This window comes from Aegilops tauschii, chromosome 4 (assembly GCF_002575655.3).
Source record: "Aegilops tauschii subsp. strangulata cultivar AL8/78 chromosome 4, Aet v6.0, whole genome shotgun sequence".
NCBI classification, from domain to species: Eukaryota; Viridiplantae; Streptophyta; class Magnoliopsida; order Poales; family Poaceae; genus Aegilops; species Aegilops tauschii.
This window is the reverse complement of record NC_053038.3, coordinates 475,375,858-475,447,455: the sequence shown is the minus strand read 5'-3', so window position 1 is coordinate 475,447,455 and position 71,598 is coordinate 475,375,858. Positions and strand designations below refer to the sequence as shown.

The 71,598-nt window shown below is 49.0% G+C and overlaps 4 protein-coding genes across 4 annotated transcripts; 1 reads left to right on the top strand and 3 right to left on the bottom strand.

Moving 5' to 3' along the window:
* Window positions 1–14,888: 14,888 nt before the first annotated feature.
* LOC109753464 (uncharacterized) lies at window positions 14,889–15,614 on the bottom strand. Its single transcript, XM_020312362.1, has one exon. It carries the CDS (start codon window positions 15,612–15,614, stop codon window positions 14,889–14,891), a length of 726 nt encoding a protein of 241 aa, XP_020167951.1.
* Window positions 15,615–22,013: 6,399 nt separating this feature from the next.
* Window positions 22,014–22,827, bottom strand: LOC109753471 (protein TIFY 11b). The gene has a single exon (XM_020312369.4). It carries the CDS (start codon window positions 22,677–22,679, stop codon window positions 22,146–22,148), a length of 534 nt encoding a protein of 177 aa, XP_020167958.4. The 5' UTR covers window positions 22,680–22,827; the 3' UTR covers window positions 22,014–22,145.
* Window positions 22,828–34,448: 11,621 nt separating this feature from the next.
* LOC109753463 (protein TIFY 11c) lies at window positions 34,449–35,909 on the bottom strand. The gene is made up of 3 exons (XM_020312361.4): window positions 35,290–35,909; window positions 34,970–35,163; window positions 34,449–34,880 (listed from the first exon to the last, which is right to left on the bottom strand). The coding sequence occupies exons 1-3, from the start codon at window positions 35,529–35,531 to the stop codon at window positions 34,684–34,686; spliced, it is 633 nt and encodes a 210-aa protein (XP_020167950.1). The 5' UTR covers window positions 35,532–35,909; the 3' UTR covers window positions 34,449–34,683.
* Window positions 35,910–39,313: 3,404 nt separating this feature from the next.
* Window positions 39,314–40,309, top strand: LOC109753466 (protein TIFY 11a). Its single transcript, XM_020312363.4, has one exon. It carries the CDS (start codon window positions 39,495–39,497, stop codon window positions 40,008–40,010), a length of 516 nt encoding a protein of 171 aa, XP_020167952.1. The 5' UTR covers window positions 39,314–39,494; the 3' UTR covers window positions 40,011–40,309.
* The last annotated feature ends 31,289 nt before the right edge of the window (window positions 40,310–71,598 follow it).

The window sequence follows — 71,598 nt, the reverse complement described above, 5'->3', positions numbered from 1 at the left end:
AAATATGCGATTGCTTTAGATTTAATTACCTTTTTTTCTTCAAACTTGATATCCAGAGGGAGAAGCTCTATTGCCCACTTAGCCACTCGACTGGTTGCATCTTGATTGTTCAAAAAATCTGACAATGGAGTGTCGCTGGCGACTGAAACCGAGTGGTGTGCGAAGTAATGTGCGACTTTCTTCGTGGTCAAATAAATTCCGTAGACAAGCTTCTGGTAATGTGGATACCTTTGCTTGGATGGAGTCAAGACTTCAGAAATGTAATACACTGGGCGTTGAACTTTATAGGTTGTGCCTTCCTCCTCTCGCTCGACTGTGAGCACTGTGCTGACAACCTGTCCAGTGGCTGCAATATATAACAATAGAGGCTCTTTGCTGACTGGGGCAGCAAGCACCGGGTGGGTGGAAAGTAGGGCTTTTAGCTCTATAAACGCTGCTTCAGCTTCTGGAGTCCACTCGAAAGAATCAGACTTCTTCATCAGTCGGTAAAGAGGTAAGGCCTTTTCACCGACACGAGAAATGAATCGACTTAATGCAGCCAAACAACCTGTGAGCTTCTGAACATCATGCACACGCACACGGCGTTTCATTCGGAGAATTGCCCCGATCTTTTCTGGGTTTGCATCAATCCCTCATTCGAAAACGAGAAAACCGAGTAACTTTCCCCCTGGGACTCCGAATGTGCACTTGGACGGATTAAGCTTGATGTCATACCTCCTTAATTTGGCAAAGGTTTCAGCGAGGTCAGTCAATAGGTCGGAACCTTTGCGTGACTTGACCACGATATCATCCATGTATGCCTCCACGTCCCGACTTGGATGATTTGTATTATGAGTTTTGTGTTTTGGTGACCGAAGTTTGTTTTGGACATGACGAGGAGTCTTGAAATATTCGAGAGGTAAAGATTGATATATTGGATGATGGTATTCGGATACTGGAATTGTTTCGGAGTAGTTCGGGTATTTTTCGGAGTACCGGGAGGTTACCGGAACTCCCCGGGGAAGTATTGGGCCTACCTGGGCCATAGGGGAGAGAGAGAGGAGCCCGCAAGGGGTGGCGCGCGCCCCCCTCCAAGGGAATCCAAATTGGACAAGGAGGAGGGGGCGCAGCCCCCTTTCCCTTTCCCTTTCCCTCTCCCTCTCCCTCTCCCTTCCCTCTTTCCCCTCCATGAGAAAGGAAAAAAAGGGGGGCCAAATCCTACTAGGAGTGGAGTCCTAGTAGGACTCCCCACCCTTGGCGCACCCTTTGATGGCCGGCCTACTCCTCCCCTCCTTTATATACGGGGGCAGGGGGCACCCCAAAACACAACAATTATTCTCTTAGCCGTGTGCGGTGCCCCCCCTCCACAGTTTACTCCTCCGGTCATAGCGTCATAGTGCTTAGGCGAAGCCCTGTGCGGATCACATCACCATCACCGTCACCACGCCATCGTGCTGATGATACTCTCCCTCGACCCTCAGCTGGATCAAGAGTTCGAGGGACGTCATCGAGCTGAACGTGTGCTGAACTCGGAGGTGTCGTACGTTTGGTACTTGATCGGTTGGATCGTGAAGACGTTCGACTACATCAACCGCGTTAACCTAACGCTTCTGCTTTCGGTCTACGAGGGTACGTGGACACACTCTCCCCCTCTCGTTGCTATGAATCTCCTAGATAGATCTTGCGTGATCGTAGGAAAAAATTTGAAATTGGATGCTACGTTCCCCAACAGTGGTATCAGAGCCAGGTCTATGCATAGATGATATGCACGAGTAGAACACAAAAAGTTGTGGGCGATGATAGTCACACTGCTTACCACCAACGTCTTATTTTGATTTGACGGTATTGTTGGATGATGCGGCCCGGACCAACCTTACATGACCGCGTTCATGAGACCGGTTCCATCGACAGAATGCAACTTGTTTTGCATAAAGGTGGGTGGCGGGTGTCTGTTTCTCCAACTTTAGTTGAATCAAATTTGACTACGGCCGGTCCTTGTTGAAGGTTAAAACAGCAAACTTGATGTAACATCGTTGTGGTTTTGATGCGTAGGTAAGAACGGTTCTTACTATAAGCCCGTAGCAGCCATGTAAAACTTGCAACAACAAAGTAGAGAACGTCTAACTTATTTTTGTAGGGCTTGTATTGATGTGATATGGTCAATACATACGTTGTTGTATGAGATGATCATGTTTTGTAAAAGTTATCGGCAACTGGCAGGAGCCTTATGGTTGTCACTTTATTGTATGAGATGCACACGCCATGTAATTTATTTACTTTATCACTATGAGTTAGCGATAGTTGTAGAAGCAATAGTTGGCGAGACGACCACGACGCTACGATGGAGATCAAGGTGTCAGGCCGGTGACGATGGAGATCATGACGGTGCTTTGGAGATGGAGATCAAAGGCACAAGATGATGATGGCCATATCATGTCACATATTTTGATTGCATGTGATGTTTATCTTTTATGCATCTTATTTTGCTTAGTACGGCGGTAGCATTATAAGATGATCCCTCACTACAATTTCAAGGTATAAGTGTTCTCCCTGAGTATGCACCGTTGCGACAGTTCATCGTGCCGAGACACCACGTGATGATCGGGTGGTGATAAGCTCTACGTTCACATACAACGGGTGCAAGACAGTTTTGCACGTGTAGAATACTTGGGTTAAACTTGACGAGCCTAGCATATGCAGATATGGCCTCGGAACACTGAGACCGAAAGGTCGAACGTGAATCATATAGTAGATATGATCAACATAGAGATGTTCACCATTGAAAACTACTTCATCCCATGTGATGATCGGACATGGTTTAGTTGATTTGGATCACGTGATCATTTAGATGACTCGAGGGATGTCTATCTAAGTGGGAGTTCTTAAGTAATATGATTAATTGAACTTTAATTTATCATGAACTTAGTCCTGATAGTTTTTGCATATCTATGTTGTAGATCAATGGCCCGTGCCGCCGTTCCCTTGAATTTTAATGCGTTCCTAGAGAAAGCTAAGTTGAAAGATGATCGCAGCATCTACACGGACTGGGTCCGTAACTTGAGTATTATCCTCATTGCTGCACTGAAGAATTATGTCCTTGATGCACCGCTAGGTGAAAGCCCTGCTGCAGGAGCAAATGCTGATGTTATGAACGTCTGGCAAGCTAGATCTGATGACTACTCGATAGTTCAGTGTGCCATGCTTTACGGCTTAGAATCGGGACTTCAAAGACGTTTTGAATGTCATGGATCATATGAGATGTTTCAGGAGTTGAAGTTAATATTTCAAGCAAATGCCCGAGTTGAGAGATATGAAGTCTCCAATAAGTTCTATAGCTGCAAGATGGAGGAGAACAGTTCTGTCAGTGAACACATACTCAGAATGTCTGGTTACCATAACCACTTGACTCAGCTGGGAGTTAATCTTCTGGATGATAGTGTTATTGACAGAGTTCTTCAATCACTGCCACCAAGCTATAAAGGCTTCATGATGAACTATAATATGCAAGGGATGGAGAAGACTATTCCTGAGCTCTTCGCAATGCTCAAAACTGCGGAGGTAGAAATCAAGAAGGAGCATCAAGTGTTGATGGTTAACAAGACCACTAGTTTCAAGAAAAATGGCAAAGGAAAGAAGGGGAACTTCAAGAAGAATGGCAAGCAAGTTGTCACTCCCGGGAAGAAGCCCAAGTCTGGACCTAAGCCTGAAACTGAGTGATTCTACTTATAAGGGATTGGTCACTGGAAGAGGAACTGCCCCAAGTATTTGGCGGATAAGAAGGATGACAAAGTGAACAAAGGTATATTTGATATACATGTTATTGATATGTACCTTACTAATGCTCGTAGTAGTGCCTGGGTATTTCATACCGGTACGGTTGCTCATATTATAACTCGAAACAGGGGCTACGGATTAAACGAAGATTGGCTAAGGACAAGGTGACGATGCGCGTCGGGAATGGTTCCAAGGTCGATGTGATCGCCGTCGGCACGCTACCTCTACATCTACCTTCGGGATTAGTTTTAGACCTGAATAATTGTTATTTGGTGCCAGCGTTGAGCATGAACATTATATCTGGATCTTGTTTGATGCGAGACGGTTATTCATTTAAATCAGAGAATACTGGTTGTTCTATTTATATGAGTAATATCTTTTATAGTCATGCAGCCTTGAAGAGTGGTCTATTTTTGTTGAATCTGGATCGTGGTGATGAACATATTCATAATATTGATGCCAAAAGATGCAAAGTTGATAATGATAGTGCAACATATTTGTGGCACTGCCGTTTAGGTCATATTGGTGTAAAGCGCATGAAGAAACTCCATGTAGATGGACTTTTGGAATCACTTGATTATGAATCATTTGATGCTTGCGAACCATGCCTCATTGGCAAGATGACTAAGACTCCGTTCTCCGGAACAATGGAGCGAGCTACTGACTTATTGGAAATAATACATATGGATGTATGCGGTCTGATGAGTGTTGAGGCTCACGGTGGGTATCGTTATTTTCTGACCTTCACAGATGATTTGAGCAGATATGGGTATATCTACTTAATGAAACACAAGTCTGAAACATTTGAAAAGTTCAAAGAATTTCAGAGTGAAGTGGAGAATCATCGTAACAAGAAAATAAAGTTTCTACGATCTGATCGCGAAGGCGAATATTTGAGTTACGAGTTTGGCCTTCATTTAAAACAATGTGCAATAGTTTCACAACTCACGCCACCTGGAACACCACAACGTAATGGTGTGTCTGAACGTCGTAACCATACTTCATTAGATATGGTGCGATCTATGATGTCTCTTACCGATTTACCACTATCATTTTGGGGTTATGCATTAGAGACAGCTGCATTCACTTTAAATAGGGCACCGTCTAAATCCATTGAGACGACACCGTATGAACTGTGGTTTGGCAAGAAACCTAAGCTATCATTTCTTAAAGTTTGGGGTTGCGATTCTTATGTGAAAAAGCTTCAGCCTGATAAGCTCGAACCCAAATCGGAGAAGTGCGTCTTCATAGGATACCCAAAATAGACTGTTGGGTACACCTTCTATCACAGATCCGATGGCAAGGTATTTGTTGCTAAAAATGGATCCTTTCTAGAGAAGGAGTTTCTCTCGAAAGAAGTGAGTGGGCGGAAAGTAGAACTTGATGAGGTAATTGTACATTCTCTTGAATTGGAAAGTAGTTCATCACAGAAATCAGTTCCAGTGATGCCTACACCAATTAGTGAGGAAGCTAATGATAATGATCATGAAACTTCAGATCAAGTTACTACCGAACCTCGTAGGTCAACCAGAGCATGTTCCGCACCAGAGTGGTATGGTAATCCTGTTCTGGAAGTCATGTTACTAGCCCATGACGAACCTACGAACTATGAGGAAGCGATGATGAGCCCAGATTCCTCAAAATGGCTTGAGGCCATGAAATCTGAGATGAAATCCATGTATGAGAACAAAGTGTGGACTTTGGTGGACTTGCCCGATGATCGGCAGGCCATAGAGAATAAATGGATCTTCAAGAAGAAGACTGACGCTGATGGTAATGTTACTGTCTACAAAGCTCGACTTGTCGCAAAAGGCTTTCAACAAGTTCAAGGAGTTGACTATGATGAGACCTTCTCACCCGTAGCGATGCTTAAGTCTGTCTGAATCATGTTAGCAATTGTCGCATTTTATGATTATGAAATCTGGCAAATGGATGTCAAAACTGCATTCCTTAATGGATATCTTAAAGAAGAGTTGTATATGATGCAACCAGAAGGTTTTGTCGATCCTAAATGTGCTAAGTGAGTGTGCAAGCTCCAGCAATCCATTTATGGACTGGTGCAAGCCGCTCGGAGTTGGAATATACGTTTTGATGAGGTGATCAAAGCATATGGTTTTATACAGACTTTTGGAGAAGCCTGTATTTACAAGAAAGTGAGTGGGAGCTCTGTAGCATTTCTAATATTATATGTGGATGACATATTGTTGATTGGAAATGATATAGAATTTCTCGATAGCATAAAAGGATACTTAAATAAGAGTTTTTCAATGAAAGACCTCGGTGAAGCTGCTTATATATTGGGCATCAAGATCTATAGAGATAGATCAAGATGCTTAATTGGACTTTCACAAAGCACATACCTTGATAAGATTTTTAAGAAGTTCAAAATGGATCAGTCAAAGAAAGGGTTCTTGCCTGCGTTACAAGGTGTGAAGTTGAGTCAGACTCAATGCCCGACCACTACAGAAGATAGAGAGAAAATGAAAGTCATTCCCTATGCTTCAGCCATAGGTTCTATCATGTATGATATGTTGTGTACCAGACCTGATGTGTGCCTTGCTATAAGTATAGCAGGGAGGTACCAAAGTAATCCAGGAGTGGATCACTAGATAGCTGTCAAGAACATCCTGAAGTACCTGAAAAGGACTAAGGATATGTTTCTCATTTATGGAGGTGACAAAGAGCTCGTTGTACATGGTTACATCGATGCTAGCTTTGACACTGATCCAGATGACTCTAAGTCACAAACCGGATACGTATTTATATTGAATGGTGGAGATGTGAGTTGGTGCAGTTCCAAGCAGAGCGTCGTGGCGGGATCTACGTCTGAAGCGGAGTACATAACTGCTTCGGAAGCAGCGAATGAAGGAGTCTGGATGAAGGAGTTCATATCCGATCTAGGTGTAATACCTAGTGCATCGGGTCCAATGAAAATCTTTTGTGATAATACTGGAGCAATAGCCTTGGCGAAGGACTCCAGATTTCGCAAAAGAACCAAACACATCAAGAGACGCTTCAACTCCATCCGTGATCAAGTCAAGGAGGGAGACATAGAGATTTGCAAAATACTTACGGATCTGAATGTTGCAGACCCGTTGACTAAGCCTCTTCCACGAGCAAAACATGATCAGCACCAAGACTCCATGGGTGTTAGAATCATTACATTGTAATCTAGATTATTGACTCTTGTGCAAGTGGGAGATTGCAGGGAATATGTCCTAGAGGCAATAATATAGTTGTTATTTATGTTTCCTTATGTCATGATAAATATCTATTATTCATGCTAGAATTGTATTAACCGAAAACTTGATACATGTATGAATACATAGACAAAACAAAGTGTCCCTAGTATGCCTCTAATAGACTAGCTCGTTAATCAAAAATGGTTAAGTTTCCTGACCATAGACATGTGTTGTCATTTGATGAACGGGATCACGTCATTAGGAGAATGATGTGATGGACAAGACCCATCCATTAGCTTATCATAATGATCGTTAAGTTTTATTGCTACTGCTTTCTTCATGACTTATACATATTCCTTTGACTATGAGATTATGCAACTCCCGAATACCGGAGGAATACCTTATGTGCTATCAAATGTCACAACGTAAATGGGCGATTATAAAGATGCTCTATAGGTATCTCCGAAGGTGTTTTGTTGGGTTGGCATAGATCGAGATTAGGATTTGTCACTCCAAGTATCGAAGAGGTATCTCAGGGCCCTCTCGGTAATGCACATCATTATAAGCCTTGCAAGAAATGTGACTAATGAGTTAGTTACGGGATGATGCACTACGGAATGAGTAAAGAGACTTGCCGGTAATGATATTGAACTAGGTATGTGGATACCGATGATCGAATCTCGGGCAAGTAACATACCGATGACAAAGGGAATAACATATGTTGTCATAACGGTTTGACCGATAAAGATCTTCGTAGAATATGTGGGAGCCAATATGAGCATCCAGGTTCCGCTATTGGTTATTGACCGGAGGGTGTCTCGGTCATGTCTACATAATTCCCGAACCCGTAGGGTCCTCACGCTTAACGTTCGATGACGATTTGTATTATGAGTTATGTGTTTTGGTGACCGAAGTTTGTTCGGAATCCCGGATGAGATCACGGACATGACGAGGAGTCTTGAAATTCTCAAGAGGTAAATATTGATATATTGGACGATGGTATTCGGACACCGGAATGGTTTCGGAGTAGTTCGGGTATTTTTCGGAGTACCGGGAGGTTACCGGAACCCCCCGGGGAAGTATTGGGACTACATGGGCCATAGGGGACAGAGAGAGGAGCCCGCAAGGGGTGGCGCGCGCTCCCCTCCAAGGGAGTCCGAATTGGACAAGGAGGGGGCGCGGCCCCCTTTCCCTCTCCCTCTCCCTCTCCCTTCCCTCTTTCCCTCCATGAGAAAGGAAAAAAAGGGGGGCCGAATCCTACTTGGGGTGGAGTCCTAGTATGACTCCCCCCCTTGGCGCGCCCTTTCATGGCCGGCCTCCTCCTCCCCTCCTTTATATACGGGGGCAGGGGCACCCCAAAACACAACAGTTATTCTCTTAGCCGTGTGCGGTGCCCCCCTCCACAGTTTACTCCCCCGGTCATAGCGTCGTAGTGCTTAGGCAAAGCCCTGCACAGATCACATCACCATCACCGTCACCATGTAGTCGTGCTGACAAAACTCTCCCTCGACCCTCTGCTAGATCAAGAGTTCGAGGGACGTCATTGAGCTGAACGTGTGCTGAACTCGGAGGTGCCGTACGTTCGGTACTTGATCGGTTGGATCGTGAAGACGTTCGTCTACATCAACCGCGTTAACCTAACGCTTCCGCTTTCGGTCTACGAGGGTACATGGACACACTCTCCCCCTCTCGTTGCTATGCATCTCCTAGATAGATCTTGCGTGATAGTAGGAATTTTTTGCAATTGCATGCTACGTTCCCCAACACCACTCGCATCGCAGACGGAGTTGACTTGGACACCTTCGTCGAGCCAGCTAGCCCTCCTCCTACCGAGTAAAAAACTTGATGATTTGAATACATTTGCCTCGGAATGCCAAGTGATTATGTAATCGTTAAACTCTTTCGGGCCTGACGCCCGAGTAATTTTGCTCGTGGTTCTGAACCTTGCGGGATTTATCCGAACTTGGTTGTTTAATTTGAATGCAGTTCTCTTGCCTCCAATGTGCTTGGATTTTTTAACTTAGGAGAAGTTGGTTTGCAGCTAAGTCCCCGAGTGGGAGGATTGCTCTCCAATCGGAGTATTTTTTGTAACTTAGGCGAATACGGGGTCGCAGCTAAGCCCCCGTGTGGGAGGATTGCTCTCCACTCGGAGTGTTTTCAAAACATAGGCGAATCTGGTTCGCAGCTAAGCCCCCGAGTGAGAGGGTTGCTCCCCACTCGGAGTATTTTTGAAACTTAGGTGAATCTGGTTCTCAGCTAAGCCTCCGAATGGGAGGATTGCTCTCCACTCGGAGTGTTTTTGAAACTTAGGCGAGTACGGGGTCGCAACTAAGCCTCCGAGTGGGAGGATTGCTCTCCACTCAGAGTGTTTTGAAACTTAGGCGAGTACGGGGTCGCAGCTAAGTCCCCGAGTAGGAGGATTGCTCTCCACTCATAGTAGTTTTTGAAACTTAGGCAAGTACTGGGTCGCAGCTAAGCCCCCGAGTGGGATGATCGCTCTCCACTCGGAGTAGTTTTTGAAACTTAGGCGAGTACGGGGTAGCAGCTAAGCCCCCGAGTGGGAAGATCGCTCTCCACTCGGAGTGTTTTTGAAACTTAGAACTTAGGCGAATCTGGTTCATAGCTAAGCCCCCGAGTAAGAGGATTGCTCTCCACTCGGAGCATTTTTGAAACTTAGGCGAATCTGGTTCACAGCTAAGCCCCCGAGTGGGAGGATTGCTCTCCACGAGGAGTAGTTTTGAAAGTTAGGCGAATCTGGTTCACAGCTAAGCCCCCCGAGTGGGAGGGTTGCTCTCCACTGGGAGTATTTTTGAAACTTAGGCGAATCTGGTTCGCAGCTAAGCCCTTGAGTGGGAGGATTGCTCTCCACTCGGAGTATTTTTGAAACTTAGGCGAATCTGGTTCGCAGCTAAGCCCCCGAGTGGGAGGGTTGCTCTCCACTCGGAGTATTTTTAAACTTAGGCGAATCTGGTTCGCAGCTAAGCCACCCACTATGGGATTTGAACGTATGTTAATGCGAGAACAATCATTATGAGACTGTAGGAATCATGTCTTTGATAAACAATCTGAAAGTATTCTTATTACATCTTGATGATTTGAGTGTTTAAGTATAAAAGCGGTGGAGCAGATCTGCGTTCCAAGAGCGCGGCTCGTCTTTCTTCTTGCCTACATTGTAAAGGTGATACGCCCCATTGTGGAGCACCTTGGTGACGATGAAGGGGCCTTCCCAGGAAGGGGCGAGCTTATGAGGCCGTTGCTGATCCATTCGGAGCACAAGGTCTCCTTCTTGGAATGCAAGACCTTTGACGTTTCGAGCGTAGAATTGACGAAAGTCTTGCTGATAGATGGTCGACCGGATCAAAGCCATCTCTCGCTCTTCCTCCAGGAGATCAACGGCGTCCTGATACGTCTCCAACGTATCTATAATTTATGAAGTATTCATGCTATTATATCATCTGTTTTGGATGTTTATGGGCCTTACTAAACACTTTTATATTATTTTTGGGACTAACCTATTAACCGGAGGCCCAGCCCAAATTGTTGTTTCTTGCCTATTTCAGTGTTTCGAAGAAAAGGAATATCAAACAGAGTCCAAACGGAATGAAACCTTCAGGAGAGTTATTTTTGGAACGGAAGCAATCCAGGAGACTTGGAGTAGACATCAGGGAAGCTTGGAGGAAGCCACGAGGCAGGGAGGTGCGCCCTACCCCCCTGGGCACACCCCCCACCCTCGTGGGCCCCTCGTGGCTCCCCTGCCCGACTTCTTTCACCTATATATATCCATATACCCTAAAAACATCGGAGAGGAGAATAGATCGGGAGTTCCGCCGCCGCAAGCCTCTGTAGCCACCAAAAACCAATCGGGACCCTGTTCTGGCATCCTGCCGGAGGGGGGGAACCCTCACCGGTGGCCATCTTCATCAACCCGGCGCTCTCCATGACGAGGAGGGAGTAGTTCACCCTCGGGGCTGTTATGTACCGGTAGCTATGTGTTTGATCTCTCTCTCGTGTTCTTGAGATGGTACGATCTTGATGTACTGCGAGCTTTGCTATTATAGTTCGATCTTATGATGTTTCTTCTCCCCCTCTACTCTCTTGTAATGGATTGAGTTTTCCCTTTGAAGTTATCTTATCGGATTGAGTCATTAAGGATTTGAGAACACTTGATGTATGTCTTGCATGTGCTTATCTGTGGTGACAATGGGATATTCACGTGATCCACTTGATGTATGTTTTGGTGATCAACTTGCGGGTTCCGTAACATTGTGAACTTATGCATAGGGGTTGGCACACGTTTTCGTCTTGACTCTCCGGTAGAAACTTTGGGGCACTCTTTGAAGTACTTTGTGTTGGTTTGAATAGATGAATCTGAGATTGTGTGATGCATATCGTATAATCATACCCATGGATACTTGAGGTGACATTGGAGTATCTAGGTGACATTAGGGTTTTGGTTGATTTGTGTCTTAAGGTGTGATTCTAGTACGAACTCTTGAATAGATCGATCAGAAAGAATAACTTTGAGGTGGTTTCGTACCCTACCATAATCTCTTCGTTGTTCTCCGCTATTAGTGACTTTGGAGTGACTCTTTGTTGCATGTTGAGGGATAGTTATATGATCCATTTATGTTATTATTGTTGAGAGAACTTGCACTAGTGAAAGTATGAACCCTAGGCCTTGTTTCAACGCATTGCAATACCGTTTGTGCTCACTTTTATCACTTGCTACCTTGTTGTTTTTATATTTTCAGATTACAAAAACCTATATCTACCATCCATATTGCCCTTGTATCACCATCTCTTCGCCGAACTAGTGCACCTATACAATTTACCATTGTATTGGGTGTGTTGGTAACACAAGAGACTCTTTGTTATTTGGTTGCGGGGTTGTTTGAGAGAGACCATCTTCATCCTACACCTCCCACGGATTGATAAACCTTAGGTCATCCACATGAGGGAAATTTGCTACTGTCCTACAAACCTCTACACTTGGAGGCCCAACAACGTCTACAAGAAGAAGGTTGCGTAGTAGACATCACGTCCTGACATGCTTGCTCTGCCTCGGCCTCTGAGAAAAGTTCCACTCGGGGTGCATTGTGCAGCAAGTCACTCGGAAGCACGGCTTCATCCCCATACACCATGAAGAAAGGGGTTCGATCAGTCGTCCGGTTGGGAGTTGTCCTTAATCCCCACAGAATAGATGGCAACTCAGTCACCCAAGCCCCAGCTGCATGCTTGAGGTCATGCATCAATCGGAGTTTCAGCTCTTGGAGAATGAAACCATTTGCTCTTTCAGCTTGTCCATTCGACTGCGGGTGCGCAACGGATGCGTAGTCGACCCAAGTGCCTTGGGAAGCGCAGAATGCTCTGAACTCATCGGAATCATAGTTTGAGCCGTTGTCCGTGATGATGATGTGTGGAACTCCGTATCGGAACACCAATTCTCTGATAAAACTGATGGTTGTGCTTGAGTCTAAGTTCTTGATAGGTTTTGCTTCAATCCACTTAGTGAACTTGTCGACTACTACGAGCAAATGAGTGAAACCACTTCTACCAGTTCTTAACGGTCCAATCATGTCCAAACCCCACACAGCGAATGGCCAGCCGAGTGGAATAGTTTTCAAAGCAGACGCAGGTTTGTGGGACATGTTCGAGTAAAACTGGCAACCTTCACACTTCTCGACGATCTCTTTCGCCATTTGATTTGCTCACGGCCAGTAGAATCCTGCTCGGTATGCTTTGGCCACGATGGTCCGGGAGGACGCCTGGTGACCACAGGTCCCCGAGTAAATCTCATTCAAGATCAGTCGACCCTCTTCTAGAGAGATACATCGCTGAGCCACACGAGTAACACTTTCTCTGAAAAGTTGCCCACTTATTACTCTGAAAGCTTTGGACCTTCGGACGATCTGTCAGGCCTCAACTTCATCCTCTGGGAGCTCTTGCCTGAGCAGATATGCAAATATGGCACTGTCCAGTCGGGGGTGATTACCAAAACCTCCATGATTAGGTCAACAACTGCTGGCACCTCGACCTCAGTCGGATTAGAAGCACTTATTGGTTGCGGGGACTCCTCTGTAGGGGTCTTCTTGCACTGACGGTGTGTGGAGATGCACCAAGAACACATTACTGGGAATAGGCTTCCGAGTGGAACCTATTTTTGCCAGATCATCAGCCGCTTGATTCTTGAGTCGGGGAATGTGGTGGAGCTCTAACCCTTCAAACTTGTTTTCCAACTTCCTTACTGCATTGCAGTACCCGGTCATGGTAGGGCTCCGGACATCCCATTGTTTCATCACCTGATTAACCACCAAGTCTGAGTCGTCGTATACCATCAGGCGACGGATGCCGAGTGAAATGGCCATACGTAACCCGTAGAGAAGTGCTTCGTACTCTGCTTCATTGTTGGAGAAATCAAAGTGAATCTAAAGAACATAACTGAGTTTGTCGCCTCTTGGGGACGCCAGGACCACTCCGGCACCAGAAGCATTTAACATCTTGGATCCATCAAAGAACATGGTCCAGTGTTCCGAGTGAACTTGAGTCGGCTGCTGCTGCTCAATCCACTCAGCCAGGAAATATGCGATTGCTTTAGACTAAATTACCTTTTTTGCTTCAAACTTGATATCCAGAGGGAGAAGCTCTATTGCCCACTTAGCCACTCGACTGGTTGCATCTTGATTGTTCAAAAAATCTGACAATGGAGTGTCGCTGGCGACTGAAACCGAGTGGTGTGCGAAGTAATGTGCGACTTTCTTCGTGGTCAAATAAATTCCGTAGACAAGCTTCTGGTAATGTGGATACCTTTGCTTGGATGGAGTCAAGACTTCAGAAATGTAATACACTGGGCGTTGAACTTTATAGGTTGTGCCTTCCTCCTCTCGCTCGACTGTGAGCACTGTGCTGACAACCTGTCCAGTGGCTGCAATATATAACAATAGAGGCTCTTTGCTGACTGGGGCAGCAAGCACCGGGTGGGTGGAAAGTAGGGCTTTTAGCTCTATAAACGCTGCTTCAGCTTCTGGAGTCCACTCGAAAGAATCAGACTTCTTCATCAGTCGGTAAAGAGGTAAGGCCTTTTCACCGACACGAGAAATGAATCGACTTAATGCAGCCAAACAACCTGTGAGCTTCTGAACATCATGCACACGCACACGGCGTTTCATTCGGAGAATTGCCCCGATCTTTTCTGAGTTTGCATCAATCCCTCATTCGAAAACGAGAAAACCGAGTAACTTTCCTCCTGGGACTCCGAATGTGCACTTGGACGGATTAAGCTTGATGTCATACCTCCTTAATTTGGCAAAGGTTTCAGAGAGGTCAGTCAATAGGTCGGAACCTTTGCGTGACTTGACCACGATATCATCCATGTATGCCTCCACGTCCCGACTTACCTGGGTGAGCAGGCACTTCTAGATCATGCGCATGAACGTGGCGCCAGCATTCTTAAGACCAAAAGGCATGGTGACATAGCAAAAGCACCCGAATGGGGTGATGAAGGCCATTTTTATTTCATCGGGTCCATATAGTCGGATCTGATGATACCCGGAATATGCGTGCAGAAAGGACAATGCTCACACCCCACGGTCGAGTCGACTATCTGATCGATGTGGGGGAGCGGAAAATGATCTTTCGGGCAAGCCCGATTGATATGCTTGAAATCAATACACATACGAAGTGACTTATCCTTCTTGGGGACCATGACGACGTTGGCGAGCCGCTCGGAGTGGTATATCTCGTGGATGGACTCAGCTGCCAAGAGCTGAGCCACCTCCTCGCCAATCGCATTCCTCTTTTCTGCGGCGGACCGACGGAGATGCTCTTTGACTGGTTTTACGTTCGGGTCGACATGCAAACGGTGCTCAACCAGCCCCCGGGGTACACCTGGCAGACTGATGGTTTCCATGCAAAGATGTCCCAGTTCTCACGGAGGAACTGGATGAGCGCAGCTTCCTATTTGCTGTCAAGTGTCGTCGAGATGTGGGTCGGAGCAGCCTTGGGGTCTTCCGGGTGAATGTGAACTGGCTTTGTGTCACCGGCCGACTGAAATGACGACTCTGAAGCAGGCTTCTTGGCTTGCAACAGATCACTCGGATCGGCGTTTTTCTGGTATTCTTCCAGCTCCACCACTTCCATTTGCTCATCAGCAATCTTGGAACCCTTCTGCAGGCACTCTTCCGCTCTTTGTCTATTCCCAGTAACTATAATCACACCTCTGGGTCCAGGCATCTTCAACTTAAGATACACGTAGCATGGACGGTCCATGAAACGAGCATATGCGGGTCTGCCCAGAATAGCATGATAGGCACTATAGAAATCCACTACCTCAAATGTCAACTTCTCCTTCCGGAAATTCTTGGAATAACCGAAAACCACATCAAGAGCAATCCACCCGAGTGACTTCACTTTCTTCCCCGGGATGACTCTGTGAAATTGCATGTTGCTCTCACTGAGTTTGGACATCGGAATGCTCATCCCCTGGAGGGTCTCAGCATGCAGAATATTCAGACCACTACCTCCATCCTTGAGAACTTTTGTCAGTCGGGTGCCCCCAACGACTGGGTCGACCACCAACGCTTGCTGCCCTCGGGTGGCAACGTGCGCCGGGTGATCTAATTGGTCGAATGTAATGGCAGTTTTCGAGCACTTCAGGTACGTCGTAGTTGCCGGAGCAACCATGTTCACTTCTCTGTTTATGACTTTCAGTCGACTTTTGCTCTCAACATCAGCAAAAATCATCAAGGTAGCATTGACCTTCGGGTAACCATCATCCTTTTCCTCATCTTCTTCTTTCTTATCAGAGTACTTCTCACTGGGTTGACCCCCTCGGAACTGCTGAATCAGGAGTCTGCACTGTCGAGTGGTATGCTTGGGCAGAATCAATTTACCCTCTTCATCCTTCTTCGTGTGAATGTGACACGGCAAATCGAGGACGTCTTGCCCTAACTGATCTTTCACCTTCTTGGGTGTCCATTACCCTTTGAGCTTTCCTTTAAACTTTCCTCCTTGCGCATTCAGGATTGCGGCTTCAGCGGGACCTGCAGCTTCAGCCTTACGCTTTTGCTTCCGACTGGTATTCCCGCCCCCCGTGTCAGGGTCGACTGCTTTTCGCTTGCCATTACGGTGTCGGTCTTCTTCTTTGCCATTTGCATACCGAGTGGCTATTTCCATCATTCGGCTCAGAGACATGTCTCCGGAATGACCGAACTTCAAGATAAGCTCTCGGTATCTGACACCCTCCTTGAAGGCGCAAACTGCTTGGTGCTCTGACACATTCTCCACCACGTGGTGAAGGGTGGTCCATCTCTGTATGAAATCTCTCAAAGTTTCATTCGGCTTCTGGACGCAATGCTGTAGTTCGGTCAGCCCAACGGGCTTCTTGCAAGTGCCTTCGAACGTCTTGATAAACACTCGAGCTAAATCTTCCCAACAGAATATGCTCCCTGGAGCCAACTGATTCAACCAAGCTCTGGCCGAACCTTCAAGCATCAAGGGGAGGTGCTTCATGGCTACATCATCATTGCCTCCACCAATATGCACTGCCACTCGGTAATATTCCAGCCACGTGTCTGGCTTCTACTCACCAGTGAACTTACTCACTCCCACAGCCAATCTGAAATTGGGCGGGATCTCAGCTGCTCGGATGGCTCTGCTGAAACACTCGGGCCCAGAGATGAAAGCCCTGTTTTCATTCGGGCGGTCTCTGCCCAGCCCTTTGCTATTTGCTCTGCCTCTGTCAACCAAGCCCTGTACGAGGAGTGACCTCGCGTTGAACCCAGGCTCTCTTGGGTCGACTGGAGCTCTCCGCTCGTCACCAAACGGGCACATGGCGTCATACCGCCGGGGCGTGTACGAACCACCCCTCGGAGGGGGTGTAGGCACTCGACGGCGGTCATCGCGGTGATATCGAGGATCAAACTGTATGTGGCCTCGACCCAGGTACTGGTCCTGGTGATAACCACGATCTTCATGCCTTAGAGGCGATCTTGGACTGTGTGCTGACTAAACTATGTCTGCCATGACGGATCTGCTGTGGATCCTATTGCGCGACTGGGGAACTGCCGAGTTCTGCTCACCAGCCGCTTTAAGCAGTGCTCGAATCTGCTGTAAACCTCTACCAGCCTCGGAGCGGGACGGCTGAATGGAATCTGCGATACGGGCCGCTTCTGCAACATTTTGAATCGGAGTGTGGTATACCTGACAATCATCTCGAGGTCCAGTCGGAAAAAATTGTCGTTCACGTCGACTGGAACTTGGGATCTCCCTGCGGGCGCGGTCGTCGAGTGCTTGTTGGAGATTCCCCAGACGCGTACGGTCAGCCAGATTGGCCAAGTGCGCAGCCTCCAGAGCTTGAGCTTCGGGGGTCTCCCCAATGATGGGGGTCTGGAGAGCCTCCTCGTTCCTGCGCCGCAGTTCCTCCCTCTGCTCGGCAATGAGAGCTTGGGGATAATACTTGTCGTGGTCACGCGACGAGCCACCGCTGCCGCCGCCGCCACGATGGAATCCGGGCGGACTGCGCCGGGAGTCGACCATGAGGACCTCTGTCGCGGGATCGTTGCTCTCACACTCGGAAAGCGTATCCGAATGGGCAATCGGCAGATCGAACGACCCATAGAGAGATTCATCGGGCTCAATCGCCGATTTGTGGGGTGGTCGACTGACGGGCCACCGCATGCTTTACCCACCGCTGGAGCCACGAGCGACCGGATCGCTTGCGGCGGCGAACAGTAGGGAGGGAAGACGCCACGGGAGCCGACAGATACTGAGTCGACGGTTGCCGCAAAAGGACGCCGCAGGCACTCGCGCGGAAGTGCGCCGCCCCGCGGATGGGGAGGGCCTCGACGTTGAGGGGGGCTTCTTGGAGTCAGGCGGAGTCGTCGGCGATGCAGACGAGCGCTCCGAGACGGATCTCGTGACCTAGGGCCAAACCACCGCCGGAAACCATGTTGATGGAGATCGAAATTTGCAACCTCACCGAAAGTCGCTCAGATGCCTGCCCCACGGTGGGCGCCAACTGTCGTGGGAATGAGTCTGACAGTAAGAGTAGGGGGTACGTAGGAGGAGGCAGTGTCCTTGCTACGGCTAGGTTGTGCACACAAGTTTTACGAGTTCAGGCCCCTCTCGGAGGAGGTAACAGCCCTACGTCTCGGGGTCGTGGAGGCTTGTCGACTGGATGTGTGAAATAGTTACAGGGGGTCCGAACCCTTGTGCCAGAGGGGAGGGGTGGCTTATATAGAGTGCGCCAGGCCCCTTGCAGCCCTCAGTTACACAGGGGTTCAATGTGAGTTAAGACTAGAACGTTACTGGTAACACCTGCTATAAATGATCTTCATGACGACGGAGTGAACGCCTGACCGTTGCCCTCCTGGGGTGACTTTAGGCCTTCTATACTCCGAGTGGGTTTTTGTATGGTCGAGTGAAGTTATCACGTTCGAGTGGAATTGGGATATCCGAGTGGAATCTTCCGTCGAGTGAGTCGCACTTCGGGGTGATTTCAGTCGGTATCTTTTGTTGAACCTTGTAGGCCTTGGACTCTAAGGTAGTGTCCTTGGGTAGGGTGTCTAGGTCAGGTCTAAGACCCTACCCTAGGTACATGTCCCCGTCTGACGAAGTAGGGCGATGGGTTATATACCCAGGAATGAGCACGCTCCAGTGGAAAATGAAGGTGAGATTTGTCGCATTCGGGTGCTTAACAGGTGTGAAACGCGGCAACGTCCATCAATTGGCACTCTTCTTCGTGGATGTGCGCCTACGACATTGACCGGGATGCGCACGGGAGGAAGAGGCCGGGCTGAAACTTCCCTCTCGTGTGAGCGGTCGTAGGAAAAAGAAAACGCGACGTAAATTGCTAGGGTTCTAAAAAACATGAGATGTGGAGGAGGGTTGAAACGTGCCTGTCAGTCAGTCCAGCGTTTGGGACTGGTTTGAGGATCCCAAGTGGGTCAACTGTTTTTGAACAGTCAGTGACCAGACCATCCGCCTTAGTGTAAGTGGGAGGTGAGGGGGCGCTCGACTGTAGACGCTCTTACATTTAACCCTCTTATTGTGCATTATTTACAACCACATCAGCGACTGAAGGTTGGCCATATTGATGAGTGCATTTTGCATCACCTTTTACCTTATGTTTTGTGTTGCAGTAACAAAAATTCTGTATTTTATTGCTTTTCGGGCTTTTTTTGCTAGGATTCCGAATAATTAAGAGATTTTAAGCATCGATAATAAGACCCCTGTTATTGGTGGAAATGTGATGCTAACTGACGTCATAAAAACATTGCATAAGAAGAGACGGTGAAGTGAAAGAGAAAATCAGTTGCATGAAGCTATTAAGGAGTGAGTGAAGAGTACCTATGCACTATGTTCCGGTTCACTGATAAAAATGTGATGCTATAGGTCGGTCCACTTGGATACCTCGGAGGAGTCGCCTACGTGGATACCTCAGAGGAGTCGCCTAGTTCGATGGGTTTCCCCGAAGAAATTCTTGTGGCTTTCCCGCAAAAGAAAAGAAATTCTCGTGGCTGAGAGGTACAACCTAGTTGCGGAAAACGTCACTCTACAACAACTCTCCTTCGTCTACTTCCTTTGTGTGCATTGGTGAGATGATCGTGACTTGTAAGCCCATAATGATCTTCTGATGATCGTGTGTGTATATTTTGTTGTTGCGTAGCACGTTCTTATTTAAACGTGAGTACGACGACCATTTCTTCGACGGGGGCAATTGAAATGTGGTCAAAGTACTCGAGGGCGGCGATGAGGCTGGCACGGGCAATGGCGGATTCAACCTTAAGACGTGCATGGTCCTCGACCCACTCCGAGAACTCCCACAGACCCTCTCCTAGAAATCTCTCTCTACGCGGGCCATTTCGGTCTTTTCAGAGAAAGGTTCGTGGTGAGGGTACGGTCACACCGGCATTGTAATGGGGGAGAGAGGGTGACAGCCAACGAAGGGGCGATGGGGGGTGAGTTTGTGGCAACTGAGATGGAGGAAGAGGGTGAATGTGGTGGCGCCGACGAAGGAGGGCGATGGGGGTTTGGTTATATACCCTGGAATGAACACGCTCCATGAAGGTGAGATTTGTCGCGTTGGGGGTGGGAAACGGGTGTGAAACGCGACAGCGTCCATTAATTGGTACTCTTCTTCGTGGATGTGCAGCTACGACATTGGCAGGGGCAGAAACGGCAGCAGTACGGATGACCGTGCCATTGATCAGGATGCGCACGGGAGGTAGAGGCCGTGCTGAAACTTCCCTCTCGTGTGAGCGGTTGCCGGGACGCGGCGCAAATTGCTAGGGTTTTAAAAATCCATGAGCGGTGGAGGGGCGACTGAAACATGTGTCAACGGAAAGAAAACACGTGCTGGTGGATGGAGTTTGCTTCTGGTGACGGAGTGTTGGATTCTTGGACGAAAGGGAAAGCACACTGCACCTCGCACATGCTCCTCCTATAGTCTCTTTACCTGCACTGCAGCTCAACTGGGCAGTTTGGTTGGTACAGGGGTGCTATCTTTCTTCTCCCACCCCTACTGCATGCTTTCCGGGGCAGAGAAGTTTCACCAAGCCAGCCATCGTGCTGCCTGAGCAGAAGGGGCACACGTTGTCTCCGAGACCTTTGCGTCGCGGACTAGTTGCAGCCCGTGGTTTAGGTCTTGGTTTTGTCTCTTTTCATTCATTCTCCCGCTGCTTTGGTCTAATGGAGACGGCACGCTTCCTTCCTTCCGCCGCGGACGAACGGAGCGGACATCGCTCCCTGTCCCGGAAGCCCTTTTGAAACCGTGATCCAGCACGATGCTTCTTTTCAAGGGGAGAATCTTACCAGATTTACATATGGTTATACTACTCGTTTATTAGGCTAGCTCGCTAGCTAGGCCGCCGGCGGCGTCGGTCTTTGACTTGTTGTGTCGCACACGAACATTGCATGCTGCCTCAGAGATATGCGCCGAGATTTGTCCATCATTAGCGCCCGCAGGGCAACGTGCTTTGAAAGGCCAGCATGTCTAGCCAACTATAGTTTGACGTTTTTAAGCTGCTGCTAGCACGATCATGGCCGGCCTATTCTGACCCTTTTTCTGGTGGTGCTATTAGTAGTAGCTTTGGTTTGTCTGTCTAAAGTCTAAAACACGATCTCAGGGGGGCGCAAAGCGGGCAAACAGACCCAGCGCGCCACCACCACCAGCACTAGATTATACTACTACTACAGGGGAAAAAGAGTTCCCTCAGATCCGTCGTGGCGGAACCGAACTAAAAACGTGGCGGAATCGTCGTCCGGAAAGGCGAAAAAAAGGAGCTTTTCATTCAAGTAGTACAAGCAACCGGTTCCTTCCTTGCCGTTCCCATCCCACGCGCCGTGCCGAGCACGTTGCGGCGGCGGCCGGGGGACAGACAGCGCGCATCACCGACCGAATCGGGCGGGCGCCCATGAGAAAAGCACCTCTCCTCCAGCCCCGGGAGAGGAGCACGTTGAGACGAGCATCCATGGATGCCGCCCATCCACACTATTCCGATGCGCTACCACGCGGTTTCGCGAGGCCGGCGACCAACCACCGGCCAACAGGTGGCGGCAACACGTTGGAGGGGGAGAGGGAGCCACGGGGCTTCCGAGGGTCGTCGTCTTCCTCGTCGCGTCGTCGCGCATGTGAGCCGAGAGCGAGGGGCCAACGGACGGACGGGCAGTTGTTTATCTGGAACGCCATGAACGTGCTCCATTTCGTTATTCCAAGAAGAAGAAGAAAAAAAGGCAATGACGCGTACGCACGTCCAAGTCTCCCACCACAACCCCCGTCCCCTTTTGTTTTGACAAGTTGCGCTCCCCCACTCCCTTTTTGACCGTTTCTCACCCACCCTTCCCCTCCGCCATGAACTGCTGCTCGCCAATTTGGGGATTGGTTTTTTTTTTTTTTTTTTTTTACATTTCGGTTCATGGTGTACTACTCAAACTGTACGAATGGTGACGCCGGAGAAGGAAGAAATGTTGTTTGAAGTTATTATTCGGTTCATGAACTGAATCTCCTTCTGAGCGAACCATGATTGATGATCCGCGCAGAAATCAAAAGAATGGTCAAACAAACAAGCAAACAAAAAGGGCTTAATACTATGAACTCAATCTTGTTTCTTTCTTTCCCTATTCGAATTTTTATCCAAAGAATACATTTTAAAGTGCTCTACAAACGATCTCTTGAGGCGGGCAAGCCGTCTTGCCCCCGTCCGTCCGTCCGGATCACAGGGCGAAGGCGCCGTCGGTGTTGGCCAGCCCGAGCCACGAGGAGGCCGACGCCGACTTGTCCTCCGACTCCTTGTTGGCCGCCGGCGCGGCGGGGCGGGCGTAGGGCGCGCGCGCGCCGAGGCGGTCCTTGCGCTTCTCGAAGAACCTCTGCAGCGACGCCTTGCGCATGATGGGCAGGTCCGCGAGCGCCGCTTGGGCCGGGGCCGGGGTGACGGCCGCGCGCTCGACGCCGGCGGTGGCGGCCATGCGCATCACCTCGGCCGCCTTGTCCGCGGGGAAGTCCTCGAAGACGACCACCCTGCCGCCGTAGAAGATGGTCAGGGGCGTGGCCGTGGCAGGCCCCGCCTCATCAGCGGCCGCGGCGGCTTGGTCGACGTCGGCGCCGGGCATGAGGCTGAGCGTGGTGGCCGGGGGCGCGCGCGGGGCGACGGCGACGGCGGAGGACATCTTCTGCTCCGCCTTGACGTACTGGCTGAGGACGCCGCACGCCAGCGCGAACCTCCGGCTCTTGCTCTCCACCGCTGCCATGGCAACACTCCTTGTCCTGTCTCTTCGCCGGGCGCCGCTGCTCTCCGCTGCTTCTCGTTGATGAAGATGAAGTTGCGGTGTGGCTGTGGTGAGTCTGTGAACGGATGGCTGTGGGGGGTGGGATGTGAGGTACCTTGGGGAGGGGAGGGCGGTTATATAGGGGGGTGGGTGGTGTCGAGGGGAAGGGAAGGGAAGGGAGGGAGAAGCACGCAGAGTCGCATCCTCCATGCCTGGCCGCTTGCTTTGTTTTTTGAATAGATTAGGCGAGTGAAGGAGACGTGGTGGAGGTGGTGCGGGGCACGAAGAACACGTGAAGATTGAGGGCCGGGGAGGCGGGTACGGGTGGATGATGGCGACGGATGCGTATTCGGTGGGAGAGTTGCCACCGCTTTTCTTTTCCTTTCTTTTGCCCCTCTCTGTCTCTCTCCCTGTCTCCGTGTCTCTTGTCGACCGCGGCTTTGCCTCGTCTCCGGCCACTTGTTTCATCTCGCACGCGCTTCATGTGCGCCCGCCGCATGGGGGTGGGGGTCCAGGGCTTTCTAGTTTCATCTCTACTGCTTCTGTCTCCCGTTTTAAAAATATTTTCCGTTTCTGACCAAGTTGCATGAACGGAACAAACCCAAGTTTCCTCTGCCGGGGGGCGTGAACCAGTGAGAGCTTGCAGCTGAATGCAAATGGATTTAAAACTACGGGGTATGTACGAACTGTGCAAACAGGGGGCGGGGGGTGCTCGGCGCATCATTGCAACGGATGCGCTCGCGCGTGTGCGGTTTGCAAACACATATCACCTCCTTGAAAATCAAGGGGAAGAAACCGTGCAAACATGAATGCTCATGTTTTTCTTTATCTTTGCTTACTTTGCTGGCTGGTGGACCCCATATGTCATACGGAGACCGCCATGCTGGTGTGCCACTCCTCACGCAAACAACAGGAGGCGATGGAATGACTTTGAATGAAACGGTCATCGGCTGAGGAGGACTCCAGTGGGCAAAGCGTGGCGGCCGCCATACCTTGAATCGGCGGTAAATTTTTCTTATACATATGCATCTGCATCTCTCGGCTGGCACAAGTTTTTAGTTCACGAGTCGCCGTGAGTTTTTTTGTTGAGATCGAGCCAACCCGATGAGTTACGAGCTACTCCCATCCTCTGCCATGTGGTTCTGACTAGCGGTGCGTGCACTATTCCAAGGAACATCAATCAAGCTGCTAGGTTGCTTGCTTCTTCTAGCTTTGCACCCACATGTACGTGTACAACTTCGGGTGGATTTGTTCTAGCGTTCTAGTAAAAGCCAACACCCAACTTCGCACCCTTCACGCCCAGCAAAACGCAGCGCGGCGTAGCGTCGTCTCCAACTGAAAATGGAGAGGAAAGGGAAGGGGCTAGCAAAGCTAAAGGGAAGGGATATGTCTCTAAATTTTAGTAGCATTTTAAATAGCTTGTAGTATGCAATTGAAATGATTTGAGATTTTTAGAGACAATTTAGTGTTGTGAACTGCAGATTGGAAAGAAAAAAATTGAACTACTTGTAGTGACAATAGCTCCAAGCACTACTAGGGAAAACCCTAGTAGTAGCGCAGGTTTTGATGCTATCAGCAGCGCGGGTAGCCACGCTACTACTACAGCACTACAGCTAACAGTTAGTAGTAGCGCGGTATAAACCAGTGCTACTACTATTGACTATAGCAGTAGCGCTTTTATAGAACACGCTACTATTAAGTATCTGTAGCGCTTTTCTATCCCCGCGCTACTGTTGTATATTTCATCATTTTCTGTTCCCTGCCCCGTTTCATGTTTCAGTTTATAGTTTATAAACTGCAGCTTCACATGTACCAGATAACAATATCATTAACCACAATACCATATAGTCATACAATAGCATAAAGCATTATAGGTACTCATACATAGTCAACATGCATCCCCACATGAATATAGCATACTATATGATAAGCAGTACTAGCTAGGTAGTCTAACAACCACACATATATAGCAGTTCTACTAGGTATATATAGTTATACAGCCACACACATATGTAGTTCTAGATGATATCGACGACGATCATCATTCTCAAGGCTGGGCGGTGGGTGTTCCTGATAGTAATTAGGATGGCCTGTCCAACACGAAGATTCTTGCCAACGAGGAATCACTTTCACCCAACGGAGTTTAAGTGTGTGCGACCGTCCGTGTCCACGCCGTAAGTACAGATGGAGACGGAGCCCCTTGCCGTAAGGCGTACTCCAGCTAAGCCTTCTTCATCAGGCTCGATACCACAACTTACAGATATGTTCTTTGGCAATTTCTGAATAAGAAAAACATATCAATTAATAAGTAGCCTCGCACATACTCTTGCAAATATATTTCTACTAAGTATAGATTTCTATACTATCAAAAGACACAGTACTACACATTTCTACTAAGCATAAATTCACCTAATACGTATATATGGATTATCTACACCATTAATAGTTCCTTGGATTTTACACTAATAAGCATGTGATCGGACTCGACACTAAAGCATATCATCGGATTCACTAAGCATATCATCGGAAAATTTGCATTTGTAAGTATAACAATAAAGCATATCATCGGATTCACTAAGCATATCAAATTACTACAGTTAGTATAACATACCATATCATGCCGATCAACCATGGTACTTGTCAGGTGGGTCACGAATGACACTCCAACAAAGTCATCACGTGGCGGAATTATGTCCCATAGGTTGCACACCTCCTCCTCGCTCAGCCTCATTCTTTGAGCTACGATGGCTTCATGAAGTGGGTCCTCATCATCTTCATCGAGTGGGTCCTCATCATCTTCATCATATTCCACCTTGTTGATATAAATGACAGCCAGCTTGGGACTTTCTGCTCTGAAGGAGAAGCTGATCAACTCACCACCAGTAACACGTATGCGAGCGAGGAAACAGACCCATCCATCTTCTCCAATCTGCGACATATTGCGTCCTTTCTCGACCTCCATTGTGTAGGGCCCCCCAGGAGCCTCAAAGGTCACGGCGTCTCCTATCAGCTTGTTGAATTTCAACCTCACATTGCATGGGACGATCTATGTAAAAAAAGCAAAATGACACAATGCAGTAATGCCAACACTAAAAACAAAATAGTTGTTACATTTCATATAATTGCTTACCGCCGCACGACGAAAACTCGACTGGAAGTAGATGCCAAACAGCTTGCCAGTTGCAAGGCTGCCGGCGCACCTTGACTTGCACAGTCGACGTGGTGGTGGTGGCGGCGGCGCCATTTTCCTAAAGCAATATGAGCAAAGGATTAACGATCCACTTCACAAGAAAGAAAAACAGTAGCATGTGATATTTTTGGTTCTTCTTCAGTTATATATTCATAGTGGAACCCGATCCCAAAAAGTAAACAACAAGCTCTCAATTAACTTACTAACACCTTCTATAATAGAACCAACACTAGCAGGCAAATGCCAAATCAGCCAACAAGACTCGCGGCCAACAAGTTCTCAATTAGCTTACTAACACCTTCTAGAATAGAACCAACAGCTAGCAGGCAAATGCCAAATCTTGTGTATATATCACCGATATCTCTAGATGAAAAGATTCTTCCGCGAGAAGCAATTTGATGGACAATTATAATCCTAAGATCTAGTAACATATAAGATGAAAAGGTACCACCTACCAAAGCATTTCAGTGGCACCTATTGTCGAAAAAACTTTTCACAAATATCTACCAAATCAGGGTACCACCTACCAAGACATTTCATCTAATTTGGCCCCTATTGCCTAAGATAACTGATTAAAAAACAAGTGGCAAATTTGATTGGGATTAACTTAGCACTTGCAAACCAAATACTTGTATCAAAACCAATATCTAGCAGATCACGGTACCACCTACCAAAGCATTTCAACTAAATTGGCATCTACATTTTGCCAAAAAATAACTTATTACAGAAAAACAAAAGCATCTAGTTATCCATGTACAGAAAAAATAACAATAAAAGGGTGCGTTTCTTTCCAAGCATCTAGCTAGGTCATGCCAAATCTTCAGAGGTAATGAACTACACCTCACTACGCCGCTGCCTATCCATCTGAAATTCGTAAGCCCTCGCTGCATCTAGCTAGGGCAGCCCTCGGGGGGTGCTGACGAGGAGGGGGGATGGCATGGTGACCTCGGTCGGGGGTGCTGACGAGGGGAAGGCCGGTGACTTTCCTACGAGAGGGGCTACGACAGCGGCCGGCAAGGGGATCGAGGGCGGTCGGCCAAAGGCGCCCAGCCAGAGCTCGCGGGCGGCAACAGAGTGGGCGGCGAGAGGGTGGAGGAGCAGCGGAGGGGGGCGAGAGGGGGGAGGCGCATTACCTGCGGCGGCGGTGGCGCACGGTGGGAGAGGAGAAACCCTAACCGCAGCTGCCGGTGTCGGGCGGAGGGGGACGATTCAAAGAGATGAGGGTGCGGGGGGCCGGCCCGCGGGTTTTCTTTTGCTGTAGCAGTAGCGCTGGAGCAGGGAGCGCGCTACTACTAAGCCCAATAGCAGTAGCGCTTTGTCCTGAAAAAACGCTACTGCTAAGGCTAAGCATGTAAAAAACATCAAAAATATACATTGGTCATCATTGATCTTTTTGTGTAGAATCTAAATAGTCAACATGAATCCTCACCTGTATAGGTACAGGTGAAGATTCATATTGCAGCCATAAATCCTACACATACAGTTTAATGAAGACCAAGTGCTCGTGATAGTTTGAGAAGTAGCATATTTAAGGTGGTAAACACCCTGTTCGCTTAGCAGTATGGGACTAAACTTAATTAGTTGCAGGAGGGGATGATACTTAGCAGCAGCGAGTATTGGTGAAATGCGCTACTACTAAGTACGTTAGCAGTAGCGCGTCCATGAAAAGGGCGCTACTAATATACCTAGCCTGGAGGCAACGCCCTGGCAATTGTAGTAGTAGCGCTCTTTTCACCTAGCGCGCTACTGCTACTGGGCTATTAGTAGCGCGGTCTTCTGCAGCGCGCTACTGCTAATTAGCAGTAGCGTTTGTTTTTAAACCACGCTGCTGGTAAGATTTTGTGTATAAGGTTTTCTCTAGTAGTGAAGGGTAGGGCCTTGATAAAATTGAGGAAGATTTTCAGAACAAGGGTAGGGCATTGTCATTTCCTGGGTCTTCTACATCATTGAAAGCTTCATTATCGGTATTTGGGTGCGATAGTCGGTTCCTCCCATCCATTGTCATGTTGGTGTGCCACTCCTCACCCAAACGGCAGCAGGCGATGGGATGACTTCGAGTGAAACAATAGCACAACTTTCTAGACCGAAAAACCGCAAGGGGTACAGAAACGGGGCGAGCACGAGGGGTTGTGTCATTTGAATATGCCCGTGTAGCTCAAGAACACGACCAGTCCGCAAATTATGTTATCATCAACACCAATACACTTCGCGAGGGGAATGCCCTTTCACCACATGCCTTTTGGATGTTCTATTTGTATTGTTCATGCAATCTTGTATGAGCATAAAGTGCACGAATCCACAAAACTATCACCATGCCATAAATTTCATGCACTCGCATCAGTCTTATTATTAATGCGCTCTTGTATGAATGCAAAGTGAATGAGTAGTATGTTGTATGAACCCTATGTGGTACCATCGGAAGAGATTACCTAGCAGCACGAGATGAGACTTCCTGTTTAGTTTGTGTGCGTTGTTTGAGTCCGCCAAATGAGTTTGGCGACAGGTGTGGTTGCTGGCGATATGTGTGCATGCTGTGTGAAACCGCTATATGAGGGTTGCCGCATGATATGTGAGAATTGTGTCATGTATCCATGCCAAAGAAAAAATATCGCATTAGAAATCACCACCAAACACCCGCACGCTCATTGAAGATGTTAGTTGAGCATTTTTTGGGCCAAGTAGTTCAAAACTATTTGTTAGTACCCCCTCCGATCCATTTCAGTGCTAGCCGTTTGAGTGACAAGTAATATGAATCAGAGGGAGTAATATGTTTCTGTCAATCTCATATTTAAACAACATTATGCTTTGAAATTTCCGTTATCATGTGTGTTTTATTGCGGGTTATTTGTTGGGTAATTTATTCCACCTATCTTGTAATTTGGACACTTTTAAATTCATACGAAAATGATTACTTTTCCTCTTAAGCGGTAAGTTTTCATATGTAACAAACAATTACACAACTCATAATGCTTTAACTATCATACAAAACTATTCGTGTGTGAGAAGTGGGTAAGAATGGATGTGCTAATAAACCTTGTTTTACAGCGAAATAAAAAAATTAATATGGCAAATTTACATCCATCTCACGATTTTATTGATACATGAGAATGACGATCAAACATAATAAAATTTGAGATCTATTGATCTTGTCGGAGATTAAAATCACCATTTAAGTTTGGACCACGTGTTCCAAGATTAAACATGCACAAATATAAATTACAAGCAAAGTCAATGCATGAAAATTACAAAATTAATAGGCTCATAGCCACATTCGAATAAAATTAGTAATATCTCAATTTTATCTTGGTTATATTGTCGGGTTTTTGTTATGCCGATCTGCAGCCTATGGTTCAACTCAATTACGTTAAATATTATTACCGATCACGGTCACATATGAAGTATATATTTATTACTCAATGTATTAACAATATTGTTAATTTCCATTGTAATATTACATATGATGATTGTTTTAAAACAAAATACAAGACATACTTTTTTAAATGAAACTCCCACTTTGTATTTATTAATCAAAATAAAACCATACATGTTGGAAAATATCATTCGTGTATCCTTAATACACTCTTACTATGTCTAATATGAAAATGTATTGAAAATCACACTATGTTGATAAGATGGTTTGTATCATCGGCTATAGTCTTTTGTTTGCAAAATGTGGAAACGAAATGCAAAACAAAGGTATTAATTTACATACTTGATAATGCACTTCTACTGCATCTCTAAGTTAAACTAGACTAATTTATAATTTTCTATGCAGTTTGAGGCATCATTCTACCTTAAAGTGAAGGAGAACTATCTAGAAACACAGCATGGCGTCATGCGATGCTCTGCAACAATGATCAAACGGCCGAAAACACTTGCATCTACTAGCTTCTAGCCATTAGATACAATTGATAAAAGGACAAATATTTAATTTTATTCAAAAGTTTAATTTGTATGTGCACATCAAACCACTATGTGTGAGTATACGAACAATCTGAATTTGTTAGCACAATATAGAAGCACTTTCCATCTTTTCAAAGGAAACTTATAATGTAAATAATATAATATCATAAAAGGTTGATCATCTAACTTCCATAATATATGTATTTGTCCTCACCACATGTAGAAAAAAGGAGAAAAGACTTATAATTAATCTGTATTTAATTATATATTAAAATAAAGGAAAAATGATCTTCGTATACATCTTTTTTTTTTTGAGAAAAATCTTCCTCTACATCTTTGCGAGATACAATAGCTAGAAAAGAAAAGCTATGAAGAGCTTAGCTTTTGGCCCATTGAGCCCATCCCAATACCACAAGGGTTTTATTGGCTCTCATGCGGGCAGTTCATTTGCTATTCCGATCATATCCATCTGCATTACAGCCAAATCAGTCAAGCTTTATCGCCGCCTTACTTCAATTTTTTTTTGAAGCTCGCCGCCTTACTTCATTCATCCTAGTAGATCAAGCTAATCATATGTGCAGTAAAAAAAAAAAGACTAACCGCTACTAACGGTTTGAACTCCCGTGGTAAGTCGGGGACATGCAGCATCTTTTTTTTCTTCGAATGATTTGCCATCTTCCTCCCTTCTCTCCCCTCTTTCCCGGTTTGGTGCTCCATCAATATTCGGATTTCCGTGGTCATACCGGTATATGAGAACCCTTTGATATTTTCATGTCGGACATTTCCAGATTATATCGAGGTGAACTATACAAAAAAGCGATCGCATGGTTCGACACGAGGTGAGATGATAGCAAACGTGAGGCGGCGCTCCATTGATACCAAACAACAAACATAAACATCACCTACATAAAATTCACGATTTCAGCAAGGTTTGCTTGCTTCCACACGCCAAGAACAAACCGATGCATATGCAAGCTCGCCTGCACATGTGTATTTGCATGCCGCCATCAACCAAACAGACCAGCAAATAAATTATCTTGGCCAGCCCGCACAGCTGTACCACCCCTACACCAGAGATCAGACAGTCACGGGACACACCCTCCCCGCATCAAGTCGGCATCGGCCAGCCGGGCTTTATTCCGGCTCCCCGCCCTTTTGCCGTGCTCGCCGCCCATGAATCACGAGGAGAGGGAGATGGAGAAACGGGTGCATGCATGTTGTCGACTGTACTTGAAATCGCGGCGTGATCTTATCTTCCCGACCCACGGCTTGCCGGAGGAGACTTGGCGTGTCACGCGTATCCACTTGGTACCACGGAGACGGGGAGCAGGACAGCGACCCCCCGCCCACCCGTCCCCGTCCCCGTCCGACCGGCGCACAAAACACGAAAATAAGCACGTAATAGACTTTGAAAAACAGATGACGGGATCGGTGTGGCATGGAAGATAGCGGGCGAGGCGAGGCGAGGTCGGCCGATCGATCGATCTGCGGTCACATGTTGAGAAACGTGGGGGAGACGACGAAAGATGATAATAATACCAGTAAACGGTACTGCCATTAGACTGGAGTATATACTGTGCTACCAGTATGCGGTTTGTTGCGGTACGAAAACTCCGAGGGGGAGGAAAAGAATCCCATGCTTTCGCTCTCGGGCGCCACAGCTAGCACATGGCCCGTCGACCATGGGCGCGCTGCGTTGAGTTTCTTCTCTTTTTCTTTTGAATTTCGAGCCTGATGCGTGCGTGGTGCTTTGTTTTGGTATATATGTTTGGTCGCAGCCGTCTGCTACGAGGTAACATGTGCGTTGACGTCCACAGTTCCCGCTGATAAAGTTTGTACGGTGACATAATAATAATGTTTAGGTAGCGAAAGTAAACGGGAAGGAAATGGGGTCAGCCAAGCCTCGGCCCTGTGCCACGGGCACACGGTGGTCGACGGGCAGAGCGCAGCTGGGGCCTCCGGGATCCCAGGCGTGCGGCTACGAACAGGTCACATGCCAAACAAATTCCTTTCTGTTTTTCTTCCATATAGTAGGTAGAATGAGTCACGCTGACCGAGCTCAATTAGCAGACCATCGTGCCCAAATTGACCCAATCTGTATAGTGCTAGCACTAGCGAGCTCGTCGTTAAGTACTAGTACTAGTACTGGTACAGCTACTAACTAACGTGTGAGCAGAGTGCACGTTTCTGTACATGCCCATGCATGCCTACGTGCGCGAGCAGGTTGTTCTAGAGGTAGGAGACCGGAAACTCTAACCGCAAGCATGCCAGTTGCGTGCGTGCTTGCTTTTTTCGTGCGTCAGGAAAAACCATTGGTTTACCAAAGACATTTTGGCAATGGTAGGATTCCCGGTCCTGCTCTTGTCAAGTTTCCGAACAAAGAAAATTCCACACATGACACATCAAAATAAACACCCATATTCACCACTCCTACGTACGCAGGCAAAGCTTCGGTTACGTGCTCCCTGCGAACGGCACCATTAACTGAAACTTGCTCAGATTAATTCTGCATGGGAGAGAAGGAAGATTTGATCAAACTTGCTCTCCTCTTTCCGACCACGACGGATCCTCTCTTGGTGAGTAAATTTATTACTCTTCCGCTTTTGACTTGCCACGCCCAAGCACGCAGCCACGAGGCCGACAGGAGTTTAGCGTAATAATTACAGCCACCGCCGCGTGCTTAATTTCCAGTTCCAAGGTTAGCCGCATCAAGTTAGTTTTGACGTGGTAAGCTTTGACGTGCGGGCGCACGCAAAGTCTGTCCCGACGAGAACGACGTGTAACCGCTAACACCATGCACACGCTGCACATGACATGCATGACGCATCATGCACGTTTCCTGCTTCTTCTGCTCCTCGTTCCAACGCCCTCCTATGGCGGCGCACGACACGTACGAGTACGAATCGGATGACGAAGCTTTAGGGGGTGTTTGGTTTCAGGGACTTTTTTATGTTAGGACTAGAAAAAGTCCCTAGCAAATTAAACAGGGTGGGATTTTTTGCTAAGAGTCCTTAGAAGCACCTCCTTGAGAGTCTTTTTCAAAAAGTCCTAGGACTAGAGAACCAAACACCACCTTAGCCTTTGGCAATCGAATCTTCAGTTCACCGATCACACGGTGGCACGCCACCTGTCAGACCAACGAAGACAGGTGTGCTTGAATCTGGCCCCTTTGCAGTTTTAACAAGATAGGGCACATCGATCCGCACGTGGTTGTTTAAATTTGTATGCTAGATACATTCATTTGAGCGACAACTAATTTCGGATGAAATGATCAACTTGCAAAAGGTCATTGTTTGGTAATTCGAGAAATTCATAAACTTCCTTTTTGAAGACACTCTATGATTTTCACATATTTCTGTGGAGAAACCTCTGTGGCCCGACGTTGAATTAAAGACCGCGGAACAGTACATAATGTTCCTTCGCAAAAAAATAACTACATATTGTTCATCCAGCTTTCCAATACAATCGCAAACACACATACAGACCACGACAACTACAAGAGGTATACATATACAAGGAACATTGTGAAGTTAGATCTAAAGGCAAGTGAGACTGAAGAGAACACCAAGAAGCAACACGATGCAAAGAGACTAAGCCGCCGGATGGGAAAGAACAAAACTGAACCGTTAGGAATATACCACCTTGTCAGATCTTTCCCCACAGACTAGGGACACAGTCCGACAGGCTGAAGCTCCCAATAGTGAGCCAATGCATGGACAAATGGCCCCTCGGTCAAAAGAGCACACCTCGCCGCAGGTCTGCAGCACACCCTACCATCACCAAACAGCACCATGCCACCACATAACCTTGCGAGAAGCGGAGAACAATGGACTAAAAACGACGCCTTCAAGGAGGGAGCGACGCCAAGGCACCACCACCACCCAATTCGGGCCCACAACCTCGAGGAAACCGAAACTAAGGGTGAAAGTGGTTAGGATCATTTTCGACCAAACATCAGTTTTTAGTCCATATATGATTAGACATTTGAGCACAATCTGAACACAATCCGTGTTGGGAATTAGGATAGGCTATATAGGACATGGCATTTCTAATATACAAAGATATAGGAACGTCCTTTTTCTAGCCGGATAATCAAACCATTTAAATATTGTTATCCAAATTACTAATAAACTTTGAAGTATTAACCAACAAACCGAAACTAAGGCTCCCATTTCACCCCTAACCAGAACTGACGTGTAGTAACGCTACCCGACCGGCCCCTGCCAGATATGTCACGGTAGAGGAGATCGTCGCACCGCCTAGGAAGATTGTTGTGGCACCACCGCCCTCCGCTCCCCTTCCAAAGACATGACAAGAAGGGTTGTCGCCACCCTAGCATGGCTTACATGAGAATGAAGGCCCAATCAACACCTTCCACTATTCCAGCTTTGCCCCAGTGGTGGCGACTAGGGTTCGCAATCCAAGTCACCCGTGTGGGTGACACAAGACATGGGTGAAATGTGGTTCTCTCGATTTTTACATATTCTGAAGATACATGACCCAACGGTCCAACAAGCAAATGTTAATATTTCACACTAACACATAGCAAATAATAAGCAGTAAAAATAACAATATTGCGCGTCATAACTACATTTAATACAGCTTGTACAAATCTAAGCTACGTAATTAGCAGTAGTATACTCGCATACAGTAACAAATTCAGCATGAAAGAATTCTTTTATTCGACACCAAAGAATTCTCAAACAGATGAAGAACATACTATATGTATATTTAGCGAGCGCCATGCGGTTAATTACCCTGACGCAGCCAATTAACGGGCGTAAGATAAAAACGGCAACGATCAAGGATCCACGTAGTAGTATACGAGCAGTACTACGTGGAGAAGCAGTGAGGCAGTGATTGATTTATTCCTCTCCCGGCTCATCAAATCCTTCAGTTGAGCTGGAGCGCGGAGTTGACGCCGAGCCACGGCGCGCCGCCGTCTTCCGGCACAGCCTTGCCGGCCGTCTCCTTGGCCGCCCCAGCCCCCGGCGCCGCTAACGGCGCCGGGTACGGATCTGCCGCGGCGAGCCTGCTCTTCCTCTTCGCCAGGAACCTGTGCAGCGACGCCTTCCTCGCGATCGGCAGGTCTGAACAAGCGCGCGCACATGTTTTTTGTCAGTTGGTTGTATTTGTATCTACGGACGGTGACCGAGCACGAGTGTAGCGCGATCCGTACCTGACAAGCAAGGCTGCCCCGGCGCGTTCTGGCAGGCGGGCTCGGCGCCGGCGCCGGCGTCGGACACGGGCGGCGGCGCGCAGAAGGAGCCGGCGAGCTGCATGAGCTCCCTGGCCTTTTCGGCGGGGAAGTCGTCGAACACGAACGTCCTCCCGCCGAAGAAGATGGTCAGCGGCGCTCTCTCAGGCCCCGTCCTGATTAACAACAGCGGGAGCACCCATCAACCAGGAGTGAATATTTTTCCAAGAACTCCCGACGCGCCTGCGCGTCGCGGTCACCCGCGGCGGGCACGAAGGTCTGGCTGGCGCGCAAAGACGTACCTCTCGTGCGAGCCCCTGACCGTGCCGGCCTGCTGGGGGAAGAGCTCCATGGTCCGGATCCTCTGCTCGGGCGTCACCGCGTCGACGCCGTCGACGCCGCCGCCCGGCATGAGGCCCACGGTCACCATGCCGCCGCCGCCGGCGCCAGGCTGCTCCCTCATGTACTGGCGCAGCAGGCCGAACGCCGCGGCGAACCTGCTGCCCCCGGCGGCCTGCTGCTGCTGCTGCTGCTCGGCTCCCATGTCGATCTCCAGCGGAAGGAAACGACGAGGTCGGCGAGGTATGTGTGTGCGCGTGTGTGCGTCTTCTGCCTGTCCGTCCGGCCGGGAGGCGGGCGACTCGCGGGGTTAAGTCCTGGCCCGCGCTCTCCTTTTGTGGGCGTGTACAGCTGGGCGAGGCCTAATTTCTGTTTCGCGGGCAGGAGAGGAAAGCAGCACGTGAAAGGCGCCGGCCGGGAGACGACGGAACGACAAGTGATGGATGGATAGATAGCAGCGGCCCGTCCGTCTCCCAGCACCGCACGTCTCGCCCAATTTCACCGTGGGTTTTCGCCGATCGGCCAGTCGGTCGGCGTTGTGCGTGTGTATGTATTTGTGGGGTGCCGTGCATGTGCGCGACCCGGTGGCGGTGGTGGCGTCGAGCGAGGAAATGGGACGTGGCGGAAATGCCTGGGCTCTCGTCGGTTTCGGGGTTAGGCGCCTCCGTAGCAGATCCCTTAAACCGTGGAACAGAAAACGCGGTTTTCACTTTGCGAAAAACCCGTTTTAGGGGATCGGTTTGAGCTGCGGCCAAATAGATTCCTCAAACTTAAACTGTAAAACCAAAATTTCCATATATTTTTTTCTCACGTCCTTTTCTTCTTCTCGCCCGTGTCGATGGTCAGCTAGCTCGCTCCTATGAAATCGGCGGACAACGTACGAAGCGGCCAAATACGGTTTTGCATTCCGTCCAGAATCTTTGATTTTCGTCCGGAATTTGCCCTTTCCGCCTGGGCCCAGTAGGAGTGTAGCCCAGTCAAATATCTCGGCTTGTGTACAACTTCCAGCCCAGCCCAAAGTAGCCCACACACATCTCTATGGTATAAAAACGGAAGCTGAACCATCCCCAACCCTAGTTTCACGTTTCCTCTCTTCGTTCCCTTCTGCAGCCGCAGCAATCAACGCAACCTCGCCTCTTCCTCGTTCAACACCTCCCCCCCTCCTCAAGGCTCAAGCACTCCTTCTCCTTCCCATGGAGGCTGTAGATCGCGGCTGTAACAGCGCCCGTGCATGCGGCGGACCCTGTCGACGGCGGCCGTGGATCGTGGCCACATGAGGTCGAGGCTGCACTTGGGCGTCCAGTGAGTCGGCGGCGCCGCCAGCAACATCGAGCGTGGCCACAAATTTATTTGTTATAGTCTTGTTCTACCTAATTCCAATAGGATTGACAAATTTCGGTCATTTTCGTTCAAATTTCAAATTTTGGTTTACCTTTTTCGTCCGGAATTTTTCGAAAATTTTGCAAAATGGCGAATTTCACCTATTTCGCTAAGGTCCGGTAAAAAAATAGGAAGCAAAATAATTCCATCCAAAACTGAAAACTGACGATTATTTTACAGTTCGGTGGGATATAAGAGGTCTGGTAGAGATGCTCCAAGTTTGGCTGCCGGTTTTGCCAGGCCACGGTTGCCCCTGCAGTGTGCGCGGGTCGTGGGCTGCTGGTGGGCCCCATACTCTCCCTGGTGGTTTTTCTTCGCCACCTCGGTCGGGGGTTGCCTTCCTTTTCTTTTCCATGGTATAGCTGCGTTGCTTGACTATGCAAAAGTAATTGAAAGACAAAGCTACTTCGAGTTGAAAAATAATACAAAAAAAGAAGATCATTTGGAACGATCAATTAGAAAAGGTGGTCGAGTTGAAAAATAATCCATTAAAAGCGATCACTTAAGAAAAGGTGGTGACTGGCTAGTGCCTAGGAGTCCAGGACAAGTTAGCGAAAGTGAGCACATGCTCGCAACAAAAGAGAAGGACTAAGTGTCGTCTAAGTACGTTGTTTAATTATTAATCGGCACGATCATCACCGCATAATTAAAGAGCCAATGTCATGCATGGGACGTGCAAAGGTGGCGAGGTACCGCACGCCAAGCTATTCTCTACTGTACTTCCGGCGAAGAAAGTGTGAAAGCAGCGCAAAGCTGCGGGGTATCGAACCCATCAGCCCCACACCCCGACTTGCATGGGAACGAACGAACGAACTCAAGTCGTTTCTCCTGCGAATAGCGGCACGATTTGACGTACTCGGCCGACTATCATCAGAGGTCGGCCGCGACGCCGCCACATGTACACGTACCGTCGTCGACACGTGGGCCCGCCCGTCGACACCGCTTTGCATGCACCACGCGCGCAATGAGCCAAGCTACGAAGAACGGGGCTAGAAGCTTCGTGCATGCATCCAGCGACGCCAAGCTTGTTGTCGTTGACGGACGCGTACAAGTCGTCGCGGTGGCAGCCAGAATAGAGAACACACCACGCGGGATGCACAGGGAATCGATGGGGCTGCTTGCAGGCGAGTGCGTGCACGACGTCCTACGCTCGACGATATGGTAGGATATACAATGGCCCCAACGACAGCCGGGTGCAAAGCATGCCTGCATAGACAAATGGGATCGGTTTGGCCGCATCGTACTATCCTATTTGTCCTACGTCGCGTAGATGAGCTTGCGCCCATTATGTTAAGATAAGACGTCCCGCGACTAATCATGCACGCACAGGAAGGATCAGTTAGATTAGCTAAAGCTCGCGTGGAGAGGAGTGGTTGCTTCCGCCGTGTCCTCACCTGTACTTTCTAGTAAGTTTCTTTACCGAAAGCTAGCTAGCTAGCCAGCCAAAGGGAACCGCGTCCAACTCGGTCGATGGTATGTATGTACGGTTCGGCCCAGAGAGTCGACGGACGGACAGCGGCACAAGTTAGCTTTGCCGTAGCCTCGCCGAACGTACGGGGGGCAGCCTATCTGCTCCTTCGGGCTACCGGCCGGCCGCGGGGCGCGTCGGACGCTCGAACGCGGGGAGATTCAGATGAAGAAATGGAGAAGAATCGTGCGGATTCACTATGGAGACAGTGTTTCAGCGCGTCGCGGGCTGTGATTTTCTGGTTCGTGAGAGGAAGGGGAAATAGCTCGTGCCGGAAACTAACAATGTGCTGTGTAGGTGACGCCTCGCCTAAAGTGCATGAGCGGGTTCGGCCGTGTTCGGCTACCTGCGGCGTAGGCTTCGGCTCCATGTGTGTGTTTTTTTTTTAATTTTCTTTGTGCGGATAAGCTCCATGAGTATTTTTGAGGGAGTTCATGAGGCTTCACGAGTTGATTCCTGGGATGGGAGGAAAGAAGTGATGCACGTGGCACAAAGCCAAAACAGTCATGTGGCTCCCATGGTTTTTGTTTGCTTTCTTCCAAGGAACACTTTTATTTAGGACGGTTGCTATCCTTGGTTAAGGAAAAACAGCGGGGCAGGCCCCCTAATTAACCAACCGGATGAAAGCAGCGCTTATCTTGATCTGAGCATTTCCATCGCACACAACGCACGTGATACATTCGCACAAGGAACCCCATTCCATTTTTCACCACCCAGCCCACGAGGCCAAAACGTAGCAGGCACGCGATTAATCACGTAGCTTTGGCGTCCATCCGATGTGAATCGACGGATTCGGGCTACTCATCCGATGCACGGCTCATCACAGCCTCTCGTTTTTTTACTGCGAGGTGCATGCGTCCGGCCCGAAACGGATAGGAGGAAACGGTTGCCGGTCGTCGCGCCCGCCAGCGCGAGGACGCCCTTTTTCGAATTCGCGCACGCACGTCGCACGGTTGATCCGCCACCTTCCCCTCGCCTCGCCGTGCCGCTCGCGCGCGGCATGCGCCGGCCAGCCAGCCAACCGCCCACGTTTTCCATCACGTCCCGCCCGTCCCGGCCCAACCACCATCGGGTCGCCACGCCACGCCACGCCGCACCGCCCCTCCCTCCCTCAACTGCATGGCAACCAACTCCTCGTCTCGTCTCTCTTGTCGCGTCCATCTATATAACACGGGGGCCGCGGCGGCCACGATCCAACGGCGACCCCGGTTGTTGGTGGAGTGCTTAGCGAAGGCCATTGATCGCCACCGTAAACCTCCCTCTATCTCGTCTCGGCTCGCCTCGCCTCGCCCACTAGCCCGTCCGTCCGTCCGGCTGACGATGCCGCCGATGGCGACCACGACGGCGACGGCGACTGACTCCGCGGCGCGCCGCTTCGCCTCGGCCTGCGGCGTGCTCAGCCAGTACGTCAAGGCGTCCGGCGTCCAGGAACCCGGCTATCCGGCGGGCGGGGCGCAGCAGCTGACGATCTTCTACGGGGGGAGGGTGGTGGTGCTCGACGGCTGCACGCCGGCCAGGGCCGCCGAGCTGATCCGGTTCGCCGCGGCCTCGCAGGGAGCGCCTGTCGTACAGCCGCCTGCCCCTGCGTTCGTCGACATGCCGATCGCGAGGAAGGCGTCGCTGCAGCGGTTCCTGTCGAAGCGCAAGGACAGATCCGCCGGCGCCGCCCCGGCCCCAGCCCCAGCCCCAGCCCCCGAGGTCCCGCCGTACGCGCATCATGAGGAGGAGGCGCCGCCGAAGAAGAAGGACAAGACGGAAGCTTCTTCCTGGCTCGCCCTGGGTAGCTTAGGGGACATGCACGGCAGCGTCGGTACATCGAGCTCAGTCGGGAGTTGAATTAACCCTTACTTCCGTAGCAGCACGGTGTTACCATTGGTCAATTCAAGCCACATGCTCGTGGCATCCATGCTCACTGCAGAGCGCGTTAACATAATCCTAGTAGCCATCGATTTAACCCATGTACTACGTTTCTTAATTTGTTTATTTATGCTGTATGAACCCCATGTTGCCAAGTTGCTCGCCTCATATATACGGATGCGCCGTTTATTTATTTTAAATTTTGAATGCGCAATGAGGTTGTGCAAACACTATTATATATGGTATTACATACTACAAGAAAAAAAATTAGAATTCCACTTTTCATACAAACTTTGGTATAAAACCATTAATAGTGGAGGGAAATTTCAACAAAAGAATTTAATGAACTTCATGTCACATCCAGAAACTACCTCAAAAAACAGTCAACAACTCAAAAAAAGTGAAAAAAATATAACCCTGTTATTTATGGAACTACAGATAAGGAAAAGAAATATTTTCATACAAATTTCATATGCAACCATTAAGCATGGCTGACAATTCTCCAAATGAAATTCATTAGAAGCTTCATAACAATATGTTTCTTCGTCATGTGTTTCTATACATTGTGGTAATACTATATATAAATATCATACACGTGTATTCTGATAATAATAATAGTCAAAATTATGTTCTGATGACCCTATAAAATTCAAACAACATGTGTATTAATATATAATGCATGTGTATGATATGCCTAAAAGGATCTTCTTTTTTCCTTATTTTCTCTATGTTTTCTATAATAATGTGGTGTGTGTGTGTGTGTTTTTTGCGGGGGGATGTGGTGTGTTTTAACACAATAAAGACACATGCTCATACATATGCCTATACACTCACGCCTATGAACGGACGCACGGATCCCTATAAGCATCTCCAAGAGACTGAGCTGACACATCATCTTGAGATTAACGAAGTTGCCACAGACGCCTTCATGGTCGACGAGAACGTCTCCTTCCACTAAACGCACATCACTCTGAAAGGCCTAAAATAAATCCAGAAAAATAATGTGGTGTTTCTAGAGTGAATTTTCTAATGCAAAAGAATGTAACATAGTATGTATTGGCCAAAAAAGCAGTGAGTTAAGTTTAAGGAAGAAAATAGTTGCGAAAAGATTTTCAAACCTAGGATTGCACTACCAATCGAACTTCAGATTTTTTAACAGGCAAATTGAATTCCCAAGATGTCAAATTATGTTGTCGTGAGGATGAAAATTTCCTTTAGCAAACAATGGCAGATCCTTGCAATGTTCAAATTTTTTTTGTCAGGAACTGCCGAGCTTGTTAAAGAAATTTTTTCATCCTCGTGACAACATAATTTGCTGTAAGAAACGTTTGATTTGCCATGCTTAAAACCTAGCATCGGATTTTTAGCATTCTAATGAACCTTTAGCTTTTCAAATTTCGAGGCGTTAATTTTTAGGTGGTGGTTCGAGGAGTTAAAATTTAGAGGAAAAGCTAGAGATGCTTCAGTGCTTGTAGTCGTCGCTAGGTGGTCTACGGATCTGGATGTAATTTTTATTATTTCTAGTGTTTGTTGTACTACCATGATTGAAGATGAATAGATTGAAAGTTTTTCTGAAAAAAAAGAAGAGATGCTCTTCATTAGGACCAAAAGCATACGATCGGTAGGATGGTAAGTGCGATTTACTCACACACACGTACAGATGGACAGGACACATTAAATCAGGGATCGATATCGGTCGGCTTGCTGTATGGGCCCGCATTGATTGCAGTGCACCACGGCATCGTCGTACGCGTACGCACGTCTTGTACACATTGCACCACCGTACGTATACGTGCGTATGCATATGCCACACCAGTTGCAGGAACCGCACGTTGGTTTCCCGTTGCTTGCTGCCTCGAGGCGTACTGTGGACTCCAGCCAGAGCCGGCCAGTTAACTCGCGATCGATCACCCGCGTGTTGCATGCGCCTCGATCGATCGCTTTTCATGTGGTCTTCGAGCCGCCATGCACGGAGCGCCGAACTTTTAGGCGTCCGAGATATGGATGCAGCCAGAGCACGTGAGCGCTCACCCGTGCCTGCGGCTGCCTAACAAAATCGGGCCCAAGACGTCGTGCAGGAGCGCCAGCATGCATGCGGATGCGGCGCACACACGTGGATCATCATTCCTCGCGGCGCACAGGACAGGAGGCAGCGTAGCGTCTCTTTCTTTCGATGGATCGGGGCGGGGGCAAAGAAAAGAAAGGAAGAAAGCAGTCGCTCGCTCGGCCTCGGCGTCGGCGCGTCCACGTGACCGGCCGATCGCCGGCCCGGTGGCTTTCGGCTCCCTCCTTCTTGGCCTCTCCCGACCCACCCCCGCGCGCGCGGCAAAGCGCCCACGGAGTACGTACGTACCATGCACACGGGACGGACGTGTGCGTCGTCATGCACCGCGACGCCGGGAGAGAGGGAATGGGAACGGCATGACGCCGCTGCATGCGTGCGTGCGTGACAGGGGGAGCAAGGATCGAAAGTGTGTCCCTCTGATCCCGTGGTTGGTTGGGAGGCGAGGTTCGCGTGATCCGCTCGCTCACGCTCATGGGTTAAAGCTGGTGTGTCGCGCTTTTGGAAGGGCGGCAGTGCTGGACTACTGGTGGTGGGTGAACGAACGAATGAATGCATTCAGTCATGCATGCGAGCGGGACACGGACGCCGTACGCATCTTTTTTTTCCACGTACGGTTAGCTGCATGAAACGGGCGTGCATGCATGAGATGGTGAGTTTGAGTTGCACTATGTCATCACAGCTTCTCTTATTAGCGAGAAACCGGCCCCGCCACAAAGAAACTTCTTACTTCACCAGAAAAAGAAAGCCAGCGTATGACCAGCTCTCATTCTATTTAGCACGTTGCAACAAACAGAATCCTATATGGTATGTAGATATACTTCTTTCGAGAATGGAGCAGGCGGCAGGCAAACTTGTTGTGATGACAGGAACATGAAACCAACAACAAATGCGGGCGCATGCGCATGCACACGCCCATCTCATGCGTGCTCCATCGCGCTCCCACGTACCGTGCGTATCTTCACACCGTGCCGGTAATGCATGCACACCAGCGCCGATAGCCCGCTGGAAATATTCTTGTACTACTAGTCTACCAGTACTACCCAAGACGTCCCGGTCGACGCCAACTACTCCGGCTCTTTCCCGGAAGGCACGCTCGTGAGTCCACTGTCGACGGCGAGGGCGAGATGGACGGATTAAAAGGGGAGATGGAGGGCGACGTCCGTGCGCGCGCGCGCGTGCTCCCGCTTTCAGGGCGGTCTGTCGCTGCCGGCCTCTGCTATGATACTCGATCTCCTCCGCCGGAGTTGTTGCACATGTGAACTCGTGACCCGCGTCCCGTCGATCCACCTTGGTGAGTGCGTGGTGGTGGCGGCGGCGGCACGGGACCCCCACCCGCCCACCGTGGTACGATCGGCACGTACGTACGCACGTCCCTTCCCGTGTCTGGAGGCCCACGTACGCACACACGCGTTGCGGCCGCCGAGTCACGAGGAAATACAATTCGGTGGTCGCGCCACCGTGCATGACGGCGACCTTCGGCTTCGCTGGTGGGTGCCTGTTCCATCATCCATCTTCGCGATCGCCCGGCGTTCGGCACCTGCCTGCCTGCGGCTCAACAGAGAAAGAGCATTTGGCATTTGCACATTCCATTACGCCCCGTTGCCGGTTTGAGTGGCATGTTTCAGGCCATGGCCGGCCGGGCACCGGTTTCTTCTCTTTAGTTTGTTGGACATCTAATTAGTTCAACCATATTTTTTTTAGAATATTAGTTCAACCATATTAAGAGTTAGGGTCTGTGTAGGGCACGTCTAGATGTATCCTAATTATTGCACATCGTTTATCATTGATTGCAATTTTTGTAGGTAGCTTACCAAACGGACCACCACTACAACACGGTCGCTAATTAAAGGCGCTTTGGTAAGGGCATTTTCTCTAAATGCCTCAAATTCGTGTTTAAGGAGGCATTTTGAAGAGTTTGCCTTAAATTCATCTTTAACTGAAGGCATTTTTGGAAAACGCCTCGGAATGTATGAGCTTTGGAGACACTTTTGGAAAACGCCTCGGACGTATAGAGCTTTGAAGGCATTTTTGAAGAGTGCCTCAAATTGATAGAGATTTTGAGGCTATTTTCGAAAGCGCCTCCTAATTGATTGATGTCTTTCTCAAAATTGAGCTACGTAACTACTTCAAGGCTCCAGGGAATTGAAGAATCGTTCACTTGTCTAAGGTGGCGTGAAAGTTCCTGCTGGGGACTGGGGACATTTGCGACAGCAGCGGCTGGAGGTTGATGACGACGAAATCTTCAGTATTTATGAAATTGATTCCGTAGTAAGTCACAACTTTGGACTAGTTCTACTGGTCGTGAATGCGAGGCTAGCACCAATCGGCCCTGGTTTGAATCATGTTATCGCCATTTAACTAAGTTTTTTTGTTCCCTGCTAAGCTTTCCACACAACCGATCAATTTAGTCCCATACTGCTTAGCCAACAAGAGTCGGACGTGTTTAAAAGGGATAAATGTGTGCACAGTTCCACAACTACTTAGACATCCAACTGTGAAGATATATCGCATTGTTTCAATCCTATGAGATATGTATATCTACGGCCGTAGACAACGCGGGAATAATAACCAGCTAGCCTGGTAGGGGGCGGCGGGGCCACGGTGTGAGTGGGAGTCTGTACATGGAAAATTGACTGACGTTTTTTTTATACACTTAGAGCATGGTTAATAATATAGCTCGTTGCTGGCTATAACATCTCGCCGTGTCATCTATAAGCCAACGTTTGGTTCTGAAAATATCAGTTTTTCCCGCAATGCTCTGCGCATTGGCTTTTTCTGGTTTCTGTTTTCAGTTATGCCCCTGCTTTCCACTCGACCGCATGCATGCGTGCAGTTACTCGCATCTCTCTCTCCAAAGTTCGCGTCTTCCCGAGGCAGCCGCCTACCTCTTCCTCTGTTAGAAAAAGTCTGTACTCATGTAAACGTTATGTACTCATACCATGTTCTGCGCATTGGCTTTTTCTGGCTTCTGTTTTCAGTTATGCCCCTGCTTTCCAGTCGACCGCATGCATGCGTGCAGTTACTCGCATCTCTCTCTCCAAAGTTCGCGTCTTCCCGAGGCAGCCGCCTACCTCTTCCTCTGTTAGAAAAAGTCTGTACTCATATAAACATTATGTACTCATACCATGTTTATAGGATCAGGAGGCCACGTCGGGCACGAGTGCCACTTGTATAGGACGTGCAGTTCTCCTCGATATATACTCTGTACTGTGATCCGCAAATAAATCAAGGAAATATCTTTCCAACTTGGTATCAGCTGCTTCCAGGTTCTCCTCATGGCCGGCACCGACTCCTCCCCGTCCGCCGCCGCCATGGACTCCGTCACCTCGCCGGGCTCTCTCTCCTCCACGGCGCTTGCCGCCTTCACCACCCCGGCCTCTTCCTCCACTTCCTCTCCACCGTTCGTCTTCGGTACAACGCCCTCCCCCTTCAGCAGCACCTCCGCCGCCGCCGGATCACACTTTGCGCCCCTTTTCTCCTCCGCCCCTACGGCGCCACCGCCCTCTGCTCCCCGCCTCTCCATCTACAACGATCACATATCCAACCACATCAAGTTTCTCCTCAACCCCGCGGATCACAACTACCACAAATGGAAATCCTTCTTCATCATGGTCCTCATTCGCCACGACGTCAAGTTCCTCATCGACCATCCTCCTCCTCCTAACGCCGATGCCGCCTACCTCAAGCTGGATGCCCACGTTGTCCTCTGGATGTACGCCACGCTCGCCGACTCCATGGTGGATCACGTCGTTGGCGCCACCAACACCTATGCCCTCTGGCATAAGATCAAGGATTTCTTCCTCGCCAACCGTGTTGCCCGGTTCATGTTTCTTAACCGGCAGTACCGCAACCTCAAGCAGGGAGATCTTTCCGTCGCCGAGTACGCGCGGCGCATGAAACTCCTCACTGACGGCCTCGCCGACATCGAGCACGCCTTCTTCAAGGTGGATCTTCGCACCCAGTTTCTTCACGGCCTCGACAAGCGCCTCGACACCATCCGGGTTGTGCTTGGCGACCAGGAGCTGCCCTTCGACACCGTCCTCTCTCGGGTCATCCTGGCCGAGGAATCCCAGGCGCAGCGCGCCGCTGAGGAGAGCGCCTCGGCGTTCGCGCTCCCCGGCTGTTGGGGATATTACCACTGGGCGTAAACCGACCAGGAGAGACCGGGTTAACTTCATAAGTAGTTCATCTATATCTGAAGCCCATGAAGACAGACGGTGACGCTTCATGAAGGCCCAGGGCCCCAAGCCGGTTTAAGGCATGTAGACACAAACCGGCATTGAGATGTAAACTTGTGTTGTAAGATATGTGTAGCAGAGACCGAGCCGGACACGATTATGAGCCGGCCTCGGAGTCTGTAAACCGACGGGCGTCAACCCATGTATATAAGGGAACGACCCGACGGCGGTTCAAGGACAACAGACAACAACTCGAGACTCAGGCAAAGCGTATTCGCTCCCTGGTCATCGAAACCCCATCAATTCCATCACAACTAGACGTAAGCTTTTACCTTCATCGTAAGGGGCCGAACTAGTATAAAACTCTCTTGCGTCCCTTGTCCGCTTTAACCCCTTCAAGCTAACCCATAGCGATGGCTCCACGACTAAGTCCTTTCTCTAGGACATCTGCCGTGACAAAACCACGACAGTTGGCGCCCACCGTGGGGCTATCGCACGATGGTTTCAAGTTCTTGGAGGGCAACTTCGAAGGACTCAAGGGTTACGCTGTGGGCCGGATGACCAAGAGTCGTCGCGGCAAACTCTACATCGACGATGCAGGCTGGGGCCCCGAGGCCGACTCAATCGAGTACGGGTATCGGGTCCCCTTTGGTGCCATACACGTTTTCATTGGCAAGATCGGCGAACCGGGCCCTGAGCCGGACATCTGCACCGACCTCGTCGAAACGGCTCAACGTGCGAGATCTGCCCGGGTCAAGCCTATCAGGAAGCATGCCTTCGTGGGAGTTATCCATGGAGGGGAATCTGAGGATAGATCGGAATCTAGTGGTGAGACCGTCGTTTATTCCGGCGACGAGTCATCGACTTGAGAGACCAAGTCGTTATATCAGTTACAAGATGGCCGGATTGGGGGCTGTTCCAATGGCGATAGTATTCCGGACCCCTCTGATCTGCCAAGCCGGGTGGCGATCTTCATGGCCGACACGCAACCAGCGCTCCACTCTTCGACCGCAGCGGCGATGATTTCCGGATCAGCAGCGGCGGCAGCGGCTGGGGCAGGAGGCCCTGTGCGACCGCCGGCTCAGGTTCTATCTGATTTGTTTGATATGTTGACAACGCTGATGGCGGAGGTTAACCCGGCGGATCAGGATACACACAATGCGGAAATCGCGAAAGTGAAAGATCAGATCACCCAGGCAAAAGCCGACTTAGCAGCTGAGGATACCAGGATAGCCGCGGAGCGGGCCGCTTTGGATGCACAAGCTTACTGGATTATGCTGGAGCAGAGTGCGTCGAACGAACTCCTGAAGAGGAGGCACCGATCTCGCCTGCCGCCGGTTTATGACGCTAGAAATCTCTTTAACACCACAGGAGCAGGAACCAGTAATCCGCTGGTGGTAAACCGGGCAGAGGCACCCGGAGCAGGGGCGCCGGTTCAGCCACGTTTTGTGGATCCGCCTCGTCAGAACAACATTGTGGTACCTCATGTCCCCACACCACCGGGTCATTATTCTAACCCAATGGGAAACATTGCCGCTGCCACTTCACAGCTGGCGGCCATCCCAATCGAAGGCGATTCTCCAGCAGCGGTCGAGACGCGTCGGGTTAAGGAGCTTCTTCAGACAGCCTTGATTCAACAGGAGGCTTATTCATATAGTCGTGATCGGGTTCATTCCACTCCCCGTCCAAGCCGGAGTTACAGCAGGCGTATGGATGAACCGGCAGTATCAAGCAATGGGCGGAACCGTGATCCGCCCCGTGGCCATAACCCGGCGGGTGGTGCCGGTGATGCTCAGGAGGTGGTGGACTGGGCTCGGGCATGCAGAGAGGCCGAGTTAGCGGCGCAGCACGAGGCCCGTCAGCTTACTCCGGTTCGTCCAACCACATCGGTGGAACTAGGAGTTACCTCTAGTTCCTTGGGAGTGCCATGTCTTGTCCCGGCGTTGCGCAATGTGCGCCTGCCCAAAGATTTCAAGGGCCCGCGCAAGGTGCCGAATTACACCGCTGATTTATCCCCTGAAACATGGGTCGAAAGCTATGAGATGGCCATGGAGATGCTGAACGTGGATGATGCGGCATGTGCGAAGTACTTCACCATGATGCTAGAAGGAACGGCACGCACTTGGCTAAAGAGCTTACCGGCTAATTCTATCAGGTCATGGGCCGAGTTGAGAGCCCGGTTTATTCATAATTTCAAGGATACATGCAAGCAGCCCATGTCAATTGTGGACCTAGCTGCCTGTGTCCAGGAGGAAGGAGAGTCAACAACCCATTGGGTGCGCCGGGTTTCGGAGATTTTGCATTCATCAGACCGCATCAACGCTGACACCGCAGTTTTAACATTGGAAGGCAATTGCCGGTTTGAACCATTGAAGTTGAAGTTGGGACGGCTTAAACGTCATTGTAATGACATGGGAACCCTCATGGCTGCACTAGTGAAGTATGCCGACTCTGATAGTACCAAGGATCCCGAGTCTGACGATGATAAGACAGGGAAGGGAAAGAAGAGCGGCAACGCCAAGGGGCAGCACCACAACCCGGCGGGTCATGGAAACGGTGGCAAGCGTAAAGCGGACCACGGTTTAGACTTTGTGGCTAACACTAATACACATGACAAGGGCCAGCGACGTAAGGGTAAAACCGCCCCGGCGCAATGTAATGCCAAATCCTAACCCGGACCATTTGTCGTATCTGTTAAACCAGCCCTGTCCAAAGCATGGGACGAAGGAGGAACCATCCACACACCTCTGGAAAGATTGTTACATCATGCAAGAGTTCAAAAATTCTGACCCTTTCCGGTATGATCATGGATCAGGAGGCGGTTCAGGCGGAGGAAATTCCGGTTCAGGATTCCATGGCAATCAGGGTGGACATAACAATCAAAGTAATCAGGGTAATCAAAGTGGCTATAATCATCAGGGCAATCAGCAGTAGCAGCAGTCAGGGAATTGTCACGACAGATGTCCTCGTGCAAGGACTTAGTCGTGGAGCCATCGCAACTAGGAAGCTTAAAGGGGTTAAACGGGACAAAGGACACGAGGATTATACTGGTTCGGCCCCTTACGGTGAAGGTAAAAGCCTACTCCAGTTGAGGTGGAATTACTTAGGGTTTCGATGACCAGGGAGCTAAACCGCTATGCCTGGCTATCGATCTGATCTTCCCTCTCCTGAACCGCCGCTGGGTCGTCCCTTTATATAGAGAGGTTAACGCCCAGGGGCTCTCAGAGTCCCGGCTGGCTTATAAACAGTGTCCGGCTCGGACTCTTAACTATTCTTGCCTTACACTACAAGTCATGCCTTAACGGCGGTTTATCACTACGGGTCTTAAGCCGCCTCTAGGTCTTAGGCCCATAACTGAACCGCCATCCTCAAGCTTGATATTGGGCTTCATGTGATGATCGTCAGAACATAACCCGGCCCCTCCTGGGCGGGTGACTCCAGTAGTTATATTCCCAACATTAGGCCCCAGATTGATTTGAACCGGTTCATGTCAATCTTCAATACCTTAAGGAAAGATCTTCTGGCCTCTGTTTGCGCAAAGGCTATAACCCGCCGTGACGTCATCTTCTGGATTCTTGGTAACCCGCCGTGACGTCATCTGCCATTAATGCACGTTTTACTCAACGTATCTCAACGGATCCTTATCTTAATAACTGTCCCGAAAACCGAGGCGTCTTTGCAGCTGGATAATCATGTCTTCAGCCTCCTCATTTCTCGCGCCCATTCATCAGCCGTCCCTTATAAGTAGGCCCGGCCCTCAGGTCTTCGTCATTCTTCCCTTTCCATCGTCTTCCTCCTCTCGACACTTCAGAGCCCGAGCTCCGCAGACCGCCGCGCATCCCGTCTGCACCAACCAAGGCCGCTGCATTGACCTGTCTTGACCAGAGAATCGCGGCGCACCTCCGCTGCTCATCAGCACCAGTAAGTCCTCGCCGTCCCATATATTAGATCTGCATTAGGGTTCGCGAGTTCTTCTGTGTTCTTCGTGGTTCCTCGCGATTCCTTCGCAGTTCTTCCACAACGGCCTCCTTTGATCTAAGAGTAGTGCATAACTTCGGCGGTAGTCGTTTCACACCCATTTTCAATACTAGCAGATCCCTTTTGCTTGCAAAAAGACCTCATTTAGAGCTCTCGAACTTCTCTGTACCAGTTTTTAGGTCTAGAAATTTTTCTTTTCTGGACGATCGTTTGATCCAAAATAATCCCTGCAATCTGTGGAACTTGTTTGTGCAACACTTAGGCAAAAACTGCATCTGTTAGCCATGGCGGCTCATATCGCCGGCTTAAAAGAGGCCATGCTTTGTGAAATTTCCGGATCATTCATAATAGAGTTAAATAACTTAATTGCTCATGATATCCACGGCGGCTTAAATAACCTGACACAATTAGCCATATATCATTAGGCCCTTTCATAAGCCGCCATCTTGAATACTGAGCTGAAATTTTCCTCCGGCTTAAATTTGAACCGGAAATTTTATTTTGTCATAGGCTTCCATCTTTCACAATGCCGCCTAAGGCTCCCAAAGCACCCATCACATGCAACGATTAGATCCAATGTCACCGACAACATCTTAGCTGATTTCGTGAAAACGGGTTATCTGCCAAAGAAAGAGGTCATGTCCTATTGTGCTCCTGACCCGTCAGAAGAGAGGCCTCAACCCAAGGATGGGGAAGTTGTCATATTTACTGATCACATGAACCGGGGCTTTGCTCCTCCCAGCTCAAAATTCTTCAGAGATGTCCTGCACTTTTTTGATCTGTGACCTCAAGACATCGGATCCAATTCCGTGTCAAACATCTGCAACTTCCAAGTGTTCTGTGAGGTGTACCTCGGAGAAGAACCCAGCTTGCTGCTCTTTAGGGAGTTATTTTACCTGAACCGCCAGAATGAATGTGCCAACGGGCCTAGCTTGGAACTCGGTGGAATCTCAATCCAACGACGGAGAGATTGTCTCTTCCCTTATGCTGAGCCGCCAAGCCACCCGAAAGATTGGAACCAGACATGGTTCTACTGCCAAGACACTTCTCCGGCTGACGAGAACCCTCTGCCCGGCTTTCGCGCCCTGCGTCTGGAGTCAAATCACCCCTTGCCAGACAAATTATCTCAAGCTGGACGTCAACCACTTACTCCCACCATCAACAAAATCAAAGCTCTTCTGGGGAACGGCTTAAATGGCATTGATCTGGTCCGGGTCTGGGTTGCCTGGCGGGTGATTCCTTTAAGCCGCCGCCCCGGCTTGATGTGTGATTACACGGGCCAGAAGGATGATCCTCTTCGACACAGTCCAGACAACTTACCTGAGGACGTCATTGATGATACAACCAAGTCGCTTCTAAACGAGAGCCTGGCAGATTGTGGGAGAATGGGCTTAAGCCCTTTCTGCAAGACTAACCTGGCTCCAGCGGTAAACCATTGACCCGAATACTTCTCCTTCCATTTTAACGATTTTGTCTTAACTCACTAACCTTTGTTGTATTTTACAGGCTAATGATAAATTCTGGAAGGTCAAGTATGACCACGAAGCTGCCAAGAAAGCCAGAAAAGTTAAGAAAGCCGCCAGGAAAGCCGCTCCCCATAAGAAGGGGAATAAACCTAGCGCCTCGGACCTGCTTCGTCTGGAAGACACCTCCGAGTCAGAGGTAGCTCTTGACTCTTTAGGCTCCTTTTTTAACCATCTTATTGACACGGATTATCAGCAGGAGGACACCGGAACGAGTCATGAAGTGAATGAAGAGGTAACTATAATTTCCTCCGACTCCGAGCCTTTGCCGAGACAGAAAGTCCGAAGAGTAACCCGGAAAGTAGGATTTTCACATCCTTTAGCTTATCAGGATCCTCAATTTCTTTTGAAGCGACATATTTATGAGAGTCGGAGGCAGACCCGGACTAGCAAAGATGCAGACCTCTCCTCCGGCTTACCCGAAGCATCAAAGAAGCGCCGGACTGAGGTTATCTCCGACTTATATTCTTTGTATCCTTTGGCGGGCGCCACTCGTCAACCACTCAATTCTTCTGACTCAAACTACTAGGGAACTTCGCCTTCCTCCGGCGACTCAATGCAGTCCAGCTTGCCGGCTTTCAAAACCGCTCCCGGGTAATGATGATCAGTTTATTTTGTGCTTATCTTACTCATGTTTTTGCACTAACCCTTTGACTTGCAGTGTACAAGTGAAACCCAGCAAAAGGGCGAAGAAAAATAAGCCGGCCGAAGAGCCGGTCCTGGCTGAGCCGAAACTCAGAACGACTGCTCCTGATGCCTCTGCTGATGAACCGCTGGCTGTACCATCTCCTGATGCCACCACTGCTCCATCTGCTGAACAAGCTATGGAGAACCCGGAGATTCCCAACCCGGCTCATCCAGATGATCCGGATGTTGAGATCACCCGGACTGAGTTTGTCGAACCGGGACGACCTACCGTGCTGGCCAAGTGCTCTGCCAAGGAAGAACTTCTGGAGCGCCGCCGGGCCAAGCTGGCCATCACTGATTATGCTCATCTGAGCATTGAAGATATTGTCTCTGGCTATGTGAATCAAGTGCACAACAGCCGGGATCTGGAGATTGACATGGTGAAACAAATACAGCAAAAATCTGAGGTACAACTCTCTTTCTTACTCCATAGTTATACTTACCATGCCAGCCCCCAAGTCTATTACTTATGATAAAAATATGTTGTAGACTTAATACCGGCTTAGTAATCACTGCAAGAAAAACGGCTTACCTGATAGCACTCAAGGTCCGGTTTAATCAGCATATCTAAACCGGTCCTTACCTTGTTTTAATCAAGTAGTTGAACAGCAATATGCATTAGCCCCCAAGTGCCAAGTACCTTTGCTTGCAAAGTGCTTGGGACTTATTTGCATGAACCGCCACTGTAAATAGAGCTCTTCAGCATACATTAGCCCCCAAGTGCCAAGTGCCTTTGCTTGAAAAGTGCTTGGGACTTAATGTTATATTATAATCACCCTAACTGTGACCCGGAATTTATACAGGCCGCTGTCAAGGAATTTGAATCGAAGGTCTCTGATTTAAAGAACCGCCTGAAGACTCAAGAAAATGAAACCCAAAAAGCCAACTCCAAGTTTGAAATCAGTGTATCTGCTCAAGAGAAACTGAAGAAGAAATTTGAAGCAGAGAGAAAAGCTTGGGCGGATGAAAAGGCGGCTTTGCTCAGCCGGGCCGAACAAGCGGAGGCCACTCTTGCTGAAATAGCCGCCGAGCTATCCGGCTTAATACACCATGTTTCTCAGATGGTCTCCGCAATCTTTGGTAAGTTACTTTATAAGTGTTTAGCTAGTTTACATCTTTTCCAAAGAGCATCTCAATTGTCATCAGCTTACCTGTCTTTGCAATGCAGGCCCCAGGAGCTCCAATCTTAATCAAAACGTGCTGAAAAAATTGAAGGCGGTTTATACCTTGGTAGAGCAACTTTACACCGGGTCACAACGTGCCTTAGCCGTTGTGGCTCTGTCAAATGAAGTTCCCACTCACCTGGCGGATGTACTCAGGCAACTTGCCGTACTTCCTCAACGCTTCCAAGAGTTGAGACGGGCTTCTGCAAGAGCCAGAGCTATAGCCGCTCTGAGCCGGGCCAAGGCGTTTCTACCGGAGCTAGACCCCAACATCGCCCTTGGGTATCCCAGCTTGAAGGAAGACGGCACCCCCTTTGACCAGAAGGACTTCACCGCTTGTGTGAAGAGCGTACGCCCTGTGGCCACTTTGATTGGCAATGACACAGATCTTACCAAATATCAACCGGGCTATGACGCGGAGAATCAGAGAATCCCAACATCACGCTATGAAGCAGTCAGCCTGATTCCTCCAACTCGTAAGCATACCTTCGCCCCTGAAGTTGACCCGGCCGGGTTAATTGATGATGAGGCTCAATTTGAAGCCTCGAGTGGCATTGACTGGAAATCATCAACCTTCCAGGTCATGGAAACAGCCGGAGGAGCGGAGAGGGATGACCCGGAAACCTCAGGCCAACAACGCCCTTGATCTCGCAGGCGGCTCATGGTTATGTCTTAAAAGACGATGCCTCACCTTTTGGACTCGGGGAGTCATGTAATAGAGTAGGACAAACACTTAATTTTGTCGTGCCATTGCGCACGTGTGTAGCGCTCAACATTGTTTAAGCTGCCCTTTTATATTCTTCCGGGTTATGCTTGATCCTCTATTTTCCTTATGTTTAAAGAGCTGTCTTTAATTGTCCTGCATAGAAAAACAAATCACAAGTCCCTTGGCGGCTTACCGCATGGAGAGTCATACACTTTACATATAACCCGGAATCATAACAAACCGGTCCTCCATTATATCCTTGAGACAACCATAACAGCATACCTGTGATCCTTCAAGTACACCTCCGGTTTATGTGATCCGAATAATGAGTAAAAACCCCACTATGTAACATGATGCTTATCATGTGCGATCAACTTTATTGACCAAAGTTAAGCCGGCGGAGTAGAAACCACCCTTGAACAATTTAGATATAATCAAAAGAACTTGTTTGCAACAAAGAGACTTCAAAAATTTTGAGGCTTCTGATTCGAATACGACCAGAGAACCGTCCCAAAGGGGTTAAGCTAAGATTCGAATACGATCATATAGCCCCCAGTGGCTTTGGCGTTGTCGATCAAGAGGGTATCGACAGCTATGTTCTCTTTGGTTCGAATACGACCTATGTTTGAACAGGAAGCCCCCAAATGATCTTGAGAGTTGTTTAACGACGCTGATTCGAATACGATCCACGTCGGTTCCCAAAGGGGGTTGAGCTATGATTCAAATATGATCAAGAAACTCCCCAGTGAGCTCGGCAATATGCCAATCAAGTGGGTACCGACAGCTATGTTCTCTTTGGTTCGGATACGACCTATGTTTGAACAGGAAGCCCCCAAGTGATCATATATTTAACGGCTAGATTCGAATACGATCATAAGCCGGATCAGCCTCCAAGTGATCATGTGATATCATAATGAAAATAACAATGACACATTTACCTTTGGAGGGGAAAAAAGGACAGAGGTCCTGCTTTATTATTCATCATAATATATACATGTCTATAGAAATATGTACATTATGAGAGCCGGTGGCTCAGGTGTAATAAGGCCGAAGCTGAGCTATATTCCACGGTCGGCGGGTCTCCTCCTCCGACTTACGTGAATCTTTGTGCTCTCGAATATCGATGAGGTAGTATGACCCGTTGTGCAAGTTCTTGCTGACCACAAAGGGCCCTTCCCAAGGTGGGGATAGCTTGTGTGCATCTGTCTGATCCTGGATGAGCCGGAGCACCAAATCACCTTCCTGAAAGGTCCTGGACTTAACCCGACGGCTGTGATAGCGGCGCAGGTCTTGTTGGTAAATCGCTGAGTGAGCTGCTGCTACGTCATGCTGTTCGTCCAGCAAGTCAAGAGCATCTTGACGCGCTTGCTCATTGTCCGCCTCGACATAAGCCGCCACTCGAGGCGAGTCATGACGGATGTCGCTAGGGAGAACCGCCTCAGCTCCGTAAACCATGAAGAAAGGCGTGTAACCCGTAGACCTGTTAGGAGTAGTATTGATGCTCCATAACACAGAGGGTAACTCCTCCACCCAACAACCCGGCGTCCGTTGCAAAGGGACCAAAAGCCGGGGCTTGATGCCCTTCAAGATTTCCTGATTGGCTCTCTCAGCTTGACCATTGGATTGGGGGTGAGCTACTGATGAAACATCAAGCCGAATATGCTCTCGTTGGCAAAATTCTTCCATGGCGCCTTTAGACAGATTGGTACCATTGTCAGTTATAATGCTGTGTGGAAAACCAAAGCGAAATATCACCTTTTTCATGAACTGAACCGCCGTGGCTGCGTCACACTTACTAACTGGTTCTGCCTCAACCCACTTTGTGAACTTGTCCACCGCCACCAAGAGGTGGGTCTTCTTATCCTTGGACCTTTTGAAAGGCCCAACCATATCAAGCCCCCAGACTGCAAACGGCCAAGTGATTGGAATCATCCTCAACTCTTGAGCCGGCACGTGAGCACGTCTTGAGAACTTCTGACAACCGTCACATTTATTGACTAGGTCCTCTGCGTCAGCGTGAGCCGTCAGCCAATAAAAACCATGACGAAAAGCCTTCGCCACAAGGGATTTCGAGCCGGCATGATGGCCACAATCCCCCTCGTGAACCTCTCGTAAAATTTCTTGACCCTCCTCAGGGGAAACACAACGCTGAAAAGCCCCAGTAACACTGCGATGATGCAGGTCGCCATTGATAATTATCATTGACTTAGACCGCCGGGTTATCTGTCTGGCCAAAGTTTCATCCTCAGGCAAGTCTCCCCGGGTCATGTAAGCCAAGTATGGCACTGTCCAATCTGGGATAACGTGAAGAGCCGCCACCAACTGTGCTTCTGAGTCAGGAACAACCAAGTCTTCCTCTGTAGGCAACTTGACAGAAGGGTTATGCAGAAAATCCAAGAAAGTATTAGGTGGCACCGGCTTACGCTGAGAGCCCAGCCGGCTTAAGGCATCAGCCGCCTCGTTCTTTCTGCGGTCAATGTGCTCCACTTGATAACCCTGAAAATGCCCGGCGATGGCATCAACTTCACAGCGATAAGCCGCCATGAGGGGGTCCTTGGAATCCCACTTGCCTGATACCTGTTGAGCCACCAAATCTGAGTCGCCAAAGCATCTCACCCGGCTTAAGCTCATCTCCTTAGCCATCCGAAGACCATGGAGCAAGGCCTCATACTCAGCTGCATTGTTAGTACAGGGAAACATCAACCATAGCACATAACAAAATTTGTCACCTCGAGGGGAAGCTAAAACGACTCCAGCCCCCAAGCCCTCCAACTGCCTGGACCCGTCAAAGTGAATAGTCTAGTATGTGTTATCTGGCCTCTCCTCAGGCATCTGCAGTTCTGTCCAGTCGTTGATGAAGTCTACCAATGCTTGAGATTTGATAGCAGTACGTGGCACATACTTTAAATCATGAGGCCCAAGTTCAATGGCCCACTTAGCAACTCTTCCGATGGCTTCTCTGTTTTGGATGATATCTCCTAAAGGAGCAGAACTAACCACAATGATGGGGTGGCCCTGGAAATAATGCTTAAGTTTCCGGCTTGCCATGAACACCCCATAAACAAGCTTCTGCCAATGTGGATACCGTTGCTTGGACTCAATGAGTACTTCGCTGACGTAGTAAACCGGCCGCTGAACCGGATGTTCCTTACCCGCCTCCTTGCGCTCCACCACGACGGCCACACTGACGGCTCGTGTGTTAGCGGCTACATACAACAATAAGGGCTCCTTATCGACAGGAGCAGCAAGGACTGGCGGCTCAGCTAACTGTCTTTTCAAATCCTCAAAAGTAGCATTAGCAGCATCACTCCAGACAAAGTCATCTGTTTTCTTCATCATCTGATACAGTGGTATGGCCTTTTCGACCAACCGGCTTATAAATCGACTCAAAGCAGCGATGCGACCCGCCAGACGCTGGACGTCATTTATGCACGCCGGCTTAGCCAGAGAGGTGATTGCCTTAATCTTCTCTGGGTTAGCTTCAATGCCTCTGTGAGAAACCAGAAAACCCAAGAGCTTGCCTGCAGGAACACCAAAAACACACTTGGCCGGGTTAAGCATCATCTTGTAGCCCCGGAGATTATCAAAGGTCTCTCTCAGATCATCTATCAAGGTCTCCTTCTCTCTGGATTTGACCACAATATCATCCACATAGGCATGAACGTTGCGCCCAATCTGATTATGAAGACAATTCTGCACGCAACGCTGGTAAGTCGCCTGTGCACTCTTGAGCCCAAAAGGCATAGACACATAACAGAAAGCTCCAAAGGGAGCAATGAACGCCGTCTTCTCTTGGTCCTTAACAACCATTTTGATCTGATGGTAACCAGAGTACGCATCCAAAAAACTCAAACGCTCACGACAACCCGCCGTAGCATCAATAATTTGATCAATACGAGGGAGAGCAAAAGGATCAGCTGGACAAGCCTTGTTTAAATCCGTATAATCCACACACATACGCCAGGTGCCGTTCTTTTTGAGTACGAGCACCGGGTTAGCTAACCATTCTGGATGAAAGACTTCCACAATGAACCCGGCCGCCAAGAGCCGAGCTACTTCCTCACCAATGGCCTTCCGCCTCTCCTCATTAAACCGCCAGAGGAATTGCCTGACTGGCTTAAATTTTGGATCAATGTTAAGAGTGTGCTCAGCAAGCTCTCTCGGTACACCCGGCATGTCAGAAGGTTTCCATGCAAAGATGTCCCGGTTCTCACGGATGAACTCGATGAGCGCGCCTTCCTATTTAGGATCCAGATTGGCGCTGATGCTGAACTGCTTAGATGAGTCACCTGGAACAAAGTCAACAAGCTTAGTCTCATCGGCCGACTTAAATTTCATTACCGGCTCATGCTCCGTGGTTGGCTTTTTCAGAGACGTCATATCTGCTGGGTCAACATTATCCTTATAAAACTTCAACTCCTCTGTCGCACAAATAGATTCAGCGTAAGCAACGTCACCTTCCTCGCACTCCAAAGCTACTTTTCGGCTGCCATGAACCGTAATGGTCCCGTTGTGACCCGGCATCTTGAGCTGCAAATATACATAACATGGCCGTGCCATGAACTTGGCGTAAGCCGGCCGCCCAAATAGAGCATGGTACGGGCTTCTGATCTTGACCACCTCAAAAGTCAGTTTTTCCGCCCTAGAGTTGTACTCATCTCCAAAGGCTACTTCCAGCTCGATCTTACCAACTGGATACGCCGACTTACCAGGCACCACGCCGTGGAAAACAGTGTTGGACTGGCTGAGGTTTTTATCGGTTAATCCCATACGACGGAAGGTCTCATAATAGAGGATGTTGATGCTGCTGCCCCCATCCATGAGCACCTTAGTAAATTTATACCCACCAACCTGAGGAGCCACCACCAAAGCCAAGTGACCCGGATTATCAACCCGGGGAGGGTGATCCTCCCTACTCCATACAATAGGTTGCTCAGACCATCGCAAGTAACGTGGAACCGCCGGCTCAACAACGTTCACAACCCTTTTATGAAGCTTCTGGTCTCGCTTGCACAAACTGGTAGTAAACACATGATACTATCCGCTGTTGAGCTGCTTTGGATTGGTCTGATATCCCCCTGCTGCTGCTGATTTCCCTGGCCAGATTGCTGGTTGAACCCCCCTTGATTACCTTGAAAATTCTGAAAATTGGAATTTGAACCGCCGCCCGGGCCATGAAAGCCGCCGCCGCCTGAGCCGCCGCCCTGCCCATTGTTGCCATTGAAAGTGTTGGAATTTTTGAAAGCCTTCATGATTGCGCAGTCTTTCCATAGATGAGTGGCTGGCTTCTCCCTAAAACCGTGCCTTGGACAGGGCTCATTCAACAATTGCTCAAGCGTCGGGCCTGATCCGGCGGATCGGGGAGGTGGTCTCCCCTTACGTCGGTGGTTGTTACCTTGCGCATTGGTGTTGGCCACAAATTCCATACTGCCATCAGCCTTACGCTTATTACTTCCCTGGTTCACCGGGTTATACTGAGGGCCCTTGCCGTTGCCATTCTTCTTTCCCTTCCCTGTCTTTTCCTCATCAGACGCGGGATCCTTGGTACTATCAGAGTCAGCGTACTTGACCAGAGCCGCCATCAGCGTACTCATATCGTTGCAATCGCGCTTGAGCCGCCCAAGCTTCATCTTCAGGGGCGCAAAACGACAATTTTGCTCCAACATCAAGACCGCAGAGCCGGCATCCATCTTATCAAACGAATGTATTATCTCTTTGACCCGGCGTACCCAATGGGTTGTAGACTCGCCTTCTTGCTGTTTGCAGTTAGTCAAATCCACAATTGACATAGATTGCCTACATGTATCTTTGAAGTTTTGGATGAACCGGGCTTTTAGCTCTGCCCATGACCCGATGGAATTGGGTGGCAGTCCCTTCAACCAAGTGCGGGCAGTCCCATCCAACATCATGGTGAAGTATTTGGCCATTGCCGCTTCCCTGAACTCCAGCAACTCCATAGCCATCTCGTAGCTCTCAATCCATGCTCCGGGCTGTAAATCAGCCGTGTAATTAGGTACCTTCCTAGGTCCTTTGAAATCTTTGGGCAGACGTTCGTTACGGAGAGCCGGCACCAGGCAAGGGACACCTCCGGCTCTTGTAGCCATGCCCGCCTCAATAGAAGCCGTCAGGTAAACCGGAAAAGGCAGGTAAGCCGTCATCTGAGCCGCCTGCTCAGCTTCCTGACGCGCTCTATCTTGATCTACCGCATTAAAGGCTCCATTATGCGCCAGGCCAGGCCCCCCAGGAAATTCATGGCGCCGGACGTTGCTTGAGCCGGTCGCCGACGCCATGTGTCTGCTATAACTCGGACTCCGGTTTTGACGAATTGCCTGTCGAGGGGTCGAATGAATCCTGTCCCGGCTATATGAATATGCCTCCTGCTGCGCCAAAGCCGTTTGAAGAAGTTCTCTGACCCTGCGGGTTTCGACCGCCATTGGGGAGTCACCCTCAACCGGAAGAGCCGCCAGTCGCGCTGCTGCAGCGATCCTGTTTTCCAACGGGTTAGAATAATGACCCGGTGGTGTTGGCACATATGGAGGCGGTGCAGTATTCACACGGGGAGGCCCCATCACTGGTGGCTGAACCAGCGTTCCCACCCCGGGTGCCGTGATCTGATTTATCTCTGGCGGGTTGCTAGGCCCTGCACTGGGTGTGTTGAAGAGGTTGCGAGGATCATAAACCGGAGGGAGCCGAGATTGAGCCTTCTGATACCTCCTTCTCATGACCTCATTGGATGCGTTCTGATCCATCGTGAGCCGGAAAGACTGCGCCTGAATAAACTGAGTCTGGGCGTCCAGAGCCGCCCGCTCTGCAGCCATCCTAACTCCTTCCGCTGCCAGGTCTTCCTTGGCCTGCGCTATGTCCAATTTTAGTTGTGCCACTTCTGCATCATGTTGAGCTTGATCCGCCGGGACGACCGTTGCAGTTAACAGGGCCGTCATCTTATCTGTGAGATCCATTAGCACCTGAGCCGGCGAGTGCACAGGGCCTCCTGCCCCAGCGGCGGGGTTTTGAACAGGTTGTGTGCGGGCCATGAAGATTCCAACCCGGCTTGGCGGCTCAAAGGGGTCCGGAATACTGTCGCCATCGGAACAACCCCTGAGCCTGCCATCTTGAAGTTGATATAACGAGTTGGTCTCATCTGTGGACGACTCGCTGTCAGAGCGGGCGGCCATCTCATCGCCAGATCCAGATCCTTCAGAGAGTCCTCCATGGACGCATCCCACGAAAGCACGCTTCAAGGCAGGCAGAGTCCGGGAGGGTCTTGCACGCTGAGCCGTCTCGACGAGGTCGGTGCAGAGGTCCGGCTCAGGGCCCGGCTCGCCAATCTTGCCAATGAAAACGTGGATTCCGCCGAAGGGGACCCGGTACCCGTACTCGATTGAGCCGGCGTCGGGGCCCCAGCCTGCGTCATCGATGTAGAGCTTGCCGCGACGACTCTTGGTCATCCGGCCCACAGCGTATCCCTTGAGCCCTTCGAAGCTGCCCTTCAAGAACTCAAATCCACTGTGCGCTGGCCCCACGGTGGGCGCCAACTGTCGTGGAATTGTCACGGCAGATGTCCTCGTGCAAGGACTTAGTCGTGGAGCCATCGCAACTAGGAAGCTTAAAGGGGTTAAACGGGACAAAGGACACGAGGATTATACTGGTTCGGCCCCTTACGGTGAAGGTAAATGCCTACTCCAGTTGAGGTGGAATTACTTAGGGTTTCGATGACCAGGTAGCTAAACCGCTATGCCTGGCTATCGATCTGATCTGCCCTCTCCTGAACCGCCGCTGGGTCGTCCCTTTATATAGAGAGGTTAAGGCCCATCGGCTCTCAGAGTCCTGGCCGGCTTATAAAAAGTGTCCGGCTCGGACTCTTAACTATTCTTGCCTTACACTACAAGTCATGCCTTAACGACAGTTTATCACTACGGGTCTTAAGCCGCCTCTAGGTCTTAGGCCCATAACTGAACCGCCATTTTCAAGCTTGATATTGGGCTTCATGTGATGATCGTCAGAACATAACCCGACCCCTCCTGGGCGGGTGACTCCAGTAGTTATATTCCCAACAAGCGGACAGTATCATGTCTTCACCACTAGCTTGGACAAGCGCGATCAGAAGCTTCATAAAAGGGTAGTGAATGCCGTTGAACCGGCCGTGCCCCGTTATTTGCGCTGGTCCGAGCAGCCGATTGTGTGGAGTAGAGAAGATCATCCACCCCGGGTTGACAATCCGGGTCATCTGGCTCTGGTGGTGGCACCTCAGGTGGGAGGCTATAAGTTCACTAAGGTACTCATGGATGGAGGGAGTAGCATCAATATCCTTTATTATGAAACTTTTCGTCGCATGGGGTTAACAGATAAAAATCTTAAATCGTCCAATACGGTGTTCCATGGTGTGGTGCCTGGTAAGTCGGCATATCCTGTTGGTAAGATAGCTTTGGGGGTGGCTTTTGGAGATGAGCATGACTCAAGATCAGAAACCTTGACCTTTGAAGTGGTGAAAATCAGCAGCCCATATCATGCCCTATTTGGACGGCCAGCTTATGCTAAGTTCATGGCACGACCTTGTTATGTCTATCTGCAGCTCAAGATGCCGGGTCACAAGGGAACTATAACCGTGCATGGGAGCCGCAAGATTGCTCTGGAATGTGAAGAAGGTGATGCGGCTTATGCTGAGTCGGTTTGTGCAACAGAAGAGTTGAAGTTTTACAAGGACAATGTTGATCCGGCAGATATGACTTCGTTGAAGAAACCAACTACGGAGCATGATCCGGCCCTGAAGTTTAAATCGGCTGATGAGACTAAACTTGTTGACTTCGTACTTGGTGATTCGTCCAAGCAGTTTAGCATCAGCGCTAACTTGGATCTGAAATAGGAAAGCGCGCTCATTGAGTTCATCCGTGAGAATCGGGACATCTTTGCATGGAAGCCTTCTGACATGCTTGGTGTACCGAGAGAACTCGCTGAGCACACTCTCAATGTTGATCCTAAGTATAAACCGGTCAAGCAGTTTCTCCGCCGGTTCAATGAAGAAAGACGCAAAGCTATTGGGGAAGAACTAGCCAGGCTCTTGGCGGCTGGATTTATCATTGAAGTATTCCATCCTGAGTGGTTGGCTAATCCGGTGCTGGTCCTCAAGAAGAATGGCACTTGGCATATGTGTGTGGACTACACAGATCTCAACAAAGCTTGTCCAGCAGATCCTTTTGCCCTCCCCCGTATTGATCAAATTATTGATGCTACGGCGGGTTGCGAGCGTTTAAATTTTTTGGATGCATATTCTGGTTATCATCAGATCAAAATGGCAGTTAAGGACCAGGAGAAGACAACCTTCATAACTCCCTTTGGAGCCTTCTGCTATGTGTCCATGCCCTTTGGGCTCAAGAGTGCACAGGCAACTTATCAACGGTGTGTACAGAATTGTCTTCATAAACAGATCGGGGCGCAATGTTCATGCCTATGTGGATGATATTGTGGTAAAATCAAGGAAGAAGGAGACATTGATTGATGACTTGAAGGAAACCTTTGATAACCTGCGGGTTTATAAAATGATGCTTAATCCAGCCAAATGTGTCTTTGGTGTGCCTGCAGGGAAGCTCCTGGGTTTTTTGATGTCTAACAGGGGCATTGAAGCTAATCCGGAGAAGATCAAGGCCATCACCTCCTTGGCTAAACCAAAGTGTATCAATGATGTTCAACGCCTAGCAGGCCGGATTGCCGCGTTGAGCCGGTTTGTCAGTCGCCTTGGTGAGAAGGCCATCCCTTTGTATCAGATGCTGAAGAAAACAGATAACTTCGTCTGGAGTGACGCCGCTAATGAAGCATTTGAGGACTTAAAGCGGCAGCTAGCTAATCCGCCGATTCTCGCTGCTCGGGTTGATAAAGAACTGTTGCTGCTATATGTGGCAGCTAACGCTCGGGCTGTTAGTGTGGCTATTGTGGTAGAGCGCAAAGAGGCAGGAAAGGAATATCCGGTTCAGCGACCGGTTTACTATATCAGCGAGGTACTTATTGAGTCCAAGCAGAGGTACCCACACTGGCCAAAATTTGTGTATGGGGTTTTCATGGCAAGCCGGAAATTGAAGCAGTATTTTCAAGGTCATCCCATCACGGTGGTCAGCTCTGCTCCTTTGGGAGATATAATCCAGAATAGGGAAGCAACCGGCCGGATTGCTAAGTGGGCTATTGAGCTCGGGCCTCACGGGTTGAAATACATGCCCCGAACGGCAATCAAATCTCAGGCACTTGTGGATTTCATCAATGATTGGACAGAGTTGCAAGCGCCAGAAGAGAAGCCGGATCATACTTATTGGACTATTCATTTTGATGGTTCCAGGCAATTGGAGGGCTCGGGGGCTGGAGTTGTATTAACTTCCCCACGAGGTGATAAGTTTTGTTATGTTCTCCGTTTAATGTTCCCGTGCACTAACAATGCAACTGAATATGAGGCTTTACTCCATGGTCTTCGGATGGCTAAGGAGATGAACTTAAGCCGAGTTAATTGCTTCGGTGACTCGGATTTGGTGGCTCAACAAGTGTCCGGCACTTGGGATTCCAAGGACCCACTCATGGCAGCATATCGTCGTGAGGTGGATATTGTTGCTGGTCACTTTAAAGGTTATCAGGTTGATCATGTGGACCGGCGAAGGAATGAAGCGGCGGACGCTTTAAGCCGCCTGGGTTCCCAACGTAAACCGGTTCCACCTAATGTCTTCTTGGATGTTTTGCATAATCCGTCTGTCAAGCTCCCTGGTGAAGAGGATTTGGCTGTTCCTGATCCGGAGGCCCAATTGGTGGCGGCTCTTCATGTTATCCCGGATTGGACGGTTCCATATTTGGCGTATATCAACCGGGGCGAGTTACCAGAAGATGAAACTTTGGCCAGGCAAATAACCCAGCGGTCCAAGTCCATGACTATTATCAATGGAGAATTACATCATTGCAGTGTGACAGGGGTGTTTCAACGCTGTGTATCTCCTGAGGAAGGCCGTGAAATTTTGCGTGAGATCCACGAAGGAGATTGTGGACACCATGCCGGTTCAAAATCTTTGGTGGCCAAGGCGTTTCGTCACGGTTTCTATTGGTTGACAGTTCATGCTGATGCCAAGGACTTGGTTAAAAGATGTGATGGCTGTCAGAAATTCTCACGGCGTGCTCATGTGACAGCTCAAGAATTGAGGATGATTCCAATCACCTCGCCGTTTGCAACTTGGGGGCTGGATATGGTTGGGCCTTTCAAGAGGTCCAAGGACAAGAAGACCCACCTTTTGGTGGCGGTTGATAAGTTCACGATGTTGGAAATATGCCCTAGAGGCAATAATAAAATGGTTATTATAATATTTCCTTGTTCATGATAATTGTCTATTGTTCATGCTTTAATTGTGTTATCCGGAAATCGTAATACATATGTGAATACATAGACCATAACATGTCCCTAGTGAGCCTCTAGTTGACTAGCTCGTTGATCAATAGATGGTTACGGTTTCCTGACCATGGACATTGGATGTCATTGATAACGGGATCACATCATTAGGAGAATGATGTGATGGACAAGACCAATCCTAAGCATAGCACTAGATCGTGTAGTTCGTTTGCTAAAGCTTTTCTAATGTCAAGTATCATTTCCTTAGACCATGAGATCGTGCAACTCCCGAATACCGTAGGAATGCTTTGGGTGTACCAAACGTCACAACGTAACTGGGTGGCTATAAAGGTGCACTACAGGTATCTCCGAAAGTGTCTGTTGGGTTGGCTCGGATCGAGACTGGGATTTGTCACTCCGTATGACGGAGAGGTATCTCTGGGCCCACTCGGTATTGCATCATCATAATGATCTCAATGTGACTAATTGTTAGTCACGGGATCATGCATTACGGAACAAGTAAAGTGACCTGCCGGTAAAGAGATTGAACGAGGTATTGGGATACCGACGATCGTATCTCGGGCAAGTAACGTACCGATTGACAAAGGGAATTGTATACGGGATTGCTTGAATCCTCGACATCGTGGTTCATCCGATGAGATCATTGTGGAACATGTGGGAGCCAACATGGGTATCCAGATCCCGCTGTTGGTTATTGGCTAGAGAGGTGTATCGGTCATGTCTGCATGATTCCTGAACCCGTAGGGTCTACACACTTAAGGTTCGATGACGCTAGGGTTATAAGGAAGGTTTGTATGTGATTACCGAATGTTGTTCGGAGTCCCGGATGAGATCCCGGACGTCACGAGGAGTTCCGGAATGGTCCGGAGGTAAAGATTTATATATGGGAAGTCACCATACGGTCACCGGAAATATTCGGGGGTATACCGGTATTGTACCGGGACCACCGGAGGGGTTCCGGGGGTCCACCGGGAGGGTCCACCTTCCCCGGAGGGCCTTATGGGCTGTAGGTGGAAGGGAACCAGCCCTTAGTGGGCTGGGCGCCAACCCCCCTAGGGCCCATGCGCCTAGGGTTTGGGGGAAACCCTAAAAGGGGGCGCCCCCCTTGCTTGGGGGGCAAGCCACCTCCCCCTTGGCCGCCGCCCCCCTCTAGATCCCATCTAGAGGGGCCGGCCCCCTTCCCCCTTCTCCCTATAAATAGAGGGGTGAGGGGAGGGCTGCAGCACCACATCCAAGGCGCAGCCCCTCCCCTCCCCAACACCTCTCCTCCTCCGCGTGTGCTTGGCGAAGCCCTGCCGGAGAACTGTCACTCCACCACCACCACGCCGTCGTGCTTCTGTTGGAGCCTTCTTCCTCAACCTCTCCCTCCTCCTTGCTGGATCAAGGTGTGGGAGGCGTCACCGCTCCGTACGTGTGTTGAACGCGGAGGTGCCGTCCGTTCGGCGCTTGGATCATCGGTGATTTGGATCACGACAAGTACGACTCCATCAACCCCGTTCTCTTGAACGCTTCCGCTCGCGATCTACACGGGTATGTAGATGCACTCCTCCCCTCTCGTTGCTAGTAAACTCCATTGATTGATCTTGGTGATGCGTAGAAAATTTTAATTTCTGCTACGATCCCCAACAGTGGCATCATGAGCTAGGTCTATGCGTAGTTTCTATGCACGAGTAGAACACAAGTTGTTGTGGGCGTTGATTTTTTCAATTTACTTGCCGTTACTAGTCTTATCTTGATTTGGCGGCATCGTGGGATGAAGCGGCCCGGACCGACCTTACACGTACGCTTACGTGAGACAGGTTCCACCAACTGACATGCACTAGTTGCATAAGGTGGCTAGCGGGTGTCTGTCTCTCCCACTTTAGTCGGATCGGATTCGATGAAAAGGGTCCTTATGAAGGGTAAATAGAAATTGGCATATCACGTTGTGGTTTTGGCGTAGGTAAGAATCGTTCTTGCTAGAAACCTATAGCAGCCACGTAAAAGTTTGCAACAACAATTAGAGGACGTCTAACTTGTTTTTGCAGCAAGTGTCATGTGATGTGATATGGCCAGAAGGATGTGATGAATGATATATGTGATGTATGAGATTGATCATGTTCTTGTAATAGGAATCACGACTTGCATGTCGATGAGTATGACAACCGGCAGGAGCCATAGGAGTTGTGTTAATTTATTTATGACCTGCGTGTCAACTGGAACGTCATGTAATTACTTTACTTTATTTCTAACCGTTAGCCATAGTAGTAGAAGTAATAGTTGGCGAGACAACTTCATGAAGACACGATGATGGAGATCATGGTGTCATGCCGGTGACGATGATGAACATGGCGCCCCGAAGATGGAGATCAAAAGGAGCAAAATGATATTGGCCATATCATGTCACTATTTGATTGCATGTGATGTTTATCATGTTTTACATCTTATTTGCTTAGAACGACGGTAGCATAAATAAGATGATCCCTCGGTAAAATTTCAAGAAAGTGTTCCCCCTAACTGTGCACCATTGTGAAGGTTCGTTGTTCCGAAGCACCACGTGATGATCGGGTGTGATAGGTCCTAACGTTCGCATACAACGGGTGTAAGCCAGATTTACACACGCAATACACTTAGGTTGACTTGACGAGCCTAGCATGTACAGACATGGCCTCGGAACACAAGAGACCGAAAGGTCGAACATGAGTCGTATAGCAGATACGATCAACATGAAGATGTTCACCGATGATGATTAGTCTGTCTCTCGTGATGATCGGACACGGCCTAGTTGACTCGGATCATGTATCACTTAGATGACTAGAGGGATGTCTGTCTGAGTGGGGGTTCGTTAATAATTTGATTAGATGAACTTCATTATCATGAACTTAGTCTAAAAACCTTTACAATATGTCTTGTAGATCAAATGGCCCACGCTAATGTTGCCCTCAACTTCAACGCGTTCCTAGAGAAAACCAAGCTTAAAGACGATGGTAGCAACTACACGGACTGGGTCCGTGACCTGAGGATTATCCTCATAGCTGCCAAGAAAGCTTATGTCCTTGAAGCACCGCTAGGTGATGCACCTGTTTTCCCAGCTACTCAAGACGTTCTGAACGCCTGGCAGTCACGTAGTGATGATTACTCCCTGGTTCAGTGCGGCATGCTTTACAGCTTAGAACCGGGGCTCCAAAAGTGTTTTGAGCAGCACGGAGCATATGAGATGTTCCAAGAGCTAAAAATGGTTTTCCAAGCTCATGCCCGGGTCGAGAGATATAAAGTCTCCGACAAGTTCTACAGTTGTAAGATGGAGGAGAATAGTTCCGTCAGCGAACACATACTCAAAATGTCTGGGTTGCACAACCGCTTGTCTCAGCCGGGAGTTAATCTCCCGGATGACGCGGTCGTTGACAGAATCCTTCAGTCGCTCCCACCTAGCTACAAGAGCTTTGTGATGAACTTCAATATGCAGGGGATGGAAAAGACCATTCCTGAGGTATATTCAATGCTGAAATCAGCGGAGGTGGAGATCAAAAAGGAACATCAAGTGTTGATGGTGAATAAAACCACTAAGTTCAAGAAAGGCAAGGGTAAGAAGAACTTCAAGAAAGATGGCAAGGGAGTTGCCGCGCCCGGTAAGCAAGCTGCCGGGAAGAAGACAAAGAGTGGACCCAAGCCTGAGACTGAGTGCTTTTATTGCAAGGGAAACGGTCACTGGAAGCGGAACTGCCCCAAGTACTTAGCGGATAAGAAGGCCGGAAATACCAAAGGTATATGTGATATACATGTTATAGATGTGTACCTAACCAGCGCTCGTAGTAGCTCCTGGGTATTTGATACCGGTGCGGTTGCTCATATTTGTAACTCAAAGCAGGAGCTGCGGAATAAGCGGAGACTGGCGAAGGACGAGGTGACGATGCGCGTCGGGAATGGTTCCAAGGTCGATGTGATCGCCGTCGGCACGCTACCTCTACATTTACCTACGGGACTAGTTTTAAACCTCAATAATTGTTATTTAGTGCCAGCTTTGAGCATGAACATTGTATCTGGATCTCGTTTAATGCGAGATGGCTACTCATTTAAATCCGAGAATAATGGTTGTTCTATTTATATGAGAGATATGTTTTATGGTCATGCCCCGCTGGTCAATGGTTTATTCTTAATGAATCTCGAACGTGATGTTACACATATTCATAGTGTGAATGCCAAGAAATGTAAGGTTGATAATGATAGTCCCACATACTTTTGGCACTGCCGCCTTGGTCACATTGGTGTCAAAACGCATGAAGAAACTCCATGCAGATGGACTTTTGGAGTCTCTTGATTATGAATCATTTGACACGTGCGAACCATGCCTCATGGGAAAAATGACCAAGACTCCATTCTCCGGAACAGTGGAGCGAGCAACCAACTTATTGGAAATCATACATAATGATGTGTGCGGTCCAATGAGCGTTGAGGCTCGCGGTGGCTATCGTTATGTTCTCACCCTCACTGATGACTTGAGTAGATATGGGTATGTCTACTTAATGAAACACAAGTCTGAGACCTTTGAAAAGTTCAAGGAATTTCAGAGTGAGGTTGAGAATCAACGTGACAGAAAAATAAAGTTCTTACGATCAGATCGTGGAGGGGAATATTTGAGTCACGAATTTGGCACACACTTAAGGAAATGTGGAATTGTTTCACAACTCATGCCGCCTGGAACACCTCAGCGTAATGGTGTGTCCGAACGTCGTAATCGCACTCTATTGGATATGGTGCGATCTATGATGTCTCTTACCGATCTACCGCTATCATTCTGGGGTTATGCTTTAGAGACTGCCGCATTCACTTTAAATAGGGCTCCGTCGAAATCTGTTGAGACGACACCGTATGAATTATGGTTTGGAAAGAAACCTAAGCTGTCGTTTCTTAAAGTTTGGGGATGCGATGCTTATGTCAAGAAACTTCAACCTGAAAAGCTCGAACCCAAGTCGGAAAAATGCGTCTTCATAGGATACCCTAAGGAAACCATTGGGTATACCTTCTACCTCAGATCCGAAGGCAAGATCTTCGTTGCTAAGAACATGTCCTTTCTGGAGAAAGAGTTTCTCTCGAAAGAAGTAAGTGGGAGGAAAGTGGAACTTGATGAGATGACCCCTCTCGAACCAGAAAGTAGCGCAGCACAAGAAAAAGTTTCTGTGGTGCCTGCACCGACTAGAGAGGAAGTTAATGATGACGATCATGATCAAGTTACCACTGAACTTCATAGGTCCACAAGGACACGTTCCGCACCAGAGTGGTACGGCAACCCTGTCTTGGAAATCATGTTGTTGGACAACGGTGAACCTTCGAACTATGAAGAAGCAATGGTGGGTCCAGATTCCAACAAATGGCTTGAAGCCATGCAATCCGAGATAGGATCCATGTATGAAAACAAAGTATGGACTTTGACAGACTTGCCCGATGATCGGCGAGCGATAGAAAATAAATGGATCTTCAAGAAGAAGACGGACGCGGATGGAAATGTTACCATCTATAAAGCTCGACTTGTCGCTAAGGGTTATCGACAAGTTCAAGGAGTTGACTACGATGAGACCTTCTCACCCGTAGCGAAGCTGAAGTCCGTCCGAATCATGTTAGCAATTGCCGCATTCTACGATTATGAAATATGGCAAATGGACGTCAAAACGGCATTCCTTAACGGCTTCCTTAAGGAAGAATTGTATATGATGCAGCCGGAAGGTTTTGTCGATCCTAAGAATGCTGAAAAACTATGCAAGCTCCAGCGCTCAATCTATGGGCTGGTGCAGGCATCTCGGAGTTGGAACATTCGCTTTGATGAGATGATCAAAGCGTTTGGGTTTACGCAGACTTATGGAGAAGCCTGTGTTTACAAGAAAGTGAGTGGGAGCTCTGTAGCATTTCTCTTATTATATGT

What these genes read in the sequence shown, in the direction of transcription:
- LOC109753464 (XM_020312362.1), bottom strand. Translation starts at nt 15,614, where the DNA reads ATGGTTGCTCCGGCAACTACGACGTACCTGAAGTGCTCGAAAACTGCC.
- LOC109753471 (XM_020312369.4), bottom strand. Translation starts at nt 22,679, where the DNA reads ATGGCAGCGGTGGAGAGCAAGAGCCGGAGGTTCGCGCTGGCGTGCGGC.
- LOC109753463 (XM_020312361.4), bottom strand. Translation starts at nt 35,531, where the DNA reads ATGGGAGCCGAGCAGCAGCAGCAGCAGCAGGCCGCCGGGGGCAGCAGG. An exon ending in GTCAGGGGCTCGCACGAGAG is followed by an intron (nt 35,164 to 35,289) that starts GTACGTCTTTGC and finishes GTTGTTAATCAG; the next exon opens with GACGGGGCCTGAGAGAGCGC. An exon ending in GGGGCAGCCTTGCTTGTCAG is followed by an intron (nt 34,881 to 34,969) that starts GTACGGATCGCG and finishes GCGCTTGTTCAG; the next exon opens with ACCTGCCGATCGCGAGGAAG.
- LOC109753466 (XM_020312363.4), top strand. Translation starts at nt 39,495, where the DNA reads ATGCCGCCGATGGCGACCACGACGGCGACGGCGACTGACTCCGCGGCG.